Source organism: Arachis ipaensis, chromosome B2 (genome assembly GCF_059453495.1).
Source record: "Arachis ipaensis isolate K30076 ecotype BB chromosome B2, ASM5945349v1, whole genome shotgun sequence".
Classification (NCBI taxonomy): Eukaryota; Viridiplantae; Streptophyta; class Magnoliopsida; order Fabales; family Fabaceae; genus Arachis; species Arachis ipaensis.
Window position 1 is genome coordinate 80531610 of NC_142437.1, and position 72089 is coordinate 80603698.

General features: G+C 37.0%; 2 protein-coding genes, 2 non-coding genes and 1 pseudogene across 4 annotated transcripts; 2 read left to right on the forward strand and 3 right to left on the reverse strand.

Moving 5' to 3' along the window:
• Positions 1 to 1113, reverse strand: part of LOC107627366 (microtubule-associated protein 70-5-like) — a 1142-nt pseudogene extending 29 nt beyond the window's left edge.
• Positions 1114 to 20815: 19702 nt separating this feature from the next.
• Positions 20816 to 20923, reverse strand: LOC148574559 (small nucleolar RNA R71). The gene has a single exon (XR_015906189.1). It is a non-coding gene; the product is annotated as a small nucleolar RNA R71 (small nucleolar RNA).
• A 22485-nt stretch (positions 20924 to 43408) lies between these two features.
• On the forward strand, positions 43409 to 44332 carry LOC107627367 (uncharacterized). The gene has a single exon (XM_016330206.1). It carries the CDS (start codon positions 43409 to 43411, stop codon positions 44330 to 44332), a length of 924 nt encoding a protein of 307 aa, XP_016185692.1.
• Positions 44333 to 44473: 141 nt separating this feature from the next.
• LOC148574560 (uncharacterized) lies at positions 44474 to 47423 on the forward strand. The gene is made up of 5 exons (XM_088505916.1): positions 44474 to 44947; positions 45063 to 45141; positions 45297 to 45481; positions 45600 to 45940; positions 46679 to 47423. Exons 1-5 carry the CDS (start codon positions 44474 to 44476, stop codon positions 47421 to 47423), a joined length of 1824 nt encoding a protein of 607 aa, XP_088362042.1.
• Positions 47424 to 55414: 7991 nt separating this feature from the next.
• LOC148574561 (small nucleolar RNA R71) lies at positions 55415 to 55522 on the reverse strand. The gene has a single exon (XR_015906878.1). It is a non-coding gene; the product is annotated as a small nucleolar RNA R71 (small nucleolar RNA).
• Between the last annotated feature and the right edge of the window lie 16567 nt (positions 55523 to 72089).

Genomic DNA, 72089 nt, shown 5'->3' on the forward strand with positions numbered 1-72089 from the left:
GCTCCCTCTCCAATGTTTTCTTCTCCTCCAGCATAATGATGCAACTCCAAGTTACGACACATACTAACCAATCAGATATTATATGAGAAAATGAGTTCAAGATATGCCTACTAGCAACTCAGAAATCTGCCGTTGGTAATCATGAATGGCATTAGCAGTTGCTCCGCTTGCTAAGATGGTTTCCTTGAGTTCTTGAATGGTTTTGCTAAGCTTTTCAACTTCCAAAATCTTTTGGCGGTGTGTTTTCTCTAGGATTTTGTTTTTCTCCTGTTTATGGCAGCTGTTAGTTAACTGCATTTCAGTTCACAACAGAAAAAAAAATGTGAGAAAGGATAGAGATTCTTGCCTGACAAATCTCAATCTGTCTCTTCAAATCCATGTTCTGATTTTGAACTTCCTCAACAATTAGAGCGTTCTCTAGTGCACTTTGCAAAATCTTCTCTGCTTCTAGCAGTGCTGACTCTTTCGACTTTGTGAGTCATTCCAAAGCTTTCTTATCTTCCTGTAGTGCTGTAATCTATGAAGCCAAAAGCATGTTACATTGTTACTATTTTTATTATTATTATTATTATCAGTAAGTAAAGTTCATACATTAAATTAATTATTTGACAAATGCATCCTTGCTGGGAGTTGCATTATTTGTACCTCATTCTTGTATATTTTAATCTCAGCTTCAAATGGAGCAATGATGCTGTCAATTGGGAGAGAATCATCATCCTTTTGATTTGCATGTACCCTTCTAAGAGTTGCTTCTACCGCATATTGTGTAGCCAATGCACATTTCTTTTCATCTCTCAGTTTCTTCATTTCTAGATTCTGCATGGCAATAGATTTAAAAACATGCATTTAGATATACTTCATTGTCAATTGATTAAGGAACTATTTTAATTAACTATCCGATGTTTATTAATTAAGCTTCCATTTACTAGCTGAAACCCTAAACCACAAATACTAATGTTCAACATTGTGAAAACAACAACTATCCCCAGCAATAAGACCACTACTAATTATTAGAACTATCCCATCTCACCGGGCAAGCACACCATAGAAAAGTTTCATGATCATAGAAAGATATACCTTAACAAATGATGCAGTATACCCATTGAGCTGCATAATTTGCTCTGTTTCCACAAAATTTATGGCATACCTATGTAGTATACCTAGAATGAATCCTTTTTGTTTCTCCTACTCAATAATTGCATTTAATATTTATCAACTCTATATTGCTCCTAATAGTTCGAGACTGGGTTAAATTTTGCAATACCTCAAGTTAATATACTTCTTATAGTAGGACATTTTTCCACCACATCTATCTCTGTGGTCGCACAAGCATTTGTCATTACCATGGATATTGTCTTCAAACTCAAGTACCCTAGCCTAAACCATTAGTAATCTCATCAATTATTTTCCTTCTTATACTGCCAAGTATTAAGTATTCAGTACAACTTTAATCATCAGCATATCCTAAATCCTAATACATAAAGCAGTTACAAAATTCTAGTAATCTTCCATCATTGCTTTCATTATCACCACCTAATTAACCACTCCATTAATTTGTATCCTAATAGAGTCTGATTCATTAAGCAAGAAAGATCACATCTACTTGCTATATTTATGATACACATGCACAGTCACGTTGGAAATGAATAGAACTATTTCTGGCGGATTTGGATAAAAGAAACTATATTCTTAAGCCTCAAAATACCATTTCTTCTTGTGCATCTCGTAGCAATTAAAGTGACATTAATAGTCTCTTTCCCAATGGCTGCTTGAAAGTAATGAAAACCTAATTACTTATTAAGGTCAACCCTGAAAGATGGTTGAGTGAAATACAAACAGTTGAAATAGTTAAATAAACAAACAAAATATTGTTGTCAAAACAATGAAAGATGGTTGAGTGACATACAAACAATTGAAATAGTTAAATGAACAAACAAAAATATATTTTTGTTAGATAACAATAACAGCAAACAAAATAATGATACAACACGGGGAAATCAAATAAGGATACAACCTTGGACTACTGGGAGTAAGTATGGGTCTAACTGCAAGAACAAGACCATACACTTATTAGTTAGTAATATAACAATAATAAGTACAGAATAAACATGGAAGAAATTGAACAGAAAATTTTTCCACAGATCCACCTTATTATCAATGAGCACTTCCAACATATAATTGTTCCCAAAGAAAGCGAGGTTCTGCCTGCAGTCAAGAATTTGGTAACATAAGCATTTTTCCAAAACAACTCTTAAGTTATCTCCAAATATGCACCATAGTTCTACAAAAGTGAGAAAAGAAATGAAAAGTTTGGAGATTGCAATGGTTCATCAAATAGTTTATTTACTTTCAAGTTAGTCTCATGGATTACATGGATACAATTAAGTATCAAAACTTTCACTCTAAAGCTCAGTTAGCAGAACTCAAATATATATATATATATATATATATATATATATATATATATATATATATATATATATATATATATATATATATATATATTTATATAATTTGGAATGTTTGCCATATTGAAAATTTCAGCAGCAAATTTAGTTAAAAGTAACTTAAATACCAGCTTTGTAAATGTTATAAAATAATGTTATTATTTTGCAAGTCCACATATTTGGAATAATTGAATATTATGTTTTACTTCATAGTGTGATAAGAACAAGAACCTTATTACAAAATGTTAAACAAGGCAGGGACTCGATTATAAAGGTTCAGACAATTGGGATCTTGTTTAAAAATTGAATGAAACTATAAAGACCTACAAAGTAATTAAACCTATAAAGGTGTCATTTTTAGTACTGAAACTGCATTCAAAAGATTACTAAACTGTAGGTAAATATTTTTCTACACTAATCTAAATGAACAAAGGATTGTTCGATATAAATATAAAAGACCTCTCATGAGCTGAATGTTTTTGGACCTTAAATGTTTCAAACAAGCACAATTAAATAAATGTTAGGGCCAAAGTCTCAATTGTTTTTCACTTTTCACAGAAAACCTTGAATCCTTTTTTTTTCAGACACGATAGCCTGAAACTCAAAGCTTTCATTCAGCAAATTTGCTTTTGGAGAGCCTCAAACTCAAAGCTTTCATTCAGCAAATTTGCTTTTCTGCAATACAAAATGTTGTTCAAGCAAAAGTATCAATTATGGAACAAATCTACAAACTAAAATCATAACGCAAAGGAATGTTACCTATTATTCCATTTTATTTTTTTTATTGCTCAATTTAACATATCTGATGAACAACAGAGAACTCATAATAACTATCTATCTATAAATTAAACAAAATAGGTTGAATAGATAAGTAGAAACACAATTCTACTAATACTCCAAATGCAAAACTACCGACAAGAAGCATTGCCAGAGAAGAAGCCATTAACTGAATTAAATTTCTGTTCTAGACAACATTTATCAAGCTCGTATTAATAATGTTCAGTAATCTAGAATGACAATCTAAACATTTCTCAGTTATTCAGAATCAAAACCTAATCTAATCCTATTTTAACAACCTAAAAATCCACTAATCAGAAAACAAATCTAACTAGAATAATTACTAAAGTCAAACTAACTAAACAAAATTAATTGAACTCAACATAAATTAAAAGAATTTTGAAACCAAAACCTGGAAGCAAAGACAATAAAAAAAGGGCAGAGGGAAGGAAGGATGCCCAGGTCTCTATGGTTCGAATAGGGGTAAAGAGAGAGGTGGAACTGTGGCTGACGGTGGAACCGATTTTGGTCGCCACGGAGCTAGGGCTTGCGCGAAGGTAGCCGCGGCATTGACTGGAGGAGATGATGGATGTAGTGCTGGAAGAGATGATGGTTGTAGCCATAATTGAGGGGGATAAAAGGAGAGAGAGGCGCGGCAGTGGTGGAGCTTGAGCTTGCTTTGTTCTGCGAATGAGAAAGAATGAGAGAGATAAGGGATGTGTTCTACTGGTTCAGTGTTTAAAAAAGAGGAGAAGAAGGAGAAGGTAGTTGCGGCAGTTAGAGTGGCCGGCGGTGGCGCTGTGGGTGAGGAAAGGAGAAGAAGTAGCCCGTTGACGAAGAAGAAGGGTGAGGAATGATAGGTTTATCTCATTTGATTTGTGTGCTGTGAATGGAGCTCGGGCAATGGTAGGTTTAGCTTATTATTTCCGATGAAAAATTTTAAATTACAGACGGATTTTTTGTCTATAATAATTTAATAAAACGCAACGTTTTTGTCCATTTAATTATAGATGGATTTTTCATCTGTAACCATTTCTCACGAAAAAAAATTAATTTTCTGACAGAATTATCGACGGATTCTCTTCTCCGTCTGTAATTTATGCTAATTCATTTTTTTTGTTTTCCAACAAAAAAATCCCTCTGAAATTCTGTCTGTATTTCCGTGAGATAAAATTTGTCGGAAATATCTGTCTGTAATAACTAGTTTTCTAGTAGTGATTACCGATTTGGAAGCGCATTAAATATTTGAACGTTGAATATTGACTTCATTTTATTTTACATATTATCAATCGAATAACTAATGATAATACAAATAGTATTAAAAATATTATCATTTTATTTTACATATATTCACAGTCGCTTCTCTCTTTGATGATAAAATATATGTTAATTGTAAAAAGTAAAGTTGTTATAACAAAAAAATACACATTATTTGTTATCCAATAATTATTTTTAGAATAAAATAATAAATTTTGTGACAAAAATCTATTAAAAATATAATTGTTTAATTTTTTTTATTAACTTAAACTTTATTTTAAGATAAGTATACTTTTATAACACAGTATTCAAAAGAGGTATCCATACATAACGAAACAAAAATATACATTTTTTTTGGAACTATTATATTGTACACATTATGAAAGGTACAAATATAGAAACACACCATTGTAACATAAACAATAGATCTCACTTTTCACTTAACTATAACCAACAGATAAGAAATATCATTGTAAAATACATAATTTAGATTTCATTTATTTTCACCTAAGTTCACCATAGCATTTAAGGATGGCGTAAAGAAGAATGCTAGACGACCAACATAATTTATTATTTTTGACCAACAGTTAATCATCAATGTTTAAAAATGTTGATTAAAAGTTATATTGTTGGATTATTACTTATTAGACTAAAGGAACTGGCATGAAAGCTAAAAGTGATGGCTAAAAATAACAAATTCTGATGGTGCTTGAACACTTCTCTAGGATAAAGCCCTAAAATCGATGGTAGAGATTGTAAGGGAAAATAAACTTCTGCAATAGCAGCATCCACAATGCAGAAATTCGATTTGCTTTCATTATTGCCACCATGAATTCCCAAAAGCGGTCATGCTTGCAAACATATGATATACCGCAGTTGGAAAAAACACCTTATTTCTTTTGAAAAGTGGTATTTCTTCACGGTGTATAGAAATAACAAAATCAAAGATAATCTAATTCTTTGGTATTTTAGTGATGTGATATGATGATCTATTTGGAGATCATATAGTTGAATGTTGTATATGTTGATAGGTCTGAGAATGAGGATAGGAAGAGAAAAATTTTTGATCGAAAATGGAAGCGCCATATGGAAATGGAAGAATCAATTAATATGGAACAAATATCTAACATGGTGATCAATATTTTTCATATGAACTCTTGATGATCCATGGAAGGGTTTGTATTTGTATATGCATTTCGGATAAAAATATCATGTTTTCATCTAAAACAATTGTGCAAAGATGCATGAACATGTATTAATGATAAGATTTAAATAATTAAAGCATTCATACATTAAATTAATAAAATTGAAAATGTTTCTAATATTATAAATATTCTCATAATTATTGAGAAGATTACTAATTTGGAAACGCATTAAATATTTCAACGTTGAATATTGACTTTATTTTACATATTATCAATCAAATAATTGATGATAATTGTTCTGGTATCCTTTTGAAATTAGAGAATAATTAATGATAATTGTTCTGGTATTCTTTTAATTTTAATGAATAAAAAATACTCATATATTTTGTATTTATATATTTATATTTAATTATTTAAGAATAAAAGATTCTGTTGTTATTTAAAATATTGTGTATTAAAGTATTGCCATTTAAAACATTTATTTATGTACTAAAATATTCTATATTTATTAGATTCCATCAATGCTCTTCTTTGATATTAGCCTTTGATTTTTATCTAATAAAATCTAATGATCTATATAAATGTGGCACATCCAATAAGCACATAATTGTTGTGCTCATTTTAGACATATCCGGTAATAACATATAATGGTAGTTATATGTCTTATTTAACTTATATTTTTGCGACAATTATATATTTGTCATTATTACTATATGTTATAATGGCAATTATATACTATTCACAGTTATTGAAAAGATTTTCATCGATAATTGTATAATTGTCGCTATGACTTTTAATGACAAAGTATAAGACAAATATTTTTATAGCCGCTAAAAACAAAATAAATTACTACTCAAAATGATTTTTCTAGTAATGATTTAACATATGAAATAATTATACATATAATCAATCTAACACGCACCTAGTTCAAGTTTCAATAAGAATTAGCTTTTAAATCACAAAATAAATATACTTTAGGACACTGCAACGCTCTCCACGTTAGTAACGCGCCGTACCAACGGTATTTGATGGTCAATCAGAAATGGCCTAGCCATTGGTAAATTGCATGGTCATTGACAGGGTTTGGAACTGATCAAGATTATCTCAATTCTTGGCTTTTATGCTCATACGTCAGACTCAGTTGTATACAATGGATCCGTTGGTCCAACCACATTTCGGCTCTCATCTTCTTCCCCATCCTCTACTTCCTACCCAACCTCTACTTCCTCCTCAGATTTTGAAAAGGAGCTTAATTACCAAAACGTATTGAATCCAAAATAGATTTTCTTCCATGATTTTGAGAAGGGGTTAATTATTAAAATATATTGAATCCAGATTAGATTTTCATCTGGATCAACTTATATATTAAATTTTAGATGGTTGATAGGTAACAATTCTATCGTTGGATTTGTCACTTGAGCATTTATAATTAATTCCTAGCTTCTAATTTAACAAGTCAATATATTTTTTGGAGAATAAATCATTTTTTACTTCGAAAGATTTGAGCTTTAACAATTTTAATTATGCAAAAAATAAATTGTCATGGCCCAAAATGAACTATAATTTGGGCTAAAGAAAATTGTCTCCTAACAAACCTAACAAATTTGAATATAAGTTGAATAAGAAAATTATAAATATTTTTAATAAATTTACAAATACTAGAATGAATAGTTACACATTATTTTAACAAAAAGCGTAAAACAGATCAACATAGTTGGATTCTGCCTATGACATATGGAGCATATGACATTTAGAAACTCAACAAAAACATAGGTACCAATTGCAAATTATTACTCTTGAATAGAAGGGCTCACATATTCAAGTATTTGTTCCTGAAAATTAATTTTAGAAAAACGGAATGAGTTTTGCAACTCAGTAACTAGACAGTGTATTTATAATCCACATGAGACCATATAAACATTATTATCAAAGTAATTTTTAATTAAAAATAGTAGTTGATACTAATTAGTGAATAAGTAAGGGAGTTTTCAGTACATAAATCAAATCGAATTGTCCACACTAGGTGGCTCCACCTCTAAGGGTAGCCTTTTCCTCTCGTGTGTCCAGCCAGAATAACAGATCCAACGTGTGGCCTACACGTTGGGCTAGCAATGCCCCTACTAGCTGATGTCTGAGTTAGATGCATCTAAGTTAACGTCATGACCGTTGTTAACTACAGTTTTTTAATACGAGCCTCCCAAACCAATTCAAAACATATAATTTCAAATACAACAAATCTTTGATCTTTTAAATATATAAGATACCAAATCAAATCAGATAATACTTTCTCATCAGAAATTTTATTCAATCATAATGAGAAATGTCAAATATATTTTACAATTTCAGAGTATGTAAGTGAGTATCAACAATACTCAATGCTTCAAAAACACATATTCAAATAAAATCAAATATTCTAAAATAATGCAAAACTTCATCAAAAATGACTACAATCTCATGTAAAGTTCTTAAAGTGTAAGTTTCGCATAAATAAATTATTTAACTCTAATAAATCCATTAGTTTGATTAAACTGAAATTCTTCAATTATGATTTCATAAATATATTTAAAAGCTCGTAATAGCGTAAGCCAAAAACAATTATAAATGTCAAGCCTACTCACAACTTGCTTCTAAGGAACCGAAGAGACTAAACTGGGAGTGCCAAATTACAAGGTGAGAAAAGTTGTAATAGAATGGAATGGAAAAGTGCAGAATTTGGACCGAGACAGTGGCAACAACTTCAATTCTTACGGCAGCGACAAAGACCACAACACCTGGCAAATGCAATAAATTCAACTCCAATAAAAGACAAATGCAGATATAGTTATGAAAAATCAAAAACAAAATAGAGACAAAAAATAAATTAGAACAAGGGAAAAATAGGAAAATAAAATAGTGGTAGAGATAAAGTGAAAATAGAACATACTAAGGGGATGCGTTCTTTACCATAACTAAAAGAGTATTGGATAATCTTTCACAATGATTTTAGATTTTTTTTTGTTACGTTTCGGATGTTTCTTTTTATTTTTTGTGGTTATTTTTTTATTTTGAATGGGAGTGAAAGTGAAATTAAGGTGACTCTAGAGTTAGGGTACTATTTTTTTTCGTTAGTGGGTACCTTTTTTTTCACTAATTAGTTGCACTTCTAGTTGGTAATTTAGTAGAGATATTTGTAAAAACTAACTTTTTTACAATCTAATAGTAGCTCTGTAAAAAATTTTCAATAAAATTTTTATTACAAGAAAGTTCAGGATTACAAGCAATCTATGAGAGAAGACAATCAAGAAATTCAAAATTCGAATTCAAAATTATTAGTGAATTTAGTTGGTATCACGTAGAAAAGCAACCTACGCACACGTATTAATCATGCAAAAAAATTTTTTTCTATAAAAGATGAATTGTTCGTCAAATTTGTCCTTGAACAATTTTTTTAATTTAATTAGTCACAAAAAATTTAAACAAAGGATAATGATGATATTGATGATGATGTCAACAAAGGAGCCAGGTAAAACAAAGACTTCAGCTTGAATCTCATGTCTTGAACGAACAATGGTGGGTCTAATTCCTCAAAGAAGTTCATGATAACCGCCTTAGCTTGAGGCAGAACGTTACCAAGTGAAGCTATTCGTTTCAAAAATAGTGTGTCATCAGAAGTGTTTAGACTGCGTTTGTTTTTAGAGACAGGACAGAACATGACGCTGAGACAGAGACAATAGGACGGAGACACTAAAAATTATCCTTTGTGTATTGTGTTTGGATACCATGTACAAGGCACTAATGTAATGTCCAGTATTATGTTTGGATACACATGGACAAGACTAAAATATTATATGAAATGACTAAAATAGCCATGTGATTCCAAATTTTCTACATCAAGTACAAACTAATTTAATAGAAAATGAGAGTACGTAGGAGTACAGACGGAACTTGAAAAAAATGTTTGAAAAGGCCAAAAATTTTAATAAAAAATATATAATAGTATTTATATTAAAATAAAATTTATAAATATAATTATTTTATTTTTAAATTTATTATTAATATGTAGGAATACATATGGTTAAGATTAACAAAAAAATAAATCTGAGTTTGATTAATAAAAAATTTTGATTAGGTTAATAAGCCAAATTAATTTTAAATAAAAAATCAGTTTTAAAAAAGAATCCGTTTTTACATGAAAAAAAAATTAGCTTTTGCACATAAAAATCTATTTTTATTTTGAAAACTAATTTTTTTTTATCTAAAAACTTATTTTTCTTTTCAAAAAATTGATTTTTCTTTAAGTTATATAAAATCAATTAGAAATTATAAATTATGTTTTAGTATTTTAAAAGATCAATTTTACTTTTGATAATATTTATCTTTCAAAAGTTTTAAGACTAGTTATTTTTATTATTATTTTTATTACAAATCAAATAATATAATACAAGATTAAAATGGTATTGCAGTAAAAACGATAAGAAAGAAAGAATTATCCACCCCAATAAAAAATTCTACAAAAAGGAGAGAACTGAAAAAGAAAGAGACAGAGAAAGAGCAGGAAGAAGAAAGTACTTCCCGAGAACAACGCAATAGAAAAAATAAGAAGGGGTAATAGTGGAATAATAAAAAATATTTATTGACAAAAAGAAAAACAAAATTTATAAAAAGGTCCGTGTCCACTCTTCCAAATTCCGTGTCCGTCATTGTCCTTCGTAAAAGAGTGGACACAAAAGTATAAAAAACTGTCTCGGAGACAATGTGTTCAGTGTCCATGTCTCTGCTTCTAAACACTTTTTAAACATGTGTTTTCCATGTCTCTGTGTCTTGTATGTCTTCAAAAACTAACACTACCTTAGGGACTAAAAACGCATGCTCCTTTTTGTCTCTTAACAGAGGATGATTTTCTTGACATGGTATATGAAATTTTCCTCCTTTATGATGTCAATTGTTTTGTTTGTCTTTTTTACTTGCACATTGTTGTTTTGATTGCCCTTAAAAATATGAAAAATTGCTATGAATTTTACAATTTGACAAACTGAAAACCATGACTGAGGATTCTATTTTGTTATAATTTATGAAAGAATAGAGGAAAATCATGACTCATGTGGGCTTAATTTGGAAGAGACTCTCAATCATATAAATTATTATGATTTATATTGTCTTTTGATTTATGTATTTTTGACATAGTCCTATGAAAAATATTTGGAGATCCATAGCAAATGTAAAAACATAATTGTTTTTTACTATATGGTGAAAAGTTTAAAAATGACAAAAGGAGATTAATAATTTATGAAGATTGAAGGGGATATTCTTGATGTCATTGACAATTGTTAACGGAGAATATTAATTCATTAACGAAAGGACAAATGCAATTAATTTTAAATTTTTTATAAATTAATTTAATTAAAAAAATTATTTGAGAATAAATTTGACAAACAAATTATTTTTTAGTGATTAATTTTATCATTAATTCTATAAATTAAATAAGTAGTGTGTCAATTGTAAAAGGGTTGAAATCTATTCACAAAATACATTTATTACAAATTTATTTCTTCCAGAAGCATAGATAATTTACATTGTATGTTACGAGTATGTTTTTTTCCTTATCATTTCAATTTTATTTTTATATTCACGTTTCTTTTAATGTTCAAATCTTTGTCCGATCCAGCCATATGTAATTTTTTTTATTTTTGAAAAAAGGAAAAAAAATACATCCTTATTAATACTTTGGAATTTTGTATCGTTTAAGTTTTGTTTTGAAGAAATCTATTTGTCTAACTTTGGAATAAATACTTGATAGATATAGTTGGATCCGATTATTATCCCCTTCCACATATCCCTATTGATCCTTGTGCTATATTTTTATTTTTTTTAATGTATTTCTTTAATTGATACCCATCATAAGATGTATGTCTAATTATTCACCTAGACGTTAGATCTTTTACTTTTTAATAGATTAGACAATTATGCACGACTTCCAATTTTAGATGTTATAACATGCAAAATTTATTCACGCTATACATTTACGTATAGAATATTTAAGGATTTTTATTATTCACTATTTGATATTTATATATAAAAAATAATATTTGGAATTTGTTCTGATTTTAAATTTTTTAGAAAATTTTTATTAGTTTGATCTTTTAAGATGTAATTTTAACAAAAGAGACTTTTAAGAATATTTTTGATAATTTACCTTTAAATTTTAGATCCATTCAAATTTTAAAGTGATTAATATTTTAAAATTTATAAGAGTAATTAGTACATATTAGGTATATAAAGATAATTTTAAGGAACGATTAGATCGTTTTCTTTAGAAAAATATTTGTCTCTATACTTAGTTATTATAGGGTTGATGACAATATTTTTTCATAATAACAATGAAACCAATGAATTTTTTAATTAGAAATAATAAAAAAATTTTAACTCTCTTAAACAAGAAGATTAAAAGCACGCTTTTTATTTTCTTTTGTTGCACACTTCAAAACAATTGGTTAGTATTCATATATTATGGATAGTAATCAAAAGTCACATAATTATTTAATGGTTATGACTTTTTCAATGAATTTCAAATTTTAACAAATATATCTTATTAATGTACATATTGTTTCATTTATGAATCACACTTCAAAGTTATTTTTTTGTCAAACAATACAATGGTTCAAGTTCAACACATAAAGTATTATCGATATTGTTTATACTCTGCTAAACGGTTAATAACGGTTTATTATTTTATTATTATTAAAAATAATATTAAAAATAATATTATAAATTTATAAATACCTTTTAATTCCTACTATTTATAAAATTTGAATATCATATAATTATATGCATAAAGAATGTGTTATTGAGATTAAATATTTTTTAGTGTAAATTTTAAAATTCTAACGAAATAATAAATATCTAATCGATTAAATCTATACTTCATAGTGCATGATTATAAGTTAAGTTCAATCAATTTAAAGAAAAATAATTTCGTTATGTCTTTTATTTGATTTAGTTATGTATGCAATAAAATGTAAACTGGTCGTTGTGCTTTCATCTATTTCTTTTATTAATAGTTAGAATAGAAATAATATTCTCACATAATTCTCAGACACTTCTCTGTTTGATGATAATAAAATATATGTTAATATCGAAAATAAAAAACATTGTATAAAATACAAAAATGATAAATTTTGAGACAAAATTGTTAAAAATATAAATAATTATGTATCTTCATTTGCTAATTTAAATTTTTAGAATAAATGTAACTTTATGATAACACTAAATTTAAAAGAGGCATTCATTACATCTAAAAAATACAAGTAGAAAATATGAAAAGTTTCAAATTTAATACACTAATATAACATACATTAGATCTTACTTTTTACTTGACTATAACTAAAAATATGAAATATCATTGTATATACATCAATTGGATCTTATTTGCTAATGTTCAAATGGCACATTGATTCCGGAAGATTTTTATAAGGGAAAAGCTTCACTTTGAATCAATAAGATGTATCAAAATTAAATCTCATATATTTTTATCTGAGTTCACTATAACATATAAGGACAACATAAAATCCTAAAACCTATGGTGGAACTTCTAAAAAAAAATATTAAAATAATCTTCTGCAATATCATCATCCAACAATGTAGAGATTTGTTTTCATTATTGCAGTTATGAATTTTCGGAATCGATTATTCTTAAAAACATATAGCAGCACCAGCAATAAAAATAAAAGTAATCTAATCCTTTGGTACTTTATTGACTTGATATAATGATCAATTTGAAGATCGTTATAGTTGAAAGTTGTATATGTAGGTAGGGCAGGGAATGATGATAGAAACAAACATCTAGCATGGTGATCAATATTTTTTCAAATGAACCCTTGATGATGATCCCCTGGAACGGTTTGTATTTATATATGCATTTCGTATCAAACATATTGTGTTTTCATCTAAAATAATTGTGTAGAGATACATAAATGTATATTGATGGTAAGATTTAAATATTAATGCATTCACATATTAAATTAATAAAATTAGATGCTTCTGATATTCTATATATTCTCATCATTATCGAGAAGATTACTAATTTGGAAGCGCATTAAATATTTGACCATGAATATTGACTTCATTTTATATATTATCAATGAAATAGAATATTATTTAAAACACAATAAAAAAATCAGTTTAAATAGTCTAAAATTATTTTATTTAATATTTTATTAATTATTATTAGAATAATTATATAATTTTAGATATAATAAATATGTGATTATAAAATTATTTTTATAAAATTATTAAGGTTATATTACATAAAATGATTATAATAAATTATTAAAAAAATACTCTAAGCAGCATCTCATAATTACTTTGAAAGATAATGAGACTCTTAATAATAAAAAAAATTCTTTTTAATTCTTGATCTTTAACTCCGTGAGATTGTTTAGTGCTTCCGAAAATGACCTCTTTCTGTGCTTTGTAAATCTCGTTAAATTAGCGAATGATTAACTAATAAATTAAATTTTAATAAAATGAAGACGCGTACGCGTCACCTTCTCATTCTGCAACCCACACGTACGCGTCGTTTCTCTTCCCCCATTTCTTTCTTCTTTCTTCTCTCCTTTCTCTTTCGTTCTTCTTCCTTTCTTACTTTCTTCTTGTTCATTTCTTTAACTTTTCATCCTTATTCTCCCTTATTCTCTTTTGTTTATTACATTTGCATACTTGCATTCATTTCATTTTAATTTTGTTGTTTGTTTTTCTATTCTTTTCTATATTTGTTGTTTTAACATTGGTGTTAAATGTTCTTACTCATCTGTCAAATATTTCTTCCATTATTTGTTGTGCTTCGTGACTTGTTTTATATTGTTGGGTGATATTATTTATAGGTCACTGCTAATCTTTTATGCCACTTGTATTCCTTGTGCATTGATATGAACTTATATTGTCTTTCATGACCCACCCTCTCTCCCTCATTGTTGCAATTCTTGCACTATTGATATGCCATTTGCCTATATTATTTTCTCACTTGCATGTTGTAGCTACCATGTAGTTGAGAACCTCATTATTATTTGGTATTAGCCCATCCATATTTTAATTGTTTGCATATCTTTGTTTGTGGGTTATTCTTCTTCCTTTTTCTCTTCTTTCACGATGGCCACCAAGAAGGGAAACGGAAAACTTCTAAGTGGAGCGACAACAAGTCCCGCCACACAATCTTTGGAGAAAAAGCATCAGTTGTAGCAACCCGTCCACTTGAACATCTTTACATGCACCGAGGATGGTGCAATCTTTAAGTGTGCGGAGGCCGATACCGACTTCCATGGGTACCAATTCCTTTGTCCAACACCAATTCTTACTCTTCTTTGTTAGTTAGTTATTGAATTGCATAATAGATTGCATGTGTAGTTAGTTGCTTGCATTTATGTACTATTTGGTTGAAGTGATGAATTCTTTTTCAAGAAACTATTTTATAGCATTTCACTAATTTGAGTTAAAATTTTTGTTGAACTTTCTTGAAGAAATTTATTTTGGAACATGGTTTAGAGCTCGAACACACAAAACCAGTGAGATTTTGAACCTATTTGATTGGTTGCATCTTATCAACCAATGTTTTATTATGATGTGTTGTTCTCTCTAAAATTTTGATCTTTGTCTTGCTTGATTCTATATTTCCATTGTTTGATGTATGTATGCACTTACATGATTGAGGCCTTTGTTTCACTATAGCTCACATACCCATATGGCCTTACCCTTTCATTATCCTTTGCAAATCAATGTTGAGCCTATTTTTATCCCATTTGTTATTTACTTTAGCACATCATTAACTCTAAGAGAAAAATAATGAATGACCTTAATTTAAATCCTTGGTTAGATTAGACTAGTGAAAGTGTTCATGATTTCAGTGTGGGAAAGTTGGGTTTGGAAATATTTGGTTTGGAAATTGAGTATGTTAGATTTTTTTTTTGTGAAAATGTGAAAAGAATGTTGATGACTTGTTCATGCATTCAATACCTTAATCGTATGCATTAAGAAAAACAAAAGAAAAAAAACAAAAATAAAAGAAAAAATAAATAAATAAATAAATAAAAGGGGACAAAATACCCCAAAGTAAATGGTGGTAGCACTGCATATGAGTTGTATTCAAATTTGGGATGCATGAATATGTGGCAAAACATAGTTAATGGGTAGTTAGATTTGGTATTTTGATTACATGGATTGTCTTAAGTTAGGTGGGAAGTTTAGGTTAATCAAGGATTCAGATTTTAGTCCACTTGACCAAATACAATCCTACCTTGACCCTAACCCCATTACAACCCTTAAAAGACCTCTTGATATGTGTATTTGGACATTAAATTTTTGTTGATTGGTAGAAGAAGAGCAAGCCTTAGAAAGAAAGATTAGTAGAGAATTGAGAGAATCGAACCCCAAACACTTGAGTGATTAGAGTGTATACACTTCTGGTGAGGGTTCGTTGCTCGATTCTTTGTTCCCGGCTTTCATGAGCTTTCTTCTTGCACGTCTACTTCTACTTTATTTTGGAATTCAAATTAGTGGAATTCAATTCAAATTTGCTTTTGGAAGGTTGATTTACTTTTAACCAAGTAGGTAAAAGCATTTTGCATTTAGTTGCATTCATATAGATAGGTTGCATTTCATAAATTCTACCATTCCTCTTCACCTCTTTTATAGCTTCTCTTGAGATTAGCATGAGGACATGCTAATGTTTTAAGTGTGGGGAGATTGATAAATGATGAACCTCAATTTTAGGGTGTATTTTGTGTAGAATTTGGAGGGTTCTATCAACATTCTATCACACATATCCATGTAAATGCATAGTTTTATGTTTCCTTCCTAATTTTGCTTGATGGTTGAAAATATGCTTTTTAGGCCTTAATTATGCTATATTTTTATCTCCCTCTATTACCATTCGATGCCATGATCTGTTTGTTGAGTGATTTCAGAGTTTATAGGGGGCAAAAATGGTCTAGAAGAGAGGAAGGAAGCATGCATAAGTGGAGGGAGCATGAAAAATGGGGCTTTGGAGCATTGGCATCGACATGCACGCGTAGCTGATGCGCACGCATGGAAGCTGGTATCTGGGATTGGCGCGCAAACGTGGACGCATACGCGTGGCTGGGCAGAATCCTCATCGATGCGTACGCACACTTGAAGTGTACGCGTGGATCGCAAAAACCCAGTCGACGCGTACGCGTGACCCACGCGTACGCGTGACGATCGGCATGTGACTTCTTTAATGAAATCGTGCTTGGCAATTTTAGAGGAGCTCCTGGCCCAGTTTTGAGCTAAATTTTGGAGGGAAAAGATTAAAAGGACCAAGGATTGAAGGGGATTGGGACTTTTTTCATACTTTTAGATATTTTGGTAGTTATTTTTAATTTGGAGGTTTCTAGAGAGAGAAACTCTAACTTCTCTCTAGGTTTTGGCTTTCTCAATTCCAATTTTACTTGGAGCCTTTGGTTAGATCTGAATTCAATATCATTGTTCTAGTTTGTAGATCTCACTCTTCTACTCTCAATTTAGTGTTTTTGTTACTCTAGCATTGTAGATATTGGATTTGGATCTTGTTACTTTGATTTCTATTAACGCATTGAGGAATTTCATGTTCATTGTTGTGAATTGCTTTATTGTTGTTGATTGCTTGTATTAGATAGCTTGAATTCAAATTCTCTTCTCAATTTCACAATGTCTTTCATTATTGTTCACCAAATGTTTGAGAAAATGTCAACTTTAGCTATGGAGTAGATTTTCACTCTTGGCTTAGGGGTTGGATAATTGGAGACACTTGAATTGTCAAAGCCTTTTGTTGATTGATAATTGGAAATTGCTAATTGATTTGAATGACACTAACTCTAGTCCTTCCTTAGGATTTGACTAGGACTTGTGGACTCAAATTGATTATTTCCACTTGACTTTCCTTCATAGTTAGAGGTTAACTAGGTGGAGCAATAACCCATTCTCATCACAATTGTTGGAGGCAATGAGGATATGAATTCCAATTTCCAACCCTAGTCAAGGCTTTTACATTGATTGATTAGTATTTACTCTTGTTTAGCTTAATCTCTTGTGTACCTTAGCTTACTTATTATTTATTCATTGCTTTTATGCAAGTTAGTTTACATTTCTCGTATTCAACCTCAAACACCAAGAGAACTCCTAACCAATGATGTGCACCTTAGGGCAACTCCTAGGGAGAATGACTCGAGACTAATACTCTTGGTTATTGAATTTGAATTGTGGACACATACTTTCTATGTTTGATGCGTTATAGTTTGTTGGTTTAGACTATACTCACGATATAATTCTATTGGAAAATTCTATACCAACAAAATATAGCTTATCAAAATGGCGCCGTTACCGGGGAGTTGCAATTGTGTGCCATCTTGTTGGTTAGTGTAAATATGTGGATATGTGAATACTTGCATTTTTTCTTGATTATTTGCTAGTTCAATTATTAGTTAGTATTAATCTTTGTTTAGTGCATCTTATTGTCATGAGCTCTATACTTCTTTCATTGAATGACGCGTTTACTACCGGATCTGAGCTTAGCCCCTTTTGATCCGGAAATTGAGAGAACTATCTCACATCTTAGGCAAGCTCGAAGACGGTTAGCCTTTAGAGGTGGTGAAAGGGTTTTTAACAATTCACCAACCTTATCCGAGGGTGAATCGGAAACGTCATTTGAGGAGGAAACCATCTATTCTTCCATCAATACTACTAATTCTTCTTCTATCAATCTAGGTACCAAACCAATGGCCGCTCCAAGGAGAGTCACTCTTAAAGAAGCCGGTGCTCTGGACTTTGTTCTTCAACCGCTCCAAGTACATCATTCGGAGTTAAATGCTAATTTTGAACTCAAAACTGCCTTGATTCATCTTCTACCCAAGTTTCATGGACTCTCCGCCCAAGATCCTATTAGAAACCTTAGAGACTTTCAAGGTGTATGTTCAACAACTAGGCGAGAGGGTTCCGATGAGGTTGCTATTTGGTTGTTTGCCTTCCTCTTCTCCCTAGAGGGAAGAGCCAAAGAGTGGTTCTACACTTTGCCCGATGAGATTGTTAGAGATTAGAATTTGCTTAGAAGGGAGTTCTGATAAACCACTATTTTATGGTTTATATTGTGTTTAATTGTGTGGTTTTATCATGATCTTTGCCCACTTATTCATTAAATAAGCATGCATTTATATTTCCTTCCTAAAGTTATTGCATGATTGAAAACTTTCTTCCTAGAGACTTTTAATTATGTATTTTATTTCCCCTTTATTCCATTCGATGCCGTGATCTGTGTGTTAAGTGTTTCAGACTTTATAGGGCATGAATGAGTTGGAGATTGGGAAGGAAGCTTGCAAAAATGGAAGGAACACAAGAAATTGATGAGATGACCAGTGAGAAGCGACGCGGCCGCATGGACGACGCGACCGCGTGGAGAAGAGCAAATCGCAGTGACGCAGCCGCATGGATGACGCGACTGCGTGGCAAACAGAACGCTGAATGACGCGTCCGAATGAGCGACGCGATCGCGTGACATGCGCGATCTGCATAATCTGCAGAATTGCTGGGGGCGATTTTGGGCCCCATTTTGACCCAGTTTTCGGCCCAGAAAAGAAGACTAGAGCCAGAGAACATGCAGAAACTAGAGAGAACATTCATTCCGCATAGTTTTAGTTTTAAGATCCAGTTCTACTCCTCCTCTAGGTTTTCTCTCTACACATTCGTAGTTTTTTGGATTAGTTATTTTTCGTTATCTTTGCATTGGGATATTGAAAAGAGTTATTGCCTCATCAAGCCTTCGACATTCTAGTTCGTTCTCTTCACTTGTCTTTTACTCTTCCATGTTCCTTAATTTACTTAATTTTACTATTGGATTATTTTAGCATTTATTAATACAAGAATCACTTTTATTTTAAATTAATCTTTTGAGCATTATTTATGATGTCTTTCTTTAATTCCCTTTCTTACATTATGAATTTTACATTTACAATGAGCGAGTAGTCCCCTAACTTGATGGGGAGTCGATGAAAGGAATCCTTGAGTTGGAATGCTCAAGAGAAAGATTGTAATTGAATTTATTTTTGGATTGCTCTCTAGTCACTAACACCAATCCTCCCAAGAGTGGATTGGAACCTGTGGATAGAACAACATTCCAACTTGTTTGACTTTTCCTTACTTAGTAAGGGACAACTAAACACAATAAATCTCAATTGTCAATTAATCTTGAGAGTACTGCAACAAGAATAGGGCTTCCATCTAATCAACTCCCAGTCAAGGCTTTTATTTATATTTATATACATTCTCTAATTTAATTTTCTATCATTCAACTCAAACCTTTTTGAAAACCTTCTGATTAATAAAATAGCACACTTTCCTGCAACTCGTTGGGAGACGACCTGGGATTCATACTCCCAGTATTTTAATTTTAATTTCTGTGACACCCCTTTTAAATTGATAAGCAGATTTCTGGTTGGTTGAGAACTATACTGGCAACGCATAATTTATAATCATTCTTAACTCGCCAATTTTCGCTCGCATCAATTTTTGGCGCCATTGCCGGGTTGTTGCAATAGAGTGCTAAAGTTATTAATTCGAATTTATTTATTTTCATTTTATTTTATTTTGCTACTATGAGCTGCTTGTTTCTTTCGTTAGATGACGCGTTCACTTCTTGATCCAAGCTTGCCAGTATTCGATCCTGAGATTGAAAGAACTATTTCACGAATAAGGTAAGCTCGGCGTCGGTTAGCCCTCTCTGAGGGCGGATTTGAAACGCCATTTGAGGAAGAAACCAGCTCCCGTTCTACTGATTCGGTTGATTTACGTACAGGTAACATGGCGGCAGCCAGAAGAGTTACTATCTAGGAGGCTGGATCCCCTGATTTTTCAATGCAACCGTTCCAAGCGCATCATCCAACGGTGGCTATAGATTTTAAAATAAAGACCGCACTACTCAATTTGATGCCCAAGTTTCATGGCTTACCTGCTCAAGAGCCTATCAAGCACCTGAGAGATTTTCAGGCAGCCTGTTCTACTGTCAGGCGTGATGGTGCAGATGAAACTTCAATTTTGCTGAAAGCTTTCCCGTTTTCTCTTGAGGAAAAGGCAAGAGAGTGGTACTACACTCAACCAGCAACAACTGTATCCAACTGGGATACACTCAGAAGAGAATTTTTGGAAAAGTTCTTTCCAGCTGAAGTTACTGATAAACTGAGGAAAGATATTTCCATGATTGTTCAGGATGAATCTGAGATCTTTTATGAATACTGGGAGCACTTCAATAATCTTCTGGAAGCATGCCCCCACCATATGATTGACAAGATAGTGTTACTCGGTTATGTCACACAGGGCATGAGGCCCCAAGATAAGACCACATTGGAAAGTGCTAGGAATGGGTCTATGAAAAAGTACAAGACCACTGATGAGGCATGGCAATTGATTAGTGACTTAGCTGAATCTACCAGGAATCACAGGCAGAAACAAGGCCGTTCAAAAGCCGTTACAGAAGTATCCTCTAGCAGAGAGACTACTGCTCTAACTCAGAGTATCTGTGAAATGACCAACTTGCTGAAGCAAATGCAATTGAATCAACAAGTTCAGCAAGCTCAACCTTCTCCAGCACAGAAAAACCAACAGTTAGTCCCACAGAGAGTTTGCAAAATCTGTGCTGATTACAGTCATTATACCGATGAATGTCCGCAGCTCCAGCAGGAAGACAACACCGTGGCAGCCACTCATAACTTCTATGACCGCCTCAACCAAGGGTACAATCAAGGTGGCAATTACAACCATGGATGGCAGGACAATTCTAACCAGAATTGGAGGACAACAATAACAGAGCAGGCAGAGATAATCAGGGATATCAGAGATGGAATAATAACAACAACAGGCAACAGAATCAGAATCAGCCTTACAGAGCACCTCACCTGAGGCAATCCCAAGGACCACAGAATACCCAATAGCAGACCTCTCAAATTACCTATCCTTCTTCATCTGCCAATGATGACTTACTACAATCTATTGATCGGAGACAGCAGACCATGGAAAATAACATTAATGCCACTCTAAATGGTCTGAACGCTACTTTGCAAGCTCTTGTCTCACAAATTGGATCAATGAACAACTCCAATAACCAACCTTTGAGCTCCAGTGGAATTCCCTCTCAACCATTACCCAATCCCAAGGGTGATATTAATGCCATCACCCTGAGGTCCGGAATCACACTACAGGAGAGGAATCAGGATGAGCCAAACCCACCAGAGCACGCCTCAGCTGAAGAGGTAGTGGAAATAGAAGATGTTGAAGAAGAAGAGGACATACAGGACATAGCTAAAGAAGAAGAAGTGCAACCATAAGAGGAAGCACCAAAAGGCGCAAACACTGCAGAAGATACCACTCCCATTCCATTTCCACAACTTGCAAGGAAGCCCAGGAAGCAGTTGGAACCTGATCCCAAAATGGTAGAGATATTCAAAAAGGTTGAGGTAACTGTTCCCCTTTTTGATGTTATTCAACAGGTACCTAAATATGCAAAGTTTCTAAAAGATTTATGTATACATAAAGACAAAATTAATGAATTAGAAACTATTCCCTTCGGAAGTTCCATATATGCTTTAATGGGAGGTTTACCTGAGAAGTGTAGTGACCCAGGTCCTTGTATGGTTAATTGTACTATAGGTGGTGTAGTATTTTCTGATTGCATGTGTGATTTAGGAGCATGTGTAAGTATAATGCCTTTGTCTATATATGATATTTTGAGGCTCCCTCCCTTAAAAAGGTCGGCAGCTTGTTTTGTGTTAGCAGATAAAAGCATTATCACAGTGGCTGGAGTTGCTGAAGATGTATTAGTGGGCATTAAAGGGCTCACATTTCCCATTGATTTTTATATCCTAGAGATGCCCCAGAATGCCTCAGATAAGCCATCATCAATCCTACTCGGAAGACCATTCCTGAAGACCTCAAAGTTCAAATTAGATGCTTTTTCAGGAACATACTCTTTTGAAATAGATGGCCGAGTAGTGATCTTCAATCTGAATAGAGTTATGAAGCATCCTCTGGAGGATCATTCCATCCTCTAGTGTGACATTATAGATGAAACCGTAGCTGAATTTCACCAGGAGGAATTTGAAGAGAAGCACATAGGACAAGGTCCAAGTGTGGGGAAATTCTCAGAGGATAATGACAGTGCTTTGCCTTTGTTACCAGCTCCAGACAACCTAGAGCCAGAACATGATCAGAAGTTAGAATTAAAACCCCTTCCTCCACACCTCAAATATGCTTACCTTGAAGACGAGCAGAAGTTTCCGGTTATCATTGCAAGGGAACTCACTTCTCAACAGGAAGAGCAGCTACTTGGTGTGCTGAGGAGGCACAAGAAGGCAATTGGGTGGAGTTTGGCAGACATAGTAAGCATCAACCCTCAAGTATGTGAGCATAGAATATTTTTAGAAGAGGGAGCAAGACCTGTCCATCAACCCCAGAGAAGACTGAACCCCACTATCCTAGAGGTTGTCAAAAAGGAAGTGACCAGACTACTAGAGGCAAATATCATCTATCCCATCTCAGACAGTGAATGGATAAGTCCAGTACAAGTGGTGCCAAAGAAGTCTGGAGTCACTGCAGTGAAGAATGAGCATGGAGAGCTCCTGACAACCAGAGTTCAGAATGCCTGGAGGGTCTGCATTGACTACAGACGCCTCAACCAAGCAACCCGTAAGGATCACTATCCTCTTCCATTCATTGATCAAATGCTAGATTGCCTGTCAGGTAAATCGCATTATTGTTTTTTAGATGGTTACACATGTTATTTTCAGATTCATATAGCCACTGAGGATCAAGAAAAGACCACTTTTACATGTCCTTTTGGGACTTATGCTTACAAGAGAATGCCCTTTGGCTTGTGCAATGCACCAGCTACTTTCCAAAGGTGCATGATGAGTCTTTTCTCTGATCTTATTTAGGATTGTATGGAGGTTCTTATGGATGATTTTAGTGTATACGGCAATTCCTTTAGCCTTTGCTTAGATGGATTATCTAGAGTATTAGATAGATGTGTCAGTACAAACCTTGTATTAAATTTTGAAAAATGTCACTTTATGGTTAAACAAGGGATTGTACTAGGACATGTTGTGTCTAATACTGGTATTTCTATAGATCCAGCAAAGGTAGATGTTATTTCTACTTTACCTTACCCCTCTTCTGTGAGGGAGGTCCGTTCTTTCCTTGGCCATGCAGGTTTTTACAGGAGATTCATTAAGGACTTCAGTAAGGTAGCACTTCCCTTATCAAGATTACTGCAGAAAGACATTAAGTTCGAGTTCAGTGACAATTGCAAACAAGCGTTTGATAAGCTGAAGACGGCACTGACTCAAGCCCCAATTGTAAGAGGACCAGACTGGAGCCAACCATTTGAAATTATGTGTGATGCTTCCAACCATACAGTAGGAGCAGCACTGGCTCAGCGTGAAGGTAAGGACCCCTTTGTTATTGCGTATGCGTCTAAAACTTTAGATGCCGCTCAGTCTAATTATACTACTACTGAGAAAGAGCTTCTTGCTATTGTTTTTGCTCTGGATAAATTCCGAGCCTATTTACTTGGTACGAAGGTAGTAGTGTATTCAGACCACACACCTCTAAAGTATCTATTATCTAAAAAGGAGTCCAAACCAAGGCTTATACGTTGGATACTGCTATTCCAAGAATTTGATTTAGAAATTAAGGACAGGAGTGGTAACCAAAATTTAGTGGCAGACCACTTGAGTCGCCTTGAGCACATTACAAATGACTCCACTCCTATAACTGATAATTTCCCATTTGATAACTGATAAACCACTATTTTATGGTTTATCTTGTGCTCAATTGAGTGGATTTCATCAACTCTTTACCCACTTATTCATATTAATTGCATGGTTTTACATTTGCCTTCCTAATTATGTGCTTTGATTGAAAATATGCTTCTTTGATCTTATATTTGCTTATTATTAATCCTCTCTTATTACCATTAGATGCCTTGATATGTGTGTTAAGTGTTTTAAGATATTATAAGGCAGGAATGGCTTGGAGGATGGGAAGAAAGCATGCAAAAGTGGAAGGAATGCAAGAAGTTGGAGAAATTGCTAAGCTGTCCAGCCTGACCTCTCTGCACTCAAATGGCTATAACTTTAGCTACAGAGGTACAAACGATGCGGTTCTAGTTGCGTTGGAAAGCTAACATCCGGGGCTTCGATTTGATATATAATATGCTATTGTTTCCCTGATGCTAGGCGACGCGACCGCGTGATCCATGCGGCCGCGTCGCAGTGACGGAAATCAGCGTGTTTGAATTCTTCTCCAGCGATTTCTGGGCTGTTTCTGACCCAGTTTGTGGCCCAGAAAACACAGATTAGAGGCTATAAAGTGGGGAAATACATCCATTCAAAAATAGGCTCTCATAATTCACTTCTCATGATTTAGATTAGTTTTGAGAGAGGTTCTCTCCTCTCTCTCTTAGGATTTAGGACTTCTCCTAGTTTTAGGAGTAACTCTCAATCCCAGGTTCTTTATTTTTATTTATTTTTCCAATTGGCTTATGAACTTTTCCATGTTAGATTTTACTACTTTGAATGTATTTTATTTGAGGTATTCCAGATATTTATGACTTTAATTTAGCTTTCTACATTCTTGGCTTTGGTTAAGGTAATTGGTGACGCTTGAGTTGTCAAATAAAACAGTGGTTGAAATTGGCAGATTCTGATTGAACTAGGATTGCTCTAAAGCTAGTCTCTCCACAGGAGTTGACTAGGACTTGAGAATCAAGCCAATCAGCCCACTTAACTTTCCTTTGTTTAGTAAAGGCTGACCAAGTGGGATTAAAATCCAATTCTCATCACAATTGATAAGGATAGGACTTCCAGTTCTTATACTTTGCCAAGAGTTTATTTTATAGTTATTTATTTATCTTATTCTTCTTATGCAACATACTGCTTCCTTACTTTCTAAAACCCCTAATTTACAAGACTCATAACCAATAATAAGAACATACCTCCCTGCAATTCCTTGAGAAGACGACCCGAGGTTTAAATACTCGGTTATCAATTTAAAAGGGGTTTGTTACTTGTGACAACCAAAACGTCTGGGCGGCGGCGGCGTCGGGGTGGTGGCGTGGTGGCTGGCCGGCGGTGGCTGGGGGAAGAAGAACAGAGAAGGAGAAGAGGGTTGGGGGTGAAGGGGGGGCTGCGCGACTGATAGGTTTCGCGTGGCTGGGGGGGTTATATTTTTGAATCCACGCGGCCGCGTGGGGCACGCGGTCGCGTGGTTGGGGTGAAAATGGGGGAGACGCGATCGCGTGGGGCGCGCGATTGCATGAGAGTGGGGAAAAGAGGGGTGACGCGATCGCGTGGGTCGCGCGATCGCGTCACTGGAATTCGTGCTAAACGCACGACTCCAGCACCGTTTCAGCGCAACTCTCTGTCTCCTTTTGGGGTGATATGCAATCCATGCGACGCGATCGCGTCGCTCACGCGGTCGCGTGGGATTGGTATTGGGTAAGTGACGCGATCGCATGGGGCATGCGATCGCGTGGGCCAATTTGTGCGAAACGCACAAGAGCCGCACGATTCCAGCCCAACTTTCTGTTCGTTGGATCCTTACGCCGATATATATATCTCGCGGCCGCGTGGGTCACGCGGTCGCATGGGTGGTGTTTTTCGCGGTATGACACGATCGCATGGGGCATGCGGTCGCGTCGTGCAACCCTTTTTTTTTTTAACTGAAAAATGCAGGATGCAATGATTAACATGATTGCTATGCATGATTCCAGGTTAATGTTAAAATAAAAAAAAAAGGGTAAATTGAAAACAATAAACAAGAAATAGATTGAGAAAGAAGCGACCATACCATGGTGGGTTGTCTCCCACCTAGCACTTTTAGTTAAAGTCCTTAAGTTGGACATTGGAAGAGTATCCTGTTATGGTGGCTTATGTTTAAATTCGTCCAAAAATTTCCACCAGTGCTTGGAATGCCAATAGCCTCCGGGGTCCCAAACTAGGAATGTAAAGCTTCTGAGCAGCTTTAAACAGATATTTAGCCTCCCGGGATGACGAATGTCAGAATATAATCAATGATCCCAAGCTGTGTTTTTAGATCCGCCTCCGTTTTGATTTGTAAGTTTCCATTCGGGCGGGTTAAAAAGTAGAATCTCACCGTGGTGACCAAACGTTCTCCGTGATCCATGCAATTGAGCATGATACCAATCCATGTACTTCGAGGTGAAGCGTGGAACCTTATTGAACCTGGTGCACCAGTTCTGAATACGAGCCAATTCCCTCTTACTCTTAAAGCCGCAGAGAGCTCTAAGTTGGCCATCTGTTTCAAGCAAACCATATTCAAGTGAATAAGTAAAATTATAAGTTAAGAATTGTACCCACTTGAAGCTTGTATTAGGTGGTAATGGCCTTGGGATAGGTGTTTTTGGTGGCTCTGCAAGTTCCATTTCCTTGTGCTCTTCTGTGAATTCTTCCACTTCCTTGCAAAGATCTTCAATTGTATCTGTATCCTAGTCAAAGTCTTCTATGTCTTCCTCATCCCTCGAGTCATAGATTGGAGGTTGAGAGAAATCTACCTCCGCATCATCTTCATATTCACTTGGAGAAAATTCTTCGATCTCAGAGAATTCACTTGCGGACGCAAGTTCATCACTAGGAGAACTAGACTTATGACTATCATCATCAAGGAAATTTGCTTCTTGGATTATTCTGTCTGATTCTTTGTAAACGACTTGCCTTGGAGATTGTACGGTATCCTCCTTAGCATCAACTGTAGCATCTTGGACAGAGTTTTCCTCAATTCTGGATTTCCAAGGAAGTTCAGCATCTCCTAGATCTTCAACCAACTCTTCTTCTTGAACAATGACAGCTTCTTCCACTTGTTCTAGTACGAATTCACTCTCTGTCTTGTCTACTGGAGTCTCTAGTATTTCTTTCATGCTATGCTCTTCATCGGGCTGTCCACATGGAGCTGTGGTTGATCCTTGTATATTTGAGCGCCTAGTGGCCCATTGAATTAGTGCTTGCTCCAGTTGTTGAATGGTTGTTTGAAATTTAATTACTGTTTCTTTTAGACGATCCTCTGCTTCGCGGTTTGCCGGACTTGGACATGATACAAAGGAAAGTGGTGATGATTGGGAACGATTGGATTGGTATTGGGGTAAGGAAGGATCATATGATGGCGAATGGTGAAGAGAAGCTTGTGAGTGTGGTGGTTCGAGGTTATGTTGAAAGGATGGTTCATATGCACGGGGTGGGGCTTGTTGGTAGTTACAAGGTTGTCCACCATGTCTTTCAGCTGGGTATGCACGGTAGAATAGTCTTTGTCCAGGATATCTCGGAGGGTGTTGCTGCCAAAAGGGTTGATTAGATCCTCTTGGTTCCATCCATCCTTGATTGGTCTGACCTTGATGCACATTCCTGCTGTAACTTCTATTTCCTTTAACAATATTAGAACCAAACTCAAAGCGAGAGGGGTGAGAGTTCATAGTAGCAAATAAAGATAAAAAGGAAAAACAAAAATAAATAAACAAGCAAAAGAAAAATATTTACAATAACCAATAATAAGGCACACGTTAGCAGTTCCCCGGCAACGGCGCCATTTTGACGATCGTAGTTTCTGCCAGTAAAGAATGTCATAAAAACAGTCGCGTTGTAGATATAGTCTCTAAACCGACAAAAATCCCTTTTGTACAAATGTTTTGGGTGTCACAAGTAACAAACCCCTTAAAAATTGTTAACCGAGTATTCAAACCTCGGGTCGTCTTCTTAAGGAACTGCGAGGAAGTATGTTCTTATTATTGGTTATAAAGGTTGTAATCAGGGTTTAGAAGGTGAGAAGCAAGTAATTTAAATGACGAGTGAATTAAATGGCAATTAAAAATAAATAATAACTGTAAAACAACTTTTGGCAAGATAAGGGAAATTAGAAGTCCAACTTAGTTATCCCTCTCAACAATAATGAAAGTTGTATCTTAATTCCACTTAGTTAACCTATGAAGCAAAGGTAAGTCAAGGGACTAATTAGTTTGACCTTCGAATCCTATTTATTTCCTAGGAAAAAGTTGGGATTATTGAAGTTCAGATCAATTAGCAAGATAACGATTATCAATTATGCTGAGTTCGATAATGTTGAGTCACTGATTTCTTAACCAAGACCAAAAGGGGAAAAAGTAAATTGCTGGAATAATAAAAGTGTCCTTAGATGGGAAGCAATGGCAACTTAAATCAAAGAGAACAATCATAAACTGAAAAATACCTTAAATATCATTAATTCAAATAGAAATCTGTAACATGGAATAATTCATAATTTAAATTATAATAATCAATTCAAATATTGGAATCAAATAAATAAAAGTAAAATTGAAATAAAAGAACATTAAAACCTGGATCCAGAGTTACTCCCAAAACAAGAAGTCCTAAATCCTAAGAGAGAGAGAGAATCTCTCTCTAAACTAAATCTAAATCATGAAAACTAGAAATTGGTGAGCTCTTTCTGAATGGATGCATTCCTCCACTTTATAACCTCTAATCTATGCTTTCTGTACTTGGATCTGGGCCAAAAAGGGCTTCAGAAATTGCTGGGGGTGTATTCTGTAAATTCTGATACGTGGCCTCTGTCACGCGTCCGCGTGGGTAACGCGGTCGCGTCATCTGGAGCTTTTCCTTTCCACGCGGTTGCGTCAGTCACGCGTCCGCGTCGTGGGTGTTCTACTCAAGGTGCGCGGTCGCGTCAGTCATGCAGCCGCGTCGCTGCTTCTTTGCTTCTGGCACGCGAACGCGTCGTCCATGCGATCGCGTGGATACCAGTTTCCTTAAAGCTCCATTTTGCCTTCTCCTTCCATTTTTGTATGTTTCCTTTTTGCATCCTTTAATTTTTATTTTGCTACTATGAACTCTCACCCCTTTGGCTATGAGTCTGGTTACAATTATGTTGCAGGAAGAAGAAATTACAATGAAAACAGGCATCAAGGTTGGAACAATCAAAGATGGGAGGAGCCACAAGGATTTGATCAACCTTCATGGCAACAACCACCTCCAATGGACTATCAACAACCACCACCATATGCCTATAAACCCTTTCCTCAACATAACTTTGGACCACCAAACTCACAAGCCCCTTTCCGCCATTCATCTCCATATGACCCTAACCCACATCCACCATACCAACCACCTTATGAACCAAATGAACCATACATAGATCCACCCCAAACCTCCATGGAGAGAGCACTTACCGATCTAAACTCTACTATACGAGCTCTCGCCGCCAAATCAGACCACCAAATACCTTTAACAATCAACCCTCAAGCTCTAGTGCACTTCCTTTTCAATCACAGAATGATCTCCCCATCCCACCACCACCTCAATATTTGCCATCTCCATATCCATCAATCCAAGAGCACTATGATCCTACCTATGATAACCGAGTGCATCAAGAGACAAAGGATCGTTTCAAGGAAACAGTGGATCGATTTCAGGCAACCACTCAACAACTGGAGCAAGCATTAATTCAATGGGCTTCTAGGCACTCAAATATACAAGGATCAGCCACAGCTCCATGTGGACAGTCTATTGAAGAGCGTAGCATGAAGGAGATACCAGAAACCCCAGTGGACAAGACAGAGAATGAATTCGTACTAGAACAAGTAGAAGAAGCTGTCATTGTTTAAGAAGAAGAAGAAGTGGTTGAAGACTTAGGAGATGCAGAACCTCCCATGCCCTTGGAAAGCAATGAAGAGAAGATTGAATTGGAAGAAAGCTACCAAGAGGAAGAGGTTGAAATTGAAGAAGCTTGCAAAGAGGTGGTAATTATCAGAGAAGAGCACAAGGGAGTGGAGCTTGCAATTTCATTAAAAACACCTCCCCCTAAGTTGCCATCATCCTTCACAACATTCAAGTGGGTAAAATTCATATCCCATAGCTTTCTAATCCCACTTGAATATGGGCTACTGGAGACGGATGGTCAACTTAGAGCTCTTTGTGGCATTAAGAGTAAGAGAAAGAGGGCCGGTGGTAAGAATTGTCCTGCAAGGTTCATTATGGTTGGAAGCTTTAAGTTTAAACGCAAAGGTTGGTGTAGAGCTCAATTGAATGGGTCTAGGAAGCTGTTTGGTAGCTGCAGTGAGAATTCAAATTACTTATCACCCGGCTGGAAAAATACAGATCCCGACAAAAATGGGTGTAAAAGTAAAGTTTGGGATCCTGGAATCTGTTCTGACATCCAACACCCCAGGAGCCTAAGAATCTTTTTGAAGCTGCTCAAGGGTTTTACATGCCTAGTTTGGGACCCCGGAGGTTACTGGAATCACAAACACTGGTGGAGATTCCTGGATGAGTTCAAGCATAAGCCACCATAGCAGGAATCTCATCAAATGTCCAACTTAAGGACTATAACTAAAAGTGCTAGGTGGGAGACAACCCACCATGGTATGATCGTTCCCTTTTCATTACTTAGTTTTATTTATTTTTGAATTTTATTTTATTTTGTTATATTGAACCTGGAGTTTTGCATCACATTCATATTAACACTGCATTCTGCATTTTTCAGATTATAAAAAAAAAAAGCGAGCACGCGACGCGACCGCATCAGCGACGCGTCCGCGTTGCAAGGAGAGAAGAGAAAATAAAAACGAACAGAGAGTCACGCTGGAGCAAGGCTGGAGGCGTGCCAGTGGCACAATTCATCCCACGCGACCGCATCGCTGACGCGTCCGCGTCGCAAGCGAATACTGGCCTCCCACGCGATCGCGTGCCCCACGCGGCCGCGTGACCTGGATTTCGACGTCAAAGGGTGCATGGCCGAAAGTTGAGCTGGAGTTGGGCTGGAATCGTGCTGAAAGCCCAAGCCTCACCACGCGAACGCGTGCCCCACGCAGCTGCGTCATATCCCCATGATGGCCACTCACGCGATCGCGTCCCCCACGCGATCGCGTCACCCAGGATTTTGGCAATACTAAGTTTTGAACAGAGAGTTGTGCGACCGCGAGGCTGCACTCGCGCCACTAGCACAAATCAAGTCACGCGATCGCGTGCCCCACGCGTCCGCATCGCCTAACCTTATTGCGCACCACGCGACCGCGTCGCCAGCGTCGCACAACCTATCCAGATTAGTGCCAATTTTCTTATCTTTTCTTCTCCGAATCCTTATTCTCTTATCTTTTCTTATTTCTTTCTTCTTCCTCTCTTATTTTCTCTCACTCCCATTCTATTTTATTTAATTTATTTGCTTACTTTCATTCATTGCATATTTTTATTTTTTTAAATTTATTAATTTTGGTGTTCAAAAGTTCTTATTCAACTGTTACATCTTTTCTTGAATTACTTTGGTGCTTAATAACTTGTTTTACACTGTGGGATGATATTAATTATCTGCCAATGCCAATCTTTTATAATACTTGCACTTCATTTGCATTGCCACGAACTTACATTGTCTTTCATTACCCACTCTCTCCTCCCATTGTTGCAAATTTTTGCACTCTTGATCTGCCATGTACTTCTATTGTTTTCTCACTTGCATGTTGTAGCTACCATGTAATTGAGACCCTTATTATCTGGCATTAACACCCACATTTTATTTATTTATTTTCTATCTTTTTTGGGTTACTTTTTATTTTCCCTCTTCTTTCAGGATGGCCACCACAAAGGGAGAGGAAAAGCTTCTTAATGGGAGAGACAAACAAGTTCCTACGCACATTCCTTGATGAGAAGAGCATCAGTCGAAGCAACCCGTCCACTTGCACATCTTCGCATGCACCGAGGATGGTGCAATCTTTAAGTGTGGGGAGGTCGATACCGATCTCCGTGGGTTAGTACTTTCTTTTCAACACCAATAATCTTATTTTCTTTATTTGTTCATTGTTGCATCTGCATATTTGATTGCATATTTATTTGATTTTGTGCATTTAGTTACTACTTGGTTAAAATAATAAATCTCTTTTTAAGATCCTATTTTTAAAAAAAAAAATTTTTTTCACTAATTTAAATAAAAATTTTTAAAATTTTTTTTTATGTGTTAAATTTGTTTGAAATTGTATTTGGAACATGGTTTTTAACACACAACCTGTAAGACTTTGAGCTTATTTACATGGTTACATTATTTAACCATAAATATTTTATTCTTGTGTGTTCCCTTCTCTATGATTGTAATCTATATTTTGTTCCAACCTATATGTCCATTATTTAGTGTATTTACATGTTTGCATATGATTGAGGCCATTATTTGATTTTAGCTCACTTATCCCAAATAAGCCTACCCTTTAAATCACCCTTGTCAGCCACTTTGAACCTTTTAACCCCTCTGGTTCTGTATTTTACCACATCACTAGCCTTAAAGCAGAAAAACAATTAAATATCCCAATTGAATATTTGGTTAGCTTAAGATAGTGTGTTAATTAAGTATGGGGAAACTGTGGGAACATGGGTTAATAAAGGAAAAGTATAATATTTCTAATTTATTTGAATATCAGGAATTTGGGAACCTACTCATGAAAAACCAAAATAGAAAAATAATAGAAAATCCATGTGCATTGATAAGTTATGTTTGTTTCTCTAAATAAAAAAAAAAAGAAAGAAAAAAAAAAGAGAAAAAAAGAGAAAAATCCAAAAATACTCAATAAATAAGTAAATAAGGGGACAAAATTACCCCAATATTAAGTTTAATAAAAGATCAAGGCACATGTGATAAAAATTAAAGAAAAATTTGGTACATGAGTATGGGAATTATACAAAAGTGAGAATTATGGGTAGCTAGGCATGAATTTAAAAGTATATAGAGTATATGTATATTAGGTGAGAGCTTAGGTTAATTGAAGATTCATATTATAGCTCACTTGGCCATACATATATCCTTACCTTTACCTCAGCCCCATTACAACCTTGAAAAGACCTCATGATGTTTGCATTAGTACATTAAATATTTGTTGATTGGTTAGATGAAGAACAAGGTTTAGAAAGCATGACTAGAGAAGAGTAGAGTGAATAACCCTATACACTTGAGAGATTAGAGTGATATACACTACCAGTGAGGGTTCAGTGCTTAATTCTATATTCCCTGCTGTCATAAGCTATCTTCTTACAAGTTTACTTGTCTTTTACTGTATAATTTGAATTAGTGAAATCTGATTTATGTTTGTCTTGAAGAGCTTATTTACTTTTTAACTAAGTAGGTAAAATCATTTCACATTTAGTTGCATTCATATAGATAGGATTGTATTTCATACATTCTTACCTTCCTCTTCATTTCTTTATAGCTTCTCTTGAGCTTAGCATGAGGACATGCTAATGTTTAAGTGTGGGGAGGTTGATAAACCACTATTTTATGGTTTATCTTGTGCTCAATTGAGTGAATTTCATCAACTCTTTACCCACTTATTCATATTAATTGCATGGTTTTACATTTGCCTTCCTAATTATGTGCTTTGATTGAAAATATGCTTCTTTGATCTTATATTTGCTTATTATTAATCCTCTCTTACTACCATTAGATGCCTTGATATGTGTGTTAAGTGTTTTAAGATATTATAAGGTAGGAATGGCTTGGAGGATGGGAAGAAAGCATGCAAAAGTGGAAGGAATGCAAGAAGTTGGAGAAATTGCTAAGCTGTCCAGCCTGACCTCTCTGCACTCAAACGGCTATAACTTTAGCTACAGAGGTACAAACGACGCGGTTCTAGTTGCGTTGGAAAGCTAACGTCCGGGGCTTCGATTTGATATATAATATGCTATTGTTTCCCTGATGCTAGGCGACGCGACCTCGTGATCCATGCGGCCGCGTCGCAGTGACGGAAATCAGCGTGTTTGAATTCTTCTCCAGCGATTTCTGGGCTGTTTCTGACCCAGTTTGTGGCCCAGAAAACACAGATTAGAGGCTATAAAGTGGGGAAATACATCCATTCAAAAACAGGCTCTCATAATTCACTTCTCATGATTTAGATTAGTTTTGAGAGAGGTTCTCTCCTCTCTCTCTTAGGATTTAGGACTTCTCCTAGTTTTAGGAGTAACTCTCAATCCCAAGTTCTTTATTTTTATTTATTTTTCCAATTGGCTTATGAACTTTTCCATGTTAGATTTTACTACTTTGAATGTATTTTATTTGAGGTATTCCAGATATTTATGACTTTAATTTAGCTTTCTACATTCTTGGCTTTGGTTAAGGTAATTGGTGACGCTTGAGTTGTCAAATAAAACAGTGGTTGAAATTGGCAGATTCTGATTGAACTAGGATTGCTCTAAAGCTAATCTCTCCACAGGAGTTGACTAGGACTTGAGAATCAAGCCAATCAGCCCACTTAACTTTCCTTTGTTTAGTAAAGGCTGACCAAGTGGGATTAAAATCCAATTCTCATCACAATTGATAAGGATAGGACTTCCAATTCTTATACTTTGCCAAGAGTTTATTTTATAGTTATTTATTTGTCTTATTCTTCTTATGCAACATACTGCTTCCTTACTTTCTAAAACCCCTAATTTACAAGACTCATAACCAATAATAAGAACATACCTCCCTGCAATTCCTTGAGAAGACGACCCGAGGTTTAAATACTCGGTTATCAATTTAAAAGGGGTTTGTTACTTGTGACAACCAAAACGTTTGCACGAAGGGATTTTTGTTAGTTTAGAGACTATATCTACAATGCGACTGTTTTTATGAACTTCTTTACTGGCAAAAATCCTAACGTCAATAACCTGCAAGCAGTATCTGAGAGAGTCCCTTGGTATGCACCTGTAGCTAATTATTTAGTTAGCCGCACCTTTCCTCCATACTTTTCTAAGCATCAAAGAGACAAGCTGAAAAGCGAGTCTAAATATTATATATGGGATGACCCATATTTATGGAGATGTGGCGCTGACCAGGTAATTAGACGGTGTGTGCCTCAATTAGAATTCCAGTCCATCTTAGAGGCCTGTCACTCATCTGAGAGTGGAGGACATTTTGGCCCTCAAAGAACTGCTAGAAAAATCTTAGACTGTGGATTCTGGTGGACTACTCTTTTTAGGGATGCTGCTGAATTTTGTAAATCCTGTCTCCCATGCCAGAAATTTGGTAATATATCCAGGAGGGATGAGATGCCTCAACAGATTATGCTTTTCTATGAAATTTTTGATGTTTGGGGCATTGACTTCATGGGTCCATTTCCAAATTCCAATGGTTATTTTTATATATTGTTAGTTGTGGATTATGTTTCCAAATGGGTGGAAGCAATTCCTACCCACACTGATGATGCTAACACTGTTGTTTCCTTTGTGAGAAACCATATTATTTGTCGCTTTGGATCACCACGAGCAATCGTGAGCGATCAAGGCACCCATTTTTGTAACAGGAGACTAATAGGATTGATGAAGAAACATGGGATAATCCATAAAGTTGCAACAACTTACCATCCTCAGACTAATAGGTAAGCCGAGGTGTCAAATAGAGAGATAAAGCATATCCTGCAGAAGATAGTCAAACTTCATAGAAGAGACTGGAGCACCAGGCTACAAGATGCACTCTAGGCATACAGAACAGCATACAAAACACCCATTGGGATGAGTCCTTTCCGCTTAGTTTATGGAAAAGCTTATCATCTCCCTGTTGAAGTAGAGCACAAAGCCTTTTGGGCAGTAAAGGAAAGCAACATGGGAATTGGGGGAGCCGGAGCTGAAAGAAAGTTGCAACTGCAAGAACTGGAAAGCCTTCGCCTAGAAGCTTATGAGAACTAAAGACTATACAAGGAGAAGATGAAGGCTGTACATGATCAGCACATCAAGAGGAAAGAGTTCCAACCTGGGGACTTAGTCCTCCTTTACAAGTCTCGATTGAGGCTCATGCCAGGCAAGTTGAGATCTAGATGGGAAGGTCCATACATAGTAGATAAGGCCGAACCATACGGAGTTTATCACCTTAGCCATCCTTCAAGCTCTGAACTTATCAAAGTTAATGGACATCGTTTAAAGCTGTACCATGGCGAAAAGCGGAAGAAAGACAAGGAGCTCGAGATCTTCCGCTTGGAAGATCCCACATAGCCGAAGACTGAGCTAGTGGAGCGTCCAACTTACGGACGTTAAAGCAAAGTGCTAGGTGGGAGACAACCCACCATGGTATGATCGTTCTTTTCTTTATTTTTTAGTTTTCTTATTTAATAACTCTTCTCTTCATTAGTACATTTCGTGCATCTGCATTTACATACTCTTATTTTTGTTTAAAAAAATGTTACGCGACGCGACCGCATCATTGACGCGTCCGCGTCGCAGGTGTTGGGAGAGACAATTAAAAATGAACAGAGAGTCACGCGAGAGCGTGGCTGGAGGTGTGCCAATGGCACAATTCGGCCTACGCGATCGCGTCGCTGACGCGACCGCGTCATATGGGATCAGTGACCTGCGTGCCCCACGCGGCCGCGTGACCAATAATTTTGACGTAATAAAGGTGCACATCTGAAAGTTGTGCTAGAGTGGTGCTAGACTCGCGCTGGACGCGTAGTCCACTCACGCGACCGCGTACCCCACGCGGCCGCGTCACAACCCAATAACTGCCTACTCACGCGATCGCATGCCCCATGCGATCGCGTCACCCAAAATTTGGCATTTAATGGTTTTGAACAGAGAGTTGTGCGAGTGCGAGGCTACCCTCGCGCCAATGGCATAAAACGGGTCACGTGATCGCGTGACCGACGCGACCGCGTCATTCACTTTAAGCGCAAGTCGCGCAACCACGTGCCTCACACGATCGCGTCGCTTGCGTCGCACAGCCTCCCTAATTCTGCCAACTATCTTATCTTTCTCTCCCCAAATCCTATTTTCTCTTTTCCTCCTTATTTCTTCTACCTTTCTTCCTCCCTACCTTCTTCCTTCTTTCTCACTTTTTACTTTCTCTCACCCCCATTATCAAGGTTTTTTCTTTTCTTTTTCCCTCCTCACTTTTCTATTATTCTTCTTATTTTTATATGTTATCTTCTTTTCTTTTCTTTTTACCTTCATTGTTATTATTTTCTTTTTCTTTCCTTTTCCTTTTTACTTGGTGTTATAAATTTAATTGAGTCATTATTTATAATTATATGCTTGTGGATTGTTGTAAATTTGTTTGACAATTATATATTACTTTTTAAGGGATTACTTGCATGTTCAAATTATTATTTTCAAGAGCTTATTCTACATGCATGCTATGTGTTTGTGAAAAAGCCCATCTGGCATTATGAACTTCTCTATATTTTTCTACCGTAATATTCAATGCTTGCTTTTCACAAAATCCCTTTACTACTTTATTAATTGAATTTAATTGTCAATACAAACGTGATAGTTAGTTACGAGTGATAACATATTTAAATTGGACATTGAATGCTTGATCTACGCTACTCATGCCTTTGCCTGCATGCCAATAAACCCCTTGCATTTACTTGTCCCTATATGCCCTTGCTATGTTTCCATTGATGACTTTTTCCATGTCGTCCGGACCATGTGTTAATGTCATTCTTCTTTATTGTGCATTGCTTATCACTTACACCACCCTCTTCCTTGCTCTATCCCTTTCAATTTATTTTACTTTCTCTTCCCTTTTTCAGGATGGCCACCAAGAAAGGAAAGGAGAAAGCTACTCCCAAACAACCAGCAAGAAGAGGTACAAAAAGAGCATTAGTAGCAGAACCCTCTTCAACTGCAGTAAAGCCCTCAACAAAGAGATTTTAGAGGATTATAAAGGTTGATGAAAAAGAGAAAGCTTTCCCAGCAAAGGACACTGCGCGATTTCCCAATCGCTACTGTGAGCAGATGTTCCCCATCCTGGCAGAAAGAAGTTACAACAACGAATGCCTTCTTCTCCTCCCACCCAATATTGCTACCTTCGTTGAGCCGCAAATTGCCCGAAGACAATGGGGTTTCCTACAGAGACAGCCATGGCAAGTCAAATCTTTCTTGGGTAGTCGAGTTCTACTCCAACTTCCACTTGCCAACCCTGCAGTCTGTCTATGTCCGTCAGAAGCAAGTCTCCATTACAGAAGAGGCCATTCAAAAAGTTCTAAGTCTTCCCCCTATTCCAGAAGGATTGGATGCCTTTCAAGAAGCTGCACTCAAGCACCAGATGTACCAATTTGACTGGGACGCTGTTCTCAGATTTATCGCATTACCTGGCAGCAGATGGATCTACGGATACCATTGTACCCGCCCTAAGGGAATATCGGCTTCAGCACTTACCTTGGAGGCTCGTGTATGGGCACAAATCATGTCCCATTACGTCTTTTCGAGCACTCACGAGTCCTTCTTCACTGCGGACATGGCCGTTCTACTATGGTGCATCCTTACAGACCAACCTCTGAATCTACCAAGACATATCCGGAACGCCATGGGACACGTACAAATTGCTGGCAACCTACCTTTTCCAGCCCTGGTCTCAGATCTTGTCTCAGCAGCCAGAGTCTCCTACAGAGCTGGGGACACCAAAGCCATGCTTCCACGGGATGATCAGTATGTCCCCAACGGGAAGTACCTTAGACTTTCAGCAGCCACTATTCGCCAGCCTACTGAACCAGTTGAAGATATTCCTTCTTCAACACCACAAGCACCTACAATAGCCCAACTGCTCCAGCAGATACTCGAAAAGTTGGATCGGCATGAACAGAAAGCTAAGCTGAGAGAACGCCGTAACAAGCGCCGATTCACATACCTCAAGGAGCTGATCATGGGAAAATTCAAGGACTCAGACACCCCGGACTCCACTTCTTTTACCAACACAGGGAGCCATGATGGTCCCGACTGTGGAGATACTGCTACCAACCCTCCTCTGTTCTTGACAGATGGCACCGAGGACAGTGCAAAGCGTTAAGTGTGGGGAGGTCGGTCAGTAGCTGACTTCCGGAGGTAATTTCTCTTCCCTATACACCAATAAATTAGGATATTTAGTTAGTTTTTCTTTTGTAGAATAGGATAAATTGTATAGTAATAGATTAGTTGCATGCATGTTCTGCTTGATTGAAAAGACAATAAGTTTCTTTTAAGACTCTATCTTTGGAACAAAATTTCACTAATTTTAATTAAAACTTTTATGTTAAATTTGCTTGAAGTTGTATTTGGAACATGATTTTTGAGCTAAAGAACATACAACCTGTGAGATTTGAGCCTTTATGAATGGTTACATTATTTAACCATAATTATTTTATTCTTGTGTGTTTACTTCTCTATGATTGTAATCTATATTTTGTTTCATCTTATATATCCAATGTTTATTATATTTACATGCTTGCATATGATTGAGGCCATTATTTGTTCAGCTTACTTATCCAAAATAAGCCTACCCTTTCAATTACCTTTGTTAGCCACTTTGAGCCTTTAAATCCCATTTGTTCTATATTTTACCACATTACTAGCCTTAAGCGGAAAAATAATTATACATCCCAAATTGAATCTTTGGTTAGCTTAAAATAGAATTGTGTGTGTTATTTAAGTATGGGAAATTGTGGGAACAATGGATAATAAGGGAATGAGGATAATATAATGGAATTTGGATGCCTACTCATGTGAAACTATAAAAATCAAAAATCTATACGCACTGATAAGTTATGTTTATGTTTATGTTATGTTAAAAATATATATATATATTCAATAAATAAATAAGGGGACAAAATTACCCCAATGTTAGATTAAGAATTCAAAAATCAATGCATGTATGATAAAATAAAAATAAAAAGTTGAAACATGAGTATGGAATGTAAAAGGGAATTTCTGGGTAGCTAGGTATGAATTTTAGAAGTTATATAGAATATATATAGGTTATGTTAAGGCTTGGGTTAATTAAAGATTCAATTTATAAGTTTACTTAGCCATATATGTATCCTTACCCTTACCTTGGCCCCATTACAACCTTGAAAAGACCTCATGATGTTTGCATTGGTATATTAAATGTTGTTGATTGGTTAGGAGAAGAACAAAAATTAGAGAGCATGATTAGAGAAGGATAGAGTGATTACCCTATATACTAGAGAGACTAGAGTGTACATACTTCATCAGTGAGGGTTCCATGCTTGAATTTCTGTGTCCCCAGCTTTCATGAGCTATCTTCTTGCACTTTTATCTGTTCTTACTGTATAATAATTGAGTTAGTAAAATTTGATTTGTAATTGTTTTGAAGAGCTTACTTACTTTTGATCAAGTAGACAAAAATCATACAGCTACATTCATTTATATAGGTTGCATTGCATTGCATAGGTTTTACATGTTCTTACTCATTTATTTTATCTCCTTCAACTAAGCATGAGGACATGCTAATGTTTAAGTGTGGGGAGGTTGATAAACCACTATTTTATGGTTTATATTGTGTTTAATTGTGTGGTTTTATCATGATCTATGCCCACTTATTCATTAAATAAGCATGCATTTATATTTCCTTCCTAAAGTTATTGCATGATTGAAAACTTGCTTCCTAGAAACTTTTAATTATGTATTTTATTTCCCCTTTATTCCATTTGATGCCGTGATCTGTGTGTTAAGTGTTTCAGGCTTTATAGGGCATGAATGAGTTGGAGATTGGGAAGGAAGCTTGCAAAAATGGAAGGAACACAAGAAATTGAGGAGATGACCAGCGAGAAGCGACGCGGCCGCATGGACGACGCAACCGCGCGGAGAAGAGCAAATCGCAGTGACGCGGCCGCATGGATGACGCGACTGCGCGGCATGGAATAGCACGAGTGATGCGGCCGCATGAATGACGCGACCGCGTGGCAAGCAGAACGCCGAATGACGCGTCCGCATGAGCGACGCGATCGCGTGACATGCGCGATCTGCATAATCTGCAGAATCGCTGGGGGCAATTTCGGGCCCCATTTTGACCCAGTTTTCGGCCCAGAAAAGCAGACTAGAGCCAGAGAACATGCAGAAACCAGAGAGAACATTCATTCCGCATAGTTTTAGTTTTTAGATCCAGTTCTACTCCTCCTCTAGGTTTTCTCTCTACACATTCATAGTTTTTAGGATTAGTTATTTTTTGTTATCTTTGCATTAGGATATTGAGAAGAGTTATTGCCTCATCAAGACTTCGACATTCTAGTTCGTTCTCTTCACTTGTCTTTTACTCTTCCATGTTCCTTAATTTACTTAATTTTACTATTGGATTATTTTAGCATTTATTAATACAAGAATCACTTTTCTTTTAAATTAATCTTTTGAGCATTATTTATCATGTCTTTCTTTAATTCCCTTTTTTACATTATGAATTTTACATTTACAATGACCGAGTAGTCCCCTAACTTGATGGGGAGTCGATGAAAGGAATCCTTGAGTTGGAATGCTCAAGAGAAAGATTGTAATTGGATTTATTGTTGGATTGCTCTCTAGTCACTAACACCAATCCTCCCAAGAGTGGATTGGAACCTATGGATAGAACAGCATTCCAACTTGTTTGACTTTCCCTTACTTAGTAAGGGACAACTAAACACAATAAATCTCAATTGTCAATTAATCTTGAGAGTACTGCAACAAGAATAGGGCTTCCATCTAATCAACTCCTAGTCAAGGCTTTTATTTATATTTATATACATTCTCTAATTTAATTTTCTGTCATTCAACTCAAACCTTTTTGAAAACCTTCTGATTAATAAAATAGCACACTTTCCTGCAACTCGTTGGGAGACGACCTGGGATTCATACTCCCAGTATTTTAATTTTAATTTCTGTGACACCCCTTTTAAATTGATAAGCGGATTTCTGGTTGGTTGAGAACTATACTGGCAATGCATAATTTATAATCATTCTTAACTCGCCAATTTTCGCTCGCATCAAGTTCCTAGATAAATTCTTTCCTCCAGAGGTAACGGATAGATTGAGAAAAGAAATTTCATGCATTGTCCAAGGTGAAATGGAAACTCTATACGAGTATTGGGAACGGTTTCGGAGGCTACTTGACTCATGCCCTCACCATATGATTGACACTCTAGTGTTGATTAGCTATTTTTGCCAAGGAATGAAACCACAAGACAAGATCCTTTTGGATGCCTCAAGCAATGGTTCCTTGACAAAGTATAGAACGGCGGAGGAAGCATGGCAATTGATCACCTATTTGGCCGAGTCCACCCAACACGCTAGACAAAGGAACAATCATCTGAGAGCTATAAATGAAGTTTCTACTAGTGGTGAGACCGCCGCCCTTACCCAAATCTTGGGAGAGATGACAAATATTATTAAGCAACTCCAACTTAATCAACAACAACCTCCACCTCCTCAACCATAACAAAGTCAACAATTGGTCCCCCAAAGAGTTTGCGGAATTTACTCTTGTTACACCCATTACACTGATGAATGCCCAAACCTCCAAGATGACAATACCTTGGCAGCTACTAATGCCTACTACAATCTCCCAAACCAAGGTTATCACCAACAAGGAGGCAACTATAATCAAGGGGGTAATTTTAACTAAGGTTGGCAAGACAACTCCAACCAAGGATGGAAGGACAACTATAATTAAGGAGGAAGGGACAACGGTAGGAACCAAGGAAGGAGGGACAACTATAATCAAGGAGGAAGGGACAACAGTGGGAACCAAAGATGGAACAACAATAACCAACAAAACCGGTACTAACAAAACCCTCCATACCAAAACCAAAACCAAGGAAGAGCCTACCAAACCTACCAAGCACCTCATTAAAGGCAAGCCCCTCAATCCAACCAACCACAAGCCCCCCAAATTACTTACCCTTCTTCTTCTCCCTCTATCCAAGATGAGATCCGTTCTCTCATTCAAGGCCAAAAGGAGTTTCAAGCTTCGATTAACTCTAGCATCAATGGTCTTACCTCTACCATCCAAGCCCTTATTTCTCGTATGGAATCAACCTCTACCTCTACCACTCAATCCCCAACCTCTAGTGCCTTACCCTCTCAACCTTTACCCGACCCCAAAGGTGGCATCAATGCCATCACAATTCATGAAGAGCTAAGTCCAATAGAGGTCACTCAACATGAGGATGTGGTTGAGATAAAAAAAGTCAAAGCGGAGGATGAAGCCCAAGAGATAGTTGAAGAAGTGATTGCTCAACCAAGGGGTGGAATTTCCAAGGATGGAAATGTCTTACAAAAAGCTACTCTAATTTCATTTCCTACATTGGCAAGGAAAACCAAGAAGCGAGTTGAGTTGGATCCCAAAATGGTGGAGATATTCAAGAAAGTTGAGGTAACTATTCCTCTCTATGATTCTATCCGCCAAGTACCTAAATATGCCAAGTTTCTAAAGGACCTATGCATGAACAAGGAGAAGCTTAATGATTTAGAAACTATTCCATTGGGAAGCTCAATCTTCGCTTTAATGGATGATGTGTCGGAGAAGTGTAGTGACCCCGGCCCTTGCCTAGTAACTTGCACCATAGATGGAGTCCAATTTGTTGATTGCATGTGCAATCTTGGCGCTTGTGTGAGTATTATGCCCTTGTGCGTCTATGAGGTCTTAAAGCTTCCGCCATTGAAACGGTCGGCCGCCCGGTTTATTTTGGCAGGCAAAAGCATAATTTCCGTAGTTGGTATTGCGGAGGATGTTCTAGTGACTATAAAGGGGTTGGTCTTCCCGATTGATTTTCATATTCTTAAGATGCCCCCTAGTGATTCCGGGAGGACCTCATCTATCTTGCTTGGGAGGCCGTTCTTGAAGACTTCTCGGTTTAAATTAGATGCGTTTTTGGGTACCTACTCGTTTGAGATCAATAGAAGAGAAGTGAGCTTTAATCTTGATGAAGCCATGAGACATCCACCGTAGGATCATTCTATCTTCAGGTGTGATTTGATTGATAATGTGGTGGCCGAAGTCCACCAAGATGATTTTGATGGAAAGAGTATGATTTAAGACCCAAGTGTGGGGAGTTCCCATGTATGTGAAAAAGATGCCTTATCACCTCCAATGTCACCGGATGAAAAAGTGTCGAGTCATGAACAAAATATAGATTGGAAACCACTCCCATCCCACCTAAAATATGCCTTCCTTGAAGATTACCAAAAGCTCCCAGTAATTGTTGCAAAGGAGCTCTCCTCCCACCAAGAGGAGAAGTTGCTTAATGTCTTGAGGAGGAACAAGAAGGCCATTGGGTGGAGCTTGGTGGACTTAATTGGCATTAGCCTCCAAGTGTGTGAACACCGAATTTTCCTAGAAGAAGGAGCCAAACCCATTAGACAACCTCAAATGCGTCTAAATCCCACCATTTTAGAGGTTGTGAAGAAGAAGGTCACCCGGTTATTAGAAGCGGATATTATCTATCCAATTTCGGATAGTGAGTGGGTGAGCCCCGCCCAAGTGGTTCCAAAGAAATCTGGCGTTACTACAATCAAGAATGAGAAGGGAGAGCTTATAGCCACAAGAGTCCAAAACTCATGGAGGGTGTGTATTGACTATCGGCGATTGAACTTAGCCACTAGGAAGGATCACTTTCCATTGCCGTTCATCGATCAAATGCTTGATCGCCTATGCAGTAAATCTAATTATTGTTTCTTAGATGGCTATTCCGGATATTTTCAAATCCACATTGCTCCGGAAGATCAAGAGAAAACCACCTTCACATGCCCTTTCGGAACGTATGCGTATAAAAGAATGCCATTTGGCTTGTGCAACGCACCGGCAACGTTTCAAAGGTGTATGATGAGTATATTTGCGGATCTTTTGGAGCATTGCATGGAGGTGTTCATGGATGATTTTAGTGTCTATGGGGATTCCTTTGATATTTGTCTAGACAATCTTGCAAAAGTATTAGAGAGGTGTACTAAATCAAACCTTGTGTTAAATTTTGAGAAATGCCACTTTATGGTTAGACAAGGTATTATTTTAGGGCACATTGTCTCTAATGATGGGATCTCTGTTGATCCGGCAAAGGTCAATGTTGTTTCTAGTATGCCTTACCCCTCTTCTGTGAGGGAAGTTCGTGCGTTTCTTGGCCATGCAGGCTTTTACCGGTGATTCATTAAGGACTTTAGTAAGGTGGCACTACCTCTCTCTCGATTGTTGCAAAAGAATGTGGAATTTGATATGAGTGAAGAGTGCATGGAGGCCTGACAAGCTCAAGATTGCTTTGACCCAAGCTCCCATAGTGAGAGGGTCGGAGTGGACTAGACTATTCGAGATCATGTGTGACGCCTCAAACTATGCGGTGGGAGCGGCGCTAGCTCATCGCAACGGTAAAAATCCTTATGTCATTGCCTATGCCTCTAAAACTTTAGATGGAGCACAATCCAATTATACTACCACCAAGAAGGAGTTGTTAGCTATTGTCTTTGCCTTGGATAAATTCTGGGCTTATCTACTTGGCTCTAAGGTGGTAGTCTACTCGGATCATGCATCATTGAAATATTTGTTGGCCAAAAAGGAATCGAAACCAAGGTTAATCCGATGGGTGTTGCTATTGCAAGAATTTGACCTAGAAATCAAAGATAGGAGTGGTTCGCAAAATTTAGTGGCGGACCACTTGAGTCGCCTTGAGCATACAAAGGGCGATCCCACTCCTATTAATGACACATTCCCTCTTGAGGGCTTACTAGCAATATCCGAAGTGATCCCTTGGTATGCACCTATTGCCAATTACTTGGTTGCTCGCACCTTTCCTCCCAATTTTTCTCAACATCAAAAGGATAAGCTCAAAAGTGAATCCAAATATTATGTATGGGATGACCCATACTTGTGGAGATGTGGTGCCAATCAAGTAATTCGGTGGTGTATTCCCCAATCCGAATTTCAATCCATTTTGGAGGCTTGCCACTCTTCTGAGGGTGGTGGCCATTTTGGTCCTCAAAGGACGGCTAGAAAGGTCTTGGATTGCGGATTTTGGTGGCCTACACTATTCAAGGATGCATCTCTCTTTTATAGCTCTTGTCCACAATGCCTTAGGTTTGGAAATATCTCAAAGAAGAATGAGATATCCCAACAAACTATGTTGTTTTGCAAAATTTTTGATGTTTGGGGCATTGACTTCATGGGGCCTTTTCCAAATTCTAATGGTTTCATGTATATTCTGCTAGCTGTTGACTATGTTTCCAAGTGGGTGGAGGCGATCCCCATCTGAACCAATGATGCTAATGTGGTTCTTTCTTTTGTTCGGAATAACATTATTTGCCACTTTAGATCACCACAAGCAATCGTGAGTGATCAAGGCTCGCATTTTTACAACAAAAGAATGGCAGGGTTAATGAAGAAGTATGGCATCATCCATAAAGTGGCCACGGCATACCACCCACAAACGAATGGCCAAGCCAAAGTCTCCAATCGGGAAATCAAGCGTATATTGGAAAAGATTGTGAAGTCTCACAGGAAAGATTGGAGTTCTAAACTCGGTAATGCGCTTTGGGCCTACCGAACGGCTTACAAGACGCCGATTGGTATGAGCCCATTCCGGTTAGTCTATGGGAAGGCTTGCTATCTTCTGGTGGAGATAGAGCATAAGGCCTATTGGGCTGTAAAAGAGTGCAACACAGGATTTGGGATTGAAGTTGAAAGAAAGTTACAGTTGGTAGAGCTTGAGTGCCTTAGATTGGAAGCCTATGAGAATTCTAGGCTCTACAAGGAGAAAATGAAAGCGGTGCATGATAGAAATATCAAAAGGAGAGAGTTTAGGGCTAGAGAGTTAGTTCTCCTTTATAATTCTCGGTTGAGATTGATGCCCGGAAAGTTAAGATCAAGGTGGGAAGGTCCCTATAGAGTGGAGAAAGCGGAACCATATGAGGTCTACCACCTACGCCATCCCTCAAGCCCCAATATCTTAAAGTTTAATGGTCATCACCTAAAGCTATACCATGGAGAGAAGATAAAAAGTAACAAAGAGGTTGAGGTGTTCCTCCTTGAAGACGCACCCGAAGGTGAAGAGATTTGAGCTCATGACCATCCAACTTAAGGACGTTAAAGAAAAGTGCTAGGTGGGAGATGATAGTGAGGATTATCGTGTCGGTCTAGAATTTCTCTTATAGAAATAAAAACTTCGTTGTAAGCATAGCTTCCAAACCAACAAACAATTCTCACATAAAAAATTTGGTTTTGTCACAAGTACAAACCCCAATAAGAATTAACTGAAGTATTTAAACTCCGGGTCATCTCACAAGGAATTGTAATGAAGTGGTCAATTATTGGCTCTGAAGGACAAGGGGTTTGATTGATAAAAGGGCAAGAAATTAAATGGGCAAGAATTTAAATGACAAGAAGAGTAAATCAAGCAAGTGACTAAAGAGAGCAAGTAATAAAGAGAGAGATATTCATGGCAAGGATTGAAGATATAGGCTTTCTATCCTAGTCATACAATGATTAATTCATCGTATTTAGTCAACTCCAACAAATAGAAGAAGGTATCATGTTATCTTCACATAGGGAGAACGTCAAACAAGACTAGTTAATCATGTCACAATAATAAATTAGAATTTATCTTATTACATCATCCCCGACGATGGAAGAAGGTATCATATTATCTTTACACTCGAAGAAAGTCTAATAAGCCTAGCTAATCTCAATCCATAAGTCCTAATCAACCCACTAATCGAATTAGCAAGAGATTAGAGTCAATGGAAATCATATTAACTAACAACTCTAGATCACCAACATGAGTTGGGTATTCATGACTCAAGATTACCTAATTACTCTTTCCAAGCCAAGAATGCTCAAAAATCTACTCTAACATCCAACCAAGCATTTTGTCAAACACTTGGAAGGCATAAAAGGAAAGAATAGTAAATTGTAAGAATAATAAAACTTAACAACTACCAATTGCAAGGAAAGTAAAATTTACAACTCAAATCAATAATAAAAGAACGTCAACATCAAATTTCATTAAAAGAAATCCAAATCCAACATGAGTGCATGAACATAAAAGAGGCATAAAAGTAAAATTAACATCACAAACTAAGAGAATAAAAGTGTAGAAGCAAGAATTCATAAAGAAAACAAGATGAAATCAAGTAATCAAATCTAGATCTAAGAGAAATTAACCTAATCCCAACCTAATTCTAGAGAGAAGACGGAGCTTCTCTCTCTAGAAAACTAACTAAAGGCTCATCATGACTAACTAAGTGCTCCACCCTTGCTCAATCTTTAATTCTGCATCAAATACCCTAAAAAACGAGTTGGAATTGAGCCTGGGCAGCTCAGAAATCACCCCCAGCGATTTCACTTTAAGTGGGTCACGTGCCGAACGTCACACGTGCGCGTCGCTGGCAAAACCTCTACTCACGCGTATGCGTGCTTGACGCGTGCGCGTGGCTTGTGAATCTTCAATGCATGGGTACGCATGCATGACGCGTGTGCGTGGCCCTCAATTCTCCATTTTGCTCATTTCTTCATGAATTCTCCACTTGCATGCTTTCCTCTTCATTTCTTCCATCTAATACTTGCCTTATAAACCTGAAATCACTCAACAAAAACATCAAGGCATCAAATGGAATTAAAGTGAATTAAAATCACCAATTTAGGAGCCTAAAAAGCATGTTTTTACACTTAAGCACAAATTAAGGGAGAATTACAAAACCATGCTATTTCATTGAATAAATGTGAGAAAAGGTGACACCCCACCATGGTATGATCTATCTTTATACATAGTCTTTTTGCATATAGCTCTTTTGAATCTTTGTGACTTTTGTGATTGCTTGATTTGTGAGTTTGTTCATAGTAGGGTTGATTTTTTCTTGACTTTTTTGTTAAATTGCTCATGAGGAGTTCATTGATAATGGTTTGATTGAATTGAGATGTTGAAGAAATGCTTAAGGATGAGTGTACATGAGATTTTTGATGTTTTTGACCCCTTAGCTTTAGCATGCATTACTACTAATTTATGCTATAATTGCTCCTCCTCATGTGCATATAAAAAAAAGTGGGAGGGGGGGCATTCACGCGCAAGCGTGCCATACGCGTACGCGTGGATGCATTTTCGCAGCTCCTGGTACTAAAACCAGAGAGTTGTGCCTCCTGTGTGCCTGTTTTGTGCCCAGGGCACAATGGCAACCCACGCGTAAGCGTGGGTGACGCTTACGCATCCTTTTGCAATTTCGCACACCCATTCGTAAGCGTGGGCGACGCGTACGCGTCGGTTGCGAATTTTGGCCACTCTGGTACAAAAACCAGAGATTTATGCCCCCCTTTAGGCCTACTTTATGCCAGGCGATCCATGCGTAAGCGTGGACGACGCGTACATGTCGATTGTGCTGTACGCCACTCCTGGTACAAAAACCAGAGTGTTGGGCCTGCTTTGTGCCAACTCTGTGCCCGAGGCACAACTCTACCCACGCGTGCACGTCACCTAACACATACGCGTGCCCTCGCTTTTCGGCAACCCACGCGTACGCGTAGGAGATGTTTATGCGTCACTTCTCTTTCCCATCCCTCCACGCGTACGCGTGGAGCGCGCGCACGCGTCACATCCCTGACGCGCCCTGAACATAGCGCGCCCTGTTTTTGTTTTGTTTCTTCACTATTCTTCTTCCATTAACTGCTCCTTTCTTCCCCCATCACCCTACCACCCTTGTCTCCGGCCACTCCACTGGCGACCACTGCCTCCGGCGACCACCATCTCCGGCGGTTCCACACTTTCTCTCTCCTCTCTTTCCTTTCCCTCTCTTTTCCTATTTTCCACCAATGCTCCACATTGTTCTCCTCTTCGTCTCAAGGTTAACCCCCACTCCCTCTTTCTTTTTGTCTCCTATTTTAAATTCTTCTCCCATTGGTTGCATTTAGTTACATTTAGTTTTTCTCTTTCTTTTCCTCTTAGTTGCATTTTTCTTGATTGAGTCTTGCTTGTTTGCTTTCTTTCTTTTCATATTTTCTATGGGTGTTGGAAGTTGAATTCTCTCTTGCTTTGATGGGTCATTTTGTTACATCTTGACTTCTCTATGACTATGTGGTGTTGTTGTGATGATTGGCTTTCTATTTGGGATTTTACATGTTTGAATTCTTCCTACTTGCTCATTTTTTGAATATTGCACACCAAGTATTCGTTGAAATGCACCTATACCATTATGGTTCAATTTGACTCTATGTTCTTAACTTGGTGCCTCTTTCTCACACTTGCCTTTCCTCTAAGTGCATTGAGCCTATTTTGCTTCATGTTTACCATTCTTGTGCTCATTACCCCTTGACTTGCTTCTTCATTATTATGGATGCTTGAGTTTATCCTTCTCATGCCTTATTGCATGCTTCACTCACTCTTGCATCCCATGATAAGTGCATGCCACATGATTTTATCTTTGTCTTGTTCACATGTTACAGCTGTCATGTCCTCAGGATGCATCATTCCTTTTGGGCATTACCTTTCACTTGCATGTTATTTTCCAAGTGTTGATTATTTGGGTTTTCATGTTTCCTCTTTCCCTTCCTATTTTCAGGATGGCCACCCGAAAAGGCAAAGAGAAGGCGTCGAAGAAACCGGCCACAAAAAGGGCACCCCAAGAATCAACCTCCAAGGTGCGCCCTACGCTAGGCGTTAAGCCCCTTTCTAAGAAGGAGAAGACAATTGTTAATATTGATGAACAAGAGAAGGGCAATCCGGCGAGGGATCCCATAAGGTTTTCCAATCGCTTCTGTGAGCTCATGTTTCCTGCCATGGTTCAGAGGAACTATCATTCCGAGCCCCTACTCGCTCCCTCAGACCACATTGCTCCGTATGTGCTACCCCACATTGAGTGGCGAGGATGGGGGTTTCTATTGCGAAGACCACAGGAGACCAACCTCTCTTGGTTGGTGGAGTTTTACTCCAATTACCACTCTCCATCTCTTCAGTCAGTTTATGTCCGCCGGAAGCAAGTCCCAGTTTCAGAGGAGGCAATTCAGCGAGTGCTTGATGTTTTACCGGTACCGAAAGAAATGGATGGTTACTAAGAGGTGCTACATCAGCGAAAGGAATTTGGGTTTGATTGGGACTCGATCCTTCGAGTCATTGCCGAACCAAAGAATCATTGGACCCAAGGGAGACTGACGATGCAGCCTAAGTGCCTTGACGCGTGCGCTTACAGTGGAGCCCCAAGCATGGGCCTAGATCTTATCTCACTATGTGATTCCTAGCACCCATAAGTCATCCATCACGGCGAACCTTGCCCTCCTTGTTTGGTGCATACTTGATGAGCGGATAATTTATACGCTTTTTGGCATTGTTTTTACATAGTTTTTAGTATAATTTTGTTAGTTTTAAGTATATTTTTATTAGTTTTTAAATAAAAATCACATTTCTGGACTTTACTATGAGTTTGTGTGTTTTTCTGTGATTTCAGGTATTTTCTAGCTGAAATTGAGGGACTTGAGCAAAAATCAGATTCAGAGATTGAAGAAGGACTGCAGATGCTGTTGGATTCTGACCTCCCTGCACTCAAAGTGGATTTTCTGGAGCTATAGAACTCCGAATGGCGCGCTCTCACTTGCGTTGGAAAGTAGACATCCAGGGCTTTCCAGAAATATATAATAGTTTATACTTTGCTCGAGTTTAGATGATGAAAACTGGCATTCAACGCCAGTTCCATGCTGCATTCTGGAGTTAAACGCCAGAAACAGGTTGCAAAGTGGAGTTAAACACCAGAAACAGGTTACAAACTGGCGTTCAACTCCAAGAGAAGCCTCTACACGTGTAAAGCTCAATGCTCAGCCCAAGCACACACCAAGTGGGCCCCGGAAGTGGATTTCTGCATCATTTACTCATTTCTGTAAACCCTAGTAACTAGTTTAGCATAAATAGGACTTTTTACTATTGTATTTACATCTTGGATCATCTTTGGATATCTTTGGATTATCTTTTGATCCTTTGATCACATTTTGGGGGCTGGCCATTCGGCCATGCCTAGACTTTATTCTTATGTATTTTCAACGGTAGAGTTTCTACATACCATAGATTAAGGTGTGGAGCTCTGCTATTCCTCATGAATTAATACAAAGTACTATCATTTTTCTATTCAATTCAAGCTTATTTCGATTCTAAGATATTCATCCACATTTCAATATGAATGTGATGATCGTGACAGTCATCATCATTCCCAACCTATGAACGCGTGCCTGACAACCACTTCCATTCTACCTTAGATTGAATGAATATCTCTGGGATTCCTTAATCAGAGTCTTCGTGGTATAAGTTAGAATCCATGGACGGCCATTATTGAGATCCGAAAAGTCTAAACCTTGTCTGTGGTATTCCGAGTAGGATCTGGAAAGGGATGGCTGTGAAGAGCTTCAAACTCGCGAGTGCTGGGCGTAGTGACAGATGCAAAAGGATCAATGGATCCGATTCCAGTATGATCGAGAACCGACAGATGATTAGCCATGCAGTGACAGTGCATTGGACCATTTTCACTGAGAGGGCAGGATGTAGCCATTGACAACGTTGACGCCTAACATACAGCTTGCCATAGAAAGGAGTATGAATGATTGGATGAAGACAATAGGAAAGCAGAGGTTCAGGAGGAACAAGCATCTTCATACGCTTATCTGAAACTCTCACAAATGAATTACATAAGTATCTCTATCTTTAATTTACGTTTTATTTATATTTTAATTATATTTTAATTATCAAATATCTATAACCATATGAATCTGCCTGACTGAGATTTGCAAGATGACCATAGCTTTCTTCAAGCCGACAATCTTCGTGGGATCGATCCTTACTCACGTAAGATTTATTACTTGGACGACCCAGTGCACTTGCTGGTTAGTTGTGCGAAGTTGTGACAAAGAACTAAGATTATGAACGTGCGTATTAAGTTTTTAGCGCCGTTACCAAGGAATGAACCGTCACGATTTCTGCGCACCAAGTTTTTGGCGCCGTTGCCGGGGAAGGAACCGTCACGATTTCAGCGCACCAAGTTTTTGGCGCCGTTGCCGGGGATTGTTCGAGTTTGGACAACTGACGGTTCATCTTGTTGCTCAGATTAGGTAATTTTATTTTAATTTTAAGATTTTTATTTCTTATTTTCGAAAATAATAAAAAAAAATATTTCTTCTTTTTTCGTTTTTCCCATTTAATTTTCGAAAATAATAAAAAAAATTTAATAAAATCATAAAACCAAAAATAATTTTGTGTTTCTTGTTTGAGTCTTGTGTCAATTTTTAAGTTTGGTGTCAATTGCTTGTTTTTACAATTTTCTTGTATTTTTCGAAAATTCATCATGCATTCTTCATGATCTTCAAGTTGTTCTTGATGAATCCTCTTGTTTGATCTTCATGTTTTCTTGTTTTGCATCTTTTCTTGTTTTCCATATGCAATTTTAATTTGTTAGTGTCTAATTATAGAAAATTTCTAAGTTTGGTGTTTTGCATGTTTTTCTTTTCTTAAAAATTTTCAAAAATAAGTTCTTGGTGTTCATCTTGACATTCAAACTGTTCTTAGTGTTCATCTTGACATTCATAGTGTTCTTGCATGCATTGTGTGTTTTTATTCATAATTTTTATGTCTTGTGTCTTTTTTGTGTTTTTCTCTCTCTTCATTAAAAATTAAAAAATAAAAAAATATCTTTCCCTTATTTCACTCATAATTTTTGAAAATTTGAGTTGACTTTTTCAGAACTTTTTAAAATTTAGTTGTTTCTTATGAGTCAAATCAAATTTTCAATTTAAAAATTCTATCTTTTTTCAAATCTTTTTCAAAAATCAAATCTTTTTCATTTTTCTTTTATGATTTTCGAAATTAATGCTAACAATTAATGTGATTGATTCAAAATTTTTAAGTTTGTTACTTGCCTAATAAGAAAGCTTCAATCTTTAAACTCTAGAATCATATCTTTTTAGTTTCTTGTTAGTCAAGTCATCAACTTTAATTTCAAAATCAAATCTTTTTAAATTTCTTTTTCAAATCTTTTTCAAAATAAGTTTTAATCACATCTTTTCAAAATCAATTTCAAAATCTTTTCTAACTTCTTTTCTAACCTCTTATCTTTTCAAAAATTGATTTTCAAATCTTTTTCAAACTAATCCTATCTTTTTGTTTGATTCTTATCTTTTTTTCAAAACTACCTAACTAATTCTATCTCTAATTTTCGAAAATCACCTTCATCTTTTTCAAAATTCCTTTTTAAATTAACTAATTGTTTTAAATTTAATTTAATTTGATTTAATTTTTCCTTTCTTAATTTTTGAATTTTTAATTTTAATTCTAATTTAAAAACAAAAATATTTTTCTTTTCTTTTCAATTATTTTCGAAAATTCTTCTCTCTCACCTCCTTCTAATTATTTATTTATCTACTAACACTTCTCTTTCTTAAAAATTCGAACCCACTCCCTCTTTCTGTGTTCGAATTTCTTTTCTTCTTCTACTCACATAAAGGAATCTCTATACTGTGGCAAAGAGGATCCCTATTATTTTATGTTTTCTTCTTTTTCATATGAGCAGGAACAAGGATAAGAATATTCTTGTTGAAGCTGATCCTGAACCTAAAAGGACTCTGAAGAGGAAGCTAAGGGAAGCTAAAGCACAACTCTCTAAAGAAAATCTGACAGAAATTTTCGAAAAAGAAGGAGACATGGCTGAAAATAATAACAATGCAAGGAAGATGCTTGGTGACTTTACTGCACCAAATTCTAATTTACATGGAAGAAGCATCTCAATCCCTGCCATTGGAGCAAACAATTTTGAGCTGAAACCTCAATTAGTTTCTCTGATGCAACAGAACTACAAGTTTTATGGACTTCCATCAGAAGATCCTTTTCAGTTCTTAACTGAATTCTTGCAGATCTGTGATACTGTTAAGACCAATGGGGTTGACTCCGAGGTCTACAGGCTTATGCTTTTCCCGTTTGCTGTAAGAGACAGAGCTAGAATATGGTTAGACTCTTAACCTAAAGATAGCCTGAACTCTTGGGATAAGCTGGTCACGGCTTTCTTAGCCAAGTTCTTTCCTCCTTAAAAGCTTAGTAAGCTTAGAGTGGATGTTCAAACCTTTAGACAGAAAGAAGGTGAATCCCTCTATGAAGCTTGGGAGAGATATAAGTAACTGACCAAAAAGTGTCCTTCTGACATGCTTTCAGAATGGACCATCCTGGATATATTCTATGATGGTCTTTCTGAATTATCAAAGATGTCATTGGACCATTCTGCAGGTGGATCCATTCACCTAAAGAAAACGCCTGCAGAAGCTCAGGAACTCATTGACATGGTTGCTAATAACCAGTTCATGTACACTTCTGAGAGGAATCCTGTAAGTAATGGAACGCCTCAAAGGAAGGGAGTTCTTGAAATTGATACTCTGAATGCCATATTGGCTCAGAACAAAATATTGACTCAGCAAGTCAATATGATTTCTCAGAGTCTGAATGGATTGAAGGAATCATCCAACAGCACTAAAGAGGCATCTTCTGAAGAAGAAGCTTATGATCATGAGAACCCTGCAATAGCAGAGGTGAATTACATGGGTGAACCCTATGGAAACACCTATAATCCCTCATGGAGAAATCATCCAAATTTCTCATGGAAGGATCAACAAAAGCCTCAACAAGGATTTAATAAGATTGAATGAACGCATGCCTGACAACCACTTCCATTCTACCTTAGATTGAATGAATATCTCTGGGATTCCTTAATCCGAGTCTTCGTGGTATAAGTTAGAATCCATGGACGGCCATTCTTGAGATCTAGAAAGTCTAAACCTTGTCTGTGGTATTCCGAGTAGGATTTGGGAAGGGATGGCTGCGAAGAGCTTCAAACTCGCGAGTGCTGGGCGTAGTGACAGACGCAAAAGGTTCAATGGATCCTATTCTAGTATGATCGAGAACCTACAGATGATTAGCCATGCAGTGACAGCGCATTGGACCATTTTCACTGAGAGGACAGGATGTAGCCATTGATAACGGTGACACCTAACATACAGCTTGCCATAGAAAGGAGTATGAATGATTGGATGAAGACAATAGGAAAGCAGAGGTTCAGGAGGAACAAGCATCTTCATACGCTTATCTGAAACTCTCACGAATGAATTACATAAGTATCTCTATCTTTAATTTACGTTTTAATTATATTTTAATTATCAAATATCCATAACTGTATGAATCTGCCTGACTGAGATTTGCAAGATGACCATAGCTTGCTTCAAGCCGACAATCTCCGTGGGATCGACCCTTACTCACGTAAGGTTTATTAGTTGGACGACCCAGTGCACTTGTTGGTTAGTTGTGCGAAGTTGTGACAAAGAACTAAGATTATGAACGTGCGTATTAAGTTTTTAGCGCCGTTACCAAGGAATGAACCGTCACGATTTCTGCGCACCAATACTCACGGAGAGGCTAGTCAACATCCCTCTCCTCATCCGACAAGCGATGGGTCAAGTCCATGGCAAGGTTTATCTACCATTTCCCGCTTTGGTATCAGATTTGATTGCTACTGCTGGTGTCCCTTGCGAGGCTAAGGATATGAAGGCTACTATTTCAGAAAAGGGCGATATCGTCCCGAGCAGAAAATATCTTTAGCCTCCCATGGACGCCACAAGCCTTGGATTAGCTCCCACATCCACCATTCCTACCATTTCATCCGCACCACCAAAGTCACCCATCAATTGCTTGTAGAGCTACATGAAAAGATAGATCGATATGAGCAGCGAAACAAACGCCGATTTGCTTACATGAAGAAGCTTTGGAGTTGTGTCAACCCGCCTATGGAAGAGCCGGACATTTTCACATCCGATTCGTACAACAGTGAAGCAAGCACCCAAGGCTCGGATGATGGAAGTGACGACCCAAATCCCCCTTTGCATATCACCATTGGCACGGAGGACCGTGCAAACTTTTAAGTGTGGGGAGGTTGGCTACTGACTTCCGTAGGTACCCTTTTTCTTTTCAACCTCCATGATCTTAATTTTTCTTTCATTAGTTAGAATAGATTGCATGGTTAGTTTTTGTTTTTGGTATTTGAACACTTGTTGCATGTTAGGACTACTTGGTTAGGGTGATAACTTCTTTTCCAAGAAATCATCTTTAGGGCTCCCTACCAATTTAAAAATTTTTTTTGTGTCAATCTTGCTTGAAGAATATATTTTGGAACATAGTTTTTGAGCTAAGAACACAAGCATGTGAGATTTGAGCTGATGGTGTAGTTACATCTTATAACCACTTACTTTCATTCTTGTGTGCATTGTTCTCTTTCTATGATTGTGATCCTTGATTTGTTCGATTCTTTATGTCCATTATTCCATGTAGGAATGGATTTATATGATTGAGACCATCATTTTATTTAGCTCACGTACACAAATGGCTGACCTTTCATCAACCATTGTTAGCCAACTTTGAGCCTATAATAAACCCCTTTATTCTTAATATTAGCACATTACAAGTCTTTAAACGAAAAACAATAATTGTCCTTACTTGGATCTTTGATTAGCTTAGGCTAGTGTGTGTGTGTCATTCAAGTGTGGGGAAACTTGGAACATTGGTTGAGGTAAAAGGGTGCTTAGAATTTTTGTTGAAGATCTTGGAAATTGGGTAAATATCATGCATTAAATACGAAGGCATGTGCATTGATGCTCTTGTATATATTTGTAGTTTGAAAAGAAAGAAAAGAAGAAAAAAAATACACAAAAGAAAAATAAAAAAAAAAAGAAAGAAAAGAAAAAGAAAGAAATAAAAAGGGGACAAAATGCCCCAAAGTAAGGTTCAATAATAATCAATGCATATGGGGAATGTTAAGGAAAAGAAAATGCATGAATGTGTGAAGAATAGAAGAATGGGTAGTTAGGCTTATATTAGATTCCTATAGATTGTTATATAGATTAGGTGAGAAGCTTGTGTTAATCAAAGACTCAAATCTTGAGCTCACTTAGCTATATATAACCTTACCTTGACCCTAGCCCCATTACAACCTTTGAAAAGACCTCATGATAGGTGTATACATGCATTGGATAATTGTTGATTGTTAGATGACAAATAAATCGGAGAAAGCATGATTAGAGGAGAATTGAGTGATCAACCCTAAACACTAGAGAGAATAGAGTGCAAACACTTCTGGTGAGGGTTTGACGCTCAATTCCTTATTTCCAGCTTTCACAAGCTTTCTTCATGCAAGCTATATACACTTTACTTTGATGCTTGAATTAGTAGAGTCATGAATTATTTTGTCATTTTGGCCCTATGTGCTTCTATATGTTCTTGGAAGTTGATTTATCTTTGACCAAGTAGAGATACATTTGCATTAGTTGCATCCATATAGGTAATTTGCATCTAATAAATTCCCATTCTCCTATGATTCTTTGGTCTTTTAATCCCTTTAACATGAGAACATGCTTAGTTTAAGTGTGGGGAGATTTGATGAACCTCAATTTTAGGGTGTATTTGTGTAGAATTTGGAGGGCTCTATCAACATTCTATCACACTTATCCATGTAAAATGCATAGTTTTATGTTTCCTTCCTAATTTTGCTTGATGGTTGAAAATATGTTTTTTAGGCCTTAATTATGCTATATTTTTATCTTCCTCTATTACCATAAGATGCCGTGATCCATTTGTTGAGTAATTTCAGAGTTTATAGGGGGCAAAAATGGTCTAGAAGAGAGGAAGGAAGCATGCATAAGTGGAGGGAGCATGAAAAGTGGGGTTTTGGAGCATTGGCATCGACGAGCACGCGTAGCCGACGCGCACGTGTGGAAGCTGGAATCTGGGACTGGGGCGCAAACGTGGACCCATATGTGTGGCTGGGCAGAATCTTTATCGACGCGTACGCACGCCTGACGCGTATGCGTGGATCGCAAAAACCCAGTCGACGCGTACGCGTGTGCGTACCCGTGATGATCGGCATGTGACTTCTTTAATGAAATCGTGCCTGGCGATTTCAGAGGAGCTCCTGGCCCAGTTTTGAGCTGAATTTTGGAGGGAAAAAATTAGAAGGACCAAGGATTGAAGGGGATTGGGACTTTTTTCACACTTTTAGATATTTTGGTAGTTAGTTGTGGAGGTTTCTAGAGAGAGAAACTCTAACTTCTCTCTAGGTTTTGGCTTTCTCAATTCCAATTTCACTTAGAGCCTTTGGTTAGATCTGAATTCAATCTCAATTCTACATTGTTCTAGTTTGTAGATCTCATTCTTCTACTCTCAATTTAGTGTTTTTGTTACTCTAGCATTGTAGATCTTGGATTTGGATCTTGTTACTTTGATTTCTATTAATGCATTGAGGAATTTCATGTTCATTGTTGTGAATTGCTTTATTGTTGTTGATTGCTTGTATTAGATAGCTTGAATTCAAATTCTCTTTTCAATTTTACAATGTCTTTCATTATTGTTCACCAAATGTTTGAGAAAATGTCAACTTTAGCTATGGAGTAGATTTTCACTCTTGGCTTAGGGGTTGGATAATTAGAGACATTTGAATTGTCAAAGCCTTTTGTTGATTGATAATTGGAAATTGCTAATTGATTTGAATGACACTAACTCTAGTCCTTCCTTAGGATTTGACTAGGATTTATGGACTCAAATTGATTATTTCCACTTGACTTTCCTTCATAGTTAGAGGTTAACTAAGTAGAGCAATAACCCATTCTCATCACAATTGTTGGAGGTAATGAGGATAGGAATTCCAATTCCCAACCCTAGCCAAGGATTTCACATTGATTGATTGTCATTTACCCTTGTTTAGCTCAATCTCTTTTGTCCCTTAGCCTACTTGTTATTTGTTCATTGCTTTTATGCAAGTTAGTTTACATTTATCGTATTCAACCTCAAACACCAAGAGAACTCCTAACCAATGATGTGCACCTTAGGGCAACTCCTAGGGAGAACGACTCGAGACTAATACTCTCGGTTATTGAATTTGAATTATGGACACATACTTTCTATGTTTGATGCTTTATAGTTTGTTGGTTTAGACTATACTCACGACATAATTCTATTGGAAAATTCTATACCGACAAAAAATATAGCTTATCAATAAACCACTATTTTATGGTTTATTTTGTATTAAATTGAGTAGATTTTATCAACTATTCTTACACTTATTCATATAAATTGCATGGTTTTACAATTCCTTCCTAATTTTATGCTATGATTGAAAACATTCTTCTTTGGCCTTAAATTTGCTAATTTTAATCCTCTCTCATTAGCATTCGATGCTGTGATATATTTGTTAAGTGTTTTTAGGGTTTCTAGGGTAGGAATGACTTAGAGGATGGAAAAGAAGCATGTAAAAGTGGAAGGAACACAAGAAATTAAGAATTTCAGAATCTGGTAGCGACGCGCACGCGTGGATGACGCGTATGCGCGACTGGTGCAGCAGACAAATGATGCGCACGCGTGGTTGACGCCTACGCATAGCCAGTGAAAAGCCCAGCGATGCGTACGCATGGCTGACACGTACGCGTGACGAGCGTCACGTACTGTATTAAACAGAATTCGCTGGGGGCAATTTCTGGGCTGTTTTTGACCCAGTTTTAGGCCCGAAAATACATATTAGAGGTTGCAGAGTGGAGCTGGAAGGGGGACTAACTTTTCATTCATACAATTTTAGGTTTTTAATGTAGAATTCTAGAGGGAGAGGCTCTCTCCTCTCTCTAGGTTTTAGGCTTTCTACTCCAATTTCTTCTTAGATTCAGATTTAATTCCTGTTTTTATTTACAATTTCTTGCAATTTATTATTCTACCACATTTGTTCTTCAATTCTACTTGTTATTTCCTTCACTTTGTTATCCTTATGTTTATGCACTCTTGATACTTTGGATCTTTGTTGATGCAATTTATATGTTCAATGTTGTTATTACTTTCTTCAGTTATCATTGTCAATTTCTTTCAATTGGTAGTTGTTAGATTTTATTAATGTTGCAATTTTACCATACTTTTATTTTGTGCCTACCAAGTGTTTGATAAAATGCTTGGTTGGATTTTAAATTAGATTTTTGTATTCTTAGCTTGGATTGAGTAATTTGGAGACTCTTGAATTGTCAAAGTCTCTTGTTGGTTGGTGATTGAAAGTTGCTAGTTGGCTTGAGCTTCACTAACTCTAGTCTTTGATCAGGACTTGTGAACTCAAGTTCATTTGCTCACTTGACTTTCCTTCAATTGTTAGAGGTTAACTAAGTGAGAGCAATTTGCAGTTACCATCACAATTGACAATGATAATGAGGATAGAAATTCCGATTCTTAACCCTTGCTAGGACTTTTCTTAGTTGTTAGTTATTTTCTTGTTATTTACATTCCTTGCTTATTAAACTCAAAACCTAAAAAGATACAATCTCATAACCAATAATAAACATACTTTCCTGCAATTCCTTGAGAGACGACCTAAGGTTTGAATACTTCGGTTAATTTTATTGGGTTTGTATTTGTGACAAACAATCTAAACGTTGATTGAGGTTTAATTTTCAGTTTAGAACTATACTTGCAACGCGATATTTTTGTAAAAATCTTTACTAATATTTTCTCACTGTCAGTTGTCAAGGTCTTGATGTGCGGAAAATGATCCGACACAAAACTCACTGGCAAGTGTACCGGGTCGCATCAAGTAATAAAACTCACGGGAGTGAGGTCGATCCCACAAGGATTGAAGGATTGAGCAACTTTAGTTTAGTGGTTGAATTAGTCAAGCAAACAAGTGTTGATTGTGTGAAATTGTGTTGACAGGAATTAAATTGCATAGAATGTAAAGGGGAGTGGGTGATTTGCAGGAAATTAAAGGGGACAAAAAAAAAGAAAAAGAGCTGAATCTTAAAGAACAAGAAATTAAATGGCAGAAACTTAGAACACAAGAAATGTAAATTGCAGAATCTTAAAGTACAAGAAATGTAAATTGCTTGAATTATAAAAGGAGTTGGGAATTGGGATTGCAGAAATTAAACAAGGAAAAGTAAAATTCAACAAATAGAAATATAAAAGATGGATTCAATTAAACCGGATCTCAAATGACAATAGCAATAAGCTTGGTGTAGCAACGAAACAATGAAATTGAAATTGAAAGATATAGATCTCAGGACCCAAGAGACTAGATAATCAAGTCTAGATCTCAATTCCTTCCTAGATCCAAATTTAGAATTCAATTGCAAGAAAAGTAAAGATTAAGCAGTAGAAGAAAGGAATTCAAATATTGATTTCTCAAAAAGTGCAGTAAAGAAAATAGAGAGATCTCAAGGTGAGATTGAGACAGAATTTCCTCAATTCTTCAACATCCAAGACTCAAAATCTCCAAATAGCTCAAAACCCAAAAGCTCTCCAAAAACTACTCAGCAAAATTAAAAGGAAAAGCTCCCCAAAAACTTCAAATCCTAAGCTATTTATACACTTTCTTCAAATGATCATTAAGCCTTGAATTGGGCCTTTAGTCTTGATGGAATTAGGTTGATAGTAGCCTCCGTTGATTGCTCTTGGTGTTAGGAAGAAATCTATTTGTAAACCGGGCCATGAACCATTCACGTTTGAGTCCACGTTTGAGGCAAATGTTGACTCAAACGTCTTCGTGAAACCAATTATGCAGCTCGGCCACTTGCTGTCATCCACGTTTGGCTCAACGTTTGAGGTCAAACGTGAGCTCAAACGTGGCTCCTCCATTGCATCTCTCTTTGCCAATGTTTGGCCCAACGTTTGAGGCAAACGTTGGAGCAAACATTGGTCATCCAAGGCATCAATCAGGGGTGCTTCTCCTTGTTAATATGTGGCCAACGTTTGACCTCACGTTTGAGGCAAACGTTGGCGCAAATGTTGGCTTCCCCTGGGTGTATATGCCATGCTCTTCCTTGCCAAAATGTAGGCAACGTTTGACCTCACGTTTGAGGCAAACGTTGGCTCAAACGTTGCCGTGCCCAGGAGTGCTCTTTTTCATTCTTTTTGGCGCCAACGTTTGACCTCACGTTTGAGGCAAACGTTGGCGCAAACGTTGGCTCCTTCCCTTGCTTCTTCTTCAGCCAACGTTTGCCTCAACGTTTGAGGCAAACGTTGGCGCAAACGTTGGCTCTTCTCCAGGGTGTTCTTCATCTGCTTCTCATGTTTGAGTTAACGTTTGAGGCAAACGTTAGCTCAAACGTGAATCCCTCTTTTCAAGCCCATTCTTGCAACCTTCTTCCAAGCTTTATTCCACCTATCATCAATCAACAATTGTATCAAAGCTATGCCATAATCATGAGAGTTGTTCTTCTTCTTGTCACATGAGCAATTATGGCACAAAAACTCATGAAAATGCATCAATTTATCCCTGGTTGATTGAATCAAAGGAAACATGAAATTCAACCCAATTGGCTTATTTATGGCTTAAGAAAGTGCATAAAACTAAATGAAAACAAAGGAAAAAGACTAGTGAAACTAGGCTAAGATGACTTGTCATCACAACACCAAACTTAAAACTTGCTTGTCCCCAAGCAAGAACAGAATTATATTCAAAGGTTCCTTCGACTAAGATGGATTGAAGAATAACTTGTAATGTCCTGTGAGTGAAGTGATTAAGTGACAGTGGGGTGAACTCTAAATTATATGTTCATGCAAGGGTTTCAGTGCTTACTAGTCCTTACATATTGGAAGTCTTAGGTCCTAGGACTTTCACCCAAATGATATCATGGAGATCTCTCTATAGGTAATCACCTTGAAGCAGCTTATAGTTGCTGTGCTTTGGCCTTGACTCTAAGTGTCATGTCTCAAAGCGGCTCTTTAGATAAGCTTTCAATCAATACTCCTAAACCAGTTGGTTTTAAGGTATTAGGTGTTAAAGCACCCCTAAGGATTTACTTACTCAAGCCTCTCTCTTTGACACAATTCGACCACAAGCATTTACTAGGATAATAACTCTTTGAGTTCTTGTTTCTTTTTTTCTTTTCTGCCTAGTAATTGATGCTCAGAGCCTTGGGCCATTTTTTTTTGCTGCTTCTTGGATCAATAAATGTTTGAGAATCTCCACAATACTTCTTTGAACTCTATGTCCCGCCTATGAGCTCCCATGCAAGTTTTCATAAGCATGCAACCTCAATACATAATCACACAACTAGAACCACCACTTCTCCTAATCTTTTGCTTACCTCAAAATTGTTTAATTCCTCAATCCTTCTTTTCAAAGAACTGTCATGTGATGCCTTCTCGAGAAATTGAGTGCAAGCAAGTTTGAAGAGTATAGGGTTGTGATTATTCAAGCATCTCAATTATTAGGCTATAGAAAAACTATATTATGCAGACAGACAGGGGTACAATATCACTTCCAATCATAACAATTTTGAATAAAAGACAGTCACTTAACAATACAACCTGTTGGGGTTCACTTGCTTCACTCCTTCTCAGCGCCATTGTTGATCTGTGTATCCCTCTTTGTCTCTTTGGCTGATGGTGCTTAATCCTTTCTTAGATTCAAGTGACTGCCTACAATAAACTTTGAAAGTTGCTTGTTCCCCAAGCACTCTAAAATGGTTAGCATGCATGTATGTTTGTGGGCTCTTGAACTTAGATTGGTGTGCGAACACCAAACTTAGTTCCTTGCCTTATATAGCAATTTGTTCATATGCAGAAAACCACATGTGCTCTTAGTAAGAAAACACACTATAAACTAAAAAGCAAGCTATGATCTAGAGAACAAACTTCGAACTAAAAACTAAACAATTGTTAAGTAACTTCTCTGGTGTTTGGAGCTGGCACTGATTATGCAGAAGGTAAAAATATATTTTTAAATTAGATTTTTGGTGGAACACCAAACTTAAAATCCTTCACTCTCCTTTAAATTGTTTTGGTGTGTGACACCAAACTTAGCTCCTTGCACTACAGATAACACTACTCTACATTTTTATTGAAATAGCTATGAAAAGAAAACTACCTCAGGTTGGGTTGCCTCCCAACAAGCGCTTCTTTATTGTCACTAGCTTGACATTGATCCTCTTAGGGTGGTTGATGGTTAAAATGTCGCAGCTTATCCCCCCTCACTGTGAGCCTTCTTTGTGTGCCTTGGTGCTCAATTTCAACGTGCTCAAGAGAGAGTACTTGGTTAACAGTGTAGTGATCTTTTACTCCCAGCTATTGATATACTAATTGCACCTTGTCACCTTCGGAGAATCCTTCAGTTGGGGTTCTTTTATTCCTCCACCCTTTGTTAGCCTTCTTCTTATTTTTCTTCCTTTTTCTTGTTAACCTTTCTTCCTTGACAGTAGCTTTAGTTGTGGCACTTTTCTTCTTGTTTATCTTCCAAGTTTCTTTTTGAGTACCTTCTTTTCCTTGCATATGTTCATTCTTCTGCTTTACTGAATTGTTGATTGCTTGCCTTGGGAAATAGTCATTGATTACTTGGCTTCTTTCTTCAGACTTTTGTTGTTCTGGAAATACTTTCAGAGTAATGCTTTCCTCATGCATCCTGAGAGTTAGTTCTCCTTGCTCTACATCTATGATGGCTCTAGCGGTAGCTAAAAATGGCCTTCCCAAGATAATCGAATTGTTTCCTTCTTCTTCTGTTTCCAAGATTAGAAAATCCGCAGGATAAATGAACTTGTCAACCTTAACTAAAAGGTTTTCGATCGCTCCTTTGGGATGTACTACTGACTGGTCCACCAGTTCCAATGACATCTGTATTGGTTTCACCTTCTCTATGCCAAGCTTTTTCACTAAAGAGGATGGAATCAGATTTATGCTTGCTCCTAAATCGCACATCCCCTTGTTGATAAATAGACTTCCAATGGTACAAGGTAGGAAGAAACTTCCTGGATCTTCCAACTTGGGAGGGAGTCCTTTTCTGATGAGTGCACTGCATTCTTTAGTGAGAAGTACAGTCTCCTTCTCCAGCCAGCTTCTTTTCTTGTTAATGAGTTCCTTCAAGAACTTGGCATATAAGGGCATTTGTTCCAATGCCTCAGCCAGGGGAATGTTGATTTCCAGCTTCTTGAAAGTCTCCAGGAATTTGCGGAAGTGTTGATCTTTGGTTTCTTTGTTGAACCTCTGTGGATATGGCAGCGGAGGAATGAAGGCCTTCTCCTTTTTCTGTGCTTCTTCCTCTCTCTCATGTATATTGATTGGCTGGTTTTCTTTTCTTTTGGGGTTCTCTGTGTTCTTGTTTGGTACCATATTTTGATCAGTGGCTTCCTCCGTATCTGTTGGCTTTTTGCTGCTCTCCACTTGTTTCCTTGTAGTGTCATTGTTGCTCATCAATGTTCTCCCACTTCTTAACTGTATTGCCTTGCACTCTTCCTTAGAATTTGGAATTGTGTCACTTGGTAGTGAACTTGATGGTCTCTCTGTTGCAAAGTGTTTAGAGAGCTGGGCTATTTGTCTTTCCATGTTCTTGATAGAAGCTTCTTGATTCTTGGCCGTCATTTCTTGGTGTTTCCACATTTTGTCTATCAAGGTTTTCAGGTTAGTGATTCTTTGAGATTCTGGTGATGCTTGTGGTTGGTTGTGAGATGTGGGTGGTGGATGATAGGTGTTTTGGTTGATGGGTTGGTTATGGGTTGGATAATGGTTAGAGTTGGGGTAAGTGCTTTACGGTCTTTTGAATGAATTTTGGTTGTTTTGCTGGTTGTTCCTTGGGTTATTTTGGGTCGTGTTTCTTTGCCATGGCTGTTGGTTATGGTTATGATTATCTCCCCATCTAAGGTTGGGGTGATTCTTCCTGGAAGGATTGTAGGTATTACCATAAACTTCATTCTGTCCAGAGTTTTGGTTATGCATGTACTGCACTTGCTCCTGTTGTTGCTCTTCTTGGCTTTCTTCATTCTGCACCCATACAGTTGATGGGTGGCTTGTGTTCACAGCTGCTACTTGAAGGCTGTCAATCCTTTTGGCCATTTGTTCAAACTGTTGTTGAATTTGTTGTTGCATCATCTTATTTTGAGCCAAAATGGAGTCTACTCCTTCCAGTTCTAGTACCCCCTTTCTCTGTGATGGTTGGCGGGTTCTTTGATGAGCAAAGAAATATTGATTATTGGCTACCATGTCCACAAGATTCTGGGCTTCCTCAACAGTTTTCATCAGTTGTAATGAACCTCCAGCAGAGTGATCTAATGCCTCTTGAGATTTCAATGTTAGGCCTTCATAGAAATTCTGCAGCACATCCCATTCATTGAACATCTCCGGAGGACACTTTCTGATTAAGGCTTTGTACCTCTCCCATGCTTCATACAAGGATTCGGCGTCTAATTGTGTGAAAGTCTGCACCTCAGTTTTTAGCCTGATGATCCTTTGGGGTGGGTAGAATTTGGCTAGAAATTTAGTCACCAAATCATCCCAACTAGTGATACTTCCTTGGGGAAAAGTTTCAAGCCATTGTGCTGCCTTGTCCCTTAATGAGAACGGGAACAACAGAAGCCTGTAAGTTTCAGGATTCATGCCATTGGATTTGACAGTGTCACAAATCCTTAAAAAGGTAGATAAATGCTGGTTGGGATCTTCCAATGGGCTGCCTCCATAGGAACAATTGTTCTGGACAAGTGTAATGAGTTGTGGTTTTAGCTCAAAATTGTTTGCATTGACATTGGGAGTTAAGATGCTGCTTCCACAGTGTCTGGGATTTGCAAAAGTGTAGGAGGCCAACACTCTCCTCTGTGGTGGATTGGGATTAGATGGATCTCCTTCCATCTCGTGGTATTCTTCCTCAGATTCTTCCTCTCCAACAATACCTTTCCCTCTTTCAGCTCTTCTTAATCTCCTGAGAGTCCTCTAGTCAGCTTCGGATAAGATAGGAGTAGCTCTCCCTGTACCTGACATACAAACAAAACAAGAGAAACACACAACCAGTGATACTTCAATCTATTGCTAGAATGAAGTTTTAGTTAGCTTAAGCAAAAATTCAAACAGTTAGTAGGTTAGTCAAAATTAAAGAAAAAGTGCTTGATCTAAACTACCACCTCACTTAATCATTGTCAATCTATTCAATCCCCGGCAACGGCGCCAAAAAGTTGATGTGCGGAAAACGATCCGACACAAAACTCACCGGCAAGTGTACCGGGTCGCATCAAGTAATAAAACTCACGGGAGTGAGGTCGATCCCACAAGGATTGAAGGATTGAGCAACTTTAGTTTAGTGGTTGAATTAGTCAAGCAAACAAGTGTTGATTGTGTGAAATTGTGTTGACAGGAATTAAATTGCATAGAATGTAAAGGGGAGTGGGTGATTTGCAGTAAATTAAAGGGGACAAAAAAAAAAGAAAAAGAGCTGAATCTTAAAGAACAAGAAATTAAATGGCAGAAACTTAGAACACAAGAAATGTAAATTGCAGAATCTTAAAGTGCAAAAAATGTAAATTGCTTGAATTATAAAAGGAGTTGGGAATTGGGATTGCAGAAATTAAACAAGGAAAATTCAACAAACAGAAATATAAAAGATGGATTCAATTAAACCGGATCTCAAATGACAATAGCAATAAGCTTGGTGTGGCAACGAAACAAGGAAATTGAAATTGAAAGATATAGATCTCAGGACCCAAGAGACTAGATAACCAAGTCTAGATCTCAATGCCTTCCTAGATCCAAATTTAGAATTCAATTGCAAGAAAAGTAAAGATTAAGCAATAGAAGAAAGGAATTCAAATATTGATTTCTCAAAAAGTGCAGTAAAGAAAACAGAGAGATCTCAAAGTGAGATTGAGACAGAATTTCCTCAATTCTTCAACACCCAAGACTCAAAATCTCCAAATAGCTCAAAACCCAAAAGCTCTCCAAAAACTACTCAGCAAAATTAAAAGGAAAAGCTCCCCAAAAACTTCAAATTCTAAGCTATTTATACACTTTCTTCAAATGATCATTAAGCCTTGAATTGGGCCTTTAGTCTTGATGGAATTGGGTTGATAGTAGCCTCCGTTGATTGCTCTTGGTGTTGGGAAGAAATCCATTTGTGAACCGGGCCATGAACCATTCACGTTTGAGTCAACGTTTGAGGCAAACGTTGACTCAAACGTCTTCGTGAAACCAATTATGCAGCTCGGCCACTTGCTGTTATCCACGTTTGGCTCAACGTTTGAGGTCAAATGTGAGCTCAAACGTGGCTCCTCCATTGCATCTCTCTTGGCCAACGTTTCGCCCAACGTTTGAGGCAAACGTTGGCGCAAACGTTGGTCATCTAAGGCATCAATCAGGGGTGCTTCTCCTTGCTAATATGTGGCCAACGTTTGACCTCACGTTTGAGGTAAACGTTGGCGCAAACGTTGGCTTCCCCTGGGTGTATATGCCATGCTCTTCCTTGCCAAAATGTAGCCAACGTTTGACCTCACGTTTGAGGCAAACGTTGGCTCAAACGTTGCCGTGCCCAGGAGTGCTCTTTTTCATTCTTTTTGGCGCCAACATTTGACCTCACGTTTGAGGCAAACATTGGCGCAATCATTGGCTCCTTCCCTTGCTTCTTCTTCAGCCAACGTTTGCCTCAACGTTTGAGGCAAACGTTGGCGCAAACATTGGCTCTTCTCAAGGGTGTTCTTCATTTTCTTCTCACGTTTGAGTTAACGTTTGAGGCAAACGTTAGCTCAAATGTGAATCCTTCTTTTCAAGCCCATTCTTGCAACCTTCTTCCAAGCTTTATTCCACCTATCATCAATCAACAATTGTATCAAAGCTATGCCATAATCATGAAAGTTGTTCTTCTTCTTGTCACTTGAGCAATTATGGCACAAAAACTCATGAAAATGCATCAATTTATCCCTGGTTGATTGAATCAAAGGAAACATGAAATTCAACCCAATTGGCTTACTTATGGCTTAAGAAAGTGCATAAAACTAAATGAAAACAAAGGAAAAAGACTAGTGAAACTAGGCTAAGATGACTTGTCATCAGGTCTTCATCATTCTTAGATTATAGTAGAAATCATAGCCTTCTTTTTGAATCTCTTCTTACTTTCCTTTGGAGTCTTTACTAGTTTTGGATATTTTGGTTTGATGTGATCTTCATCCTTACCGTTATAGTAAATAATGACATCCACTTTATACTTTTGCTTACTTCTTGTTGCTTTTGAGGTCGCCTTTTGTAAAGCCTGAGAAAATGATAAATAACTAATTAATAAATTAAATGTGAGTAAAAAGCGATAAGAAATTAATAAATTATAATTTAGAGATTAGCTAGTAAAAATTTAAATGAGAAAATAATATTGAGTGCAAAAGTATAACTAATTGCTGAAAAGCGCATACCGGCGCTGAAAACAACTGTACTGACTTAAATTTGTCCTATATTTCGAGTGAGAAAAATTAAATATGAGCTAAGAAGATTAAGAGACTAAAATTTATAATTTAGGGAATTAAAAATATTTAGGATACCAATTAAAACACCTATCTTAAAGGTTTTGACCCAAAGTTGGGGCGAACGCACAAAAATTGGAACTTAGGCCACACTTGGGCCCAAGGCCTAAAACACAACCCTAATACCCTTCACTCATGCGTCATTCAGCTCATTTTCACTAAAGAAAGAGAGAGAGTTCGGTTAGAAGAGAAGAGAGAAGAGAAATCATGAGAGCACTATTCATCTTCTCAATCATTTGCCCATAACTTCCAATCGGGAGCTCTGATTGACGAGCCATTTGTGGCTACACGTTCGTCTTGGAACCCTCTTCAATTATATTTAGGTATTTCATTAAGAAATCTCAAAAGCCTTGCTCAGTTCTCTGTTCTCTTCAAATTTGCGATTTTAGTTTGTGTGTGAGTTGAAATATTGTGATTTTGGTTGTTTAGAGGTGTTTTACCATGAATTCTAAGTGGGTTCCATCCCAATCTTCAGTGGGTTAAGGTAAGAAATCTTTATCTCCTTTTGATTTTCTAATTCTATGAACCTTAGGTTGATATATGTGTGAAATTGGCAATATTAGAGTTATTGGGTGATTTGGTACACTTTGGACTTGGATTGATCATGGAACTGTTGATTTAGGCTTGGTTGGTGTTGGATGAGTTTGGTTTAGCCAAAAAGGAAAGGAAATCATGGGTTTGGAAACTGCCGCCCTTAAGGTACATGTTTAAGTTTCAAGTAGGTATTATGTTGAGTTATATGAATGTCTAGGTTAATTGACCCTAGGATAAGTGTGGATTGCATTGGTTGATGTTGTAATTAGTAAATGAATGTATATATGTGTGCCTTGAATTAAAATTTGCATATGAGTATGTATGATTGAGAATTGTTGTGATATTATAAAGTAAATGATATATATTGATTATGTTGATGATTGGTGAAATTTGGGCCGGAGGCCGTAAATGGGGTGAGAAGTCTCCCATGAAGTAAGTGTGTGTGAATTGTTGATTGAAATAATAAAAAATTAGTTAATGCATGAATGTGTTTGTAGATTGATTGGTGGATTGAAAATCTCTTTATTAAGTGTTGAATGGTTAGGAAATGGTGAGTAAGTATTTGGAAATGGTGAAAATAGTTTTGAAAGGAGTTAGGCTTGAATAGGAATGAAGATTTGTGAAATTGAACATTTGGGTAAAATTGGTAAAAACCTATTTTTAGCCAATTTCGACGGGCCGTAACTTGGCGCTCGGAGTTCGGAATTAGATAAAATATATCTTAAATCAAAGCTCGTTAAAAAACCTTTAAGTCCATCTAAAGATAAAGGAAATTGAAATTTTGTAGAGAAAGTTATGAATAAAAAAAGGTCTAAAATTCTGAATTCTATGATTATGCAGCATACCAGAATTTTCTGGTATGCATGCCCACGCACACTATGGTGCATGCGAACGTAACAGAGCGGGTAAAAGTGCTCATGTG

Bases quoted from the DNA above. Each gene is read 5' to 3' on its own strand.
- LOC107627367 (XM_016330206.1), top strand. From the start codon at position 43,409: ATGGAATCAACCTCTACCTCTACCACTCAATCCCCAACCTCTAGTGCC.
- LOC148574560 (XM_088505916.1), top strand. From the start codon at position 44,474: ATGTCACCGGATGAAAAAGTGTCGAGTCATGAACAAAATATAGATTGG. The intron at 45,142-45,296 runs GTATGCGTATAA...ATATTTGTCTAG, and splicing joins TTCACATGCCCTTTCGGAAC to ACAATCTTGCAAAAGTATTA. The intron at 45,482-45,599 runs GTTCGTGCGTTT...ATATGAGTGAAG, and splicing joins ACCCCTCTTCTGTGAGGGAA to AGTGCATGGAGGCCTGACAA.